The sequence below is a fragment of the Triticum aestivum genome, chromosome 7A (genome assembly GCF_018294505.1).
Source record: "Triticum aestivum cultivar Chinese Spring chromosome 7A, IWGSC CS RefSeq v2.1, whole genome shotgun sequence".
NCBI lineage: Eukaryota > Viridiplantae > Streptophyta > Magnoliopsida > Poales > Poaceae > Triticum > Triticum aestivum.
The window spans coordinates 181980483-182052571 of record NC_057812.1 but is presented as its reverse complement, the minus strand read 5'-3'; the positions used below and the strand labels follow the sequence as shown (position 1 = coordinate 182052571).

Sequence of the window (72089 nt, the reverse complement as noted above, 5' to 3'; positions counted from 1 at the left end):
TTTCATCAATATTATCAGTTTCAATAATTTCATTCTCTCTAACCCTATCAAGTTGTTCATCAAGAAATTCACCAAGTGGCACAGTAGTATCAAACATAGAAGCAGTTTCATCATAAGTATCATGCATAGCAGAAGTGGCATCATCAATAACATGCGACATATCAGAATCAATAGCAGAAGCAGGTTTAGGTGTCACAAGCTTACTCAAAACAGAAGGTAAATCAAGTGCAGAGCTAGATGGCAGTTCCTTACCTCCCCTCGTAGTTGAGAGATAAATCTTGGTTTTTGGATCTCTCAAGTTCTTTATAATGATAAGCAGATATAAATCCCAAGTGACTCAAAGAATAGAGCTATGCTCCCCCACAACGGCGCCAGAAAATAGTCTTGATAACCCACAAGTATAGGGGATCGCAACAGTTTTCGATGGTAGAGTATTCAACCCAAATTTATTGATTCGACACAAGGGGAGCCAAAGAATATTCTCAACTATTAGCAGCCGAGTTGTCAATTCAACCACACCTAGAAACTTAATATCTGCAGCAAAGTATTTAGTAGCAAAGTAATATGATAGTAGTGGTAACGGTAGGAAAAGGTAATGATAGCAAAAGTAATATTTTTGGTATTTTGTAGTGATTGTAACAATAGTAACGGAAAAGTAAATAAGCGAAGAACAATATATGTAAAGCTCGTAGGCAATGGATCTGTAACACCCCCAGTGTCATGCTATAGTAACCCTTTGTGATTAAAGTAATCATTTTTCCAAACAGTGCTTCATCACCTTTGATCAATATCCCATTTGAAATTCCAGTCAATTCAAATTCAAGTGAAGTTTGAAGTTGCTCAAAAGTTTCTGGAAATTTTTTCATCATTTGTTAAAAATTCCATAACAATTATTTGTTAAGGAACACAACATCACTTTTGTGCAAAGATGAGCATTAGCAATTATAACAGCACCAATTCAGCATTTTTAAATGTTATCCTATTTATGAAAAAATACCAAATGAATTCTTCTGGTCTCCAAAATATTTGTGGCACTGTCTATAATCACCAGGGATTTAATGGGACACATCCCAAATTTTTCTTAAGTGAATCAGTTGACCAAATAATTCCCTTTCTCTCTGTGTTAATAAATTAAGGCAGAATATAAAAATATAAAAAAGGCCTACCTAGCCTCTGGCCTAAGACCCAGCACGGCCCAGACCACTAGGTGCCCCTGTCTCCCTCCTCTGTTCACACGGGCGTTGTGGATGCCGTGCGGCCGCACATGGCCGGGATGGCCACATGCCGGCCATCCGCTGCCGTCCCGCGCGGATAAGGTCGCCGGCGACACCCCTGCCAACCCTAGATCGGCTACTTCCCCTTCGCGCCCCCTCCCTGGTCCTCTCCGCCTCGCCCCCCTCACCAGATCCCTCCTCCCGTGCGCGCCCATGGCCGCGGCATCGTGCTGACCGCGGCCATCGCTGTCCCCGCCCCTCTCTGACGAGTCCCCGGGCGAGCCACCACTACCTCCTCGACGCGCCTCGACACGCTCGTCTGTTCGGCCCCAAACACACAGCGAACGGTTGCGCAATCCCCATCTGTGCCCGAACACCGTCGGCGCCTCCACTCGTCGCCGGCGCAGTTTCGGCCAGCCACAAGCCCAACCGACCTCACCACACGACGCGGCGAGCTCTCCTTGTTCGAACGCGCCAAGTCCCGCGCCTAAAGACCGCCCTGTGGCGCGATTCTGGTGAAGTCCGGTGAGCCCCGCCGTTGTTTTGGTCGCCGGCGGTGAAACCCCGACGCTGCCGACGTGGCGCACCTGGGCCCGCCTCTAGGTCACTGCCCGTGGGCCCCATGGCCCCAGTTGACCATGTTGACCGTGGTCAACTATGGTGACTGGGCACACAGTGTCACTGACACGCGGGCCCCACCGCGTAATTACACTAATTAAAACATTTTTATAATTAAAACTAATTAGTTAAGCTAATCAGTCACTAGCATGTGGGGCCCTACTACTAATTAACTCTGTTTAATTAAAATAACCCACTGTTAGCCCTCTGTGTATGACATGTGGGACCCACTGGTCAGTTTGACCTGGTCAGCAGTCCTATTGACTGTTGACATCATCATCTATTGGGTAACGTAGTAATTTCAAAAAAAATCCTACACACACGCAAGATCATGGTGATGCATAGCAACGAGAGGGGAGAGTGTTGTCTACGTACCCTCGTAGACCGGCAACGGAAGCGTTGACACAACGTAGAGGAAGTAGTCGTACGTCTTCTCGATCCGACCGATCCAAGTACCGAACATACGGCACCTCCGAGTTCTGCACACGTTCAACTCGGTGACGTCCCTCGAGCTCCGATCCAGCAAAACGTTGAGGGAGAGTTTTGTCAGCATGACAGCGTGATGACGGTGATGATGTTCTACCAACGCAGGGCTTCGCCTAAGCACCGCTATGATATGACCGAGGTGGAATATGGTGGAAGGGGGCACCGCACACGGCTAAGGAATGATCACGAGGATCAACTTGTGTGTCCTGGGGTGCCCCCTTGCCTCAGTATATAAAGGAGGGAGAGGGGGAGGTGCGGCCGGCCCTAGGGGTGCGCCTGGAGGAGTCCTACTCCAACCGGGAGTAGGACTCCCCCTTCTTGCCTTGTTGGAAAAGGAAGGAGGAAGGGAGAAAGAGGAAAGGCCCCCCTTCCTTGTCCTATTCGGACTAGGGGGGAGGGGGCGCGCGGCCGGCCCTGGCCGGCCCTCCTCTTCTCCATTATGGCCCATGTAGGCCCAATAACCCCTGGGGGGTTCCGGTAACCCCCTCGTACTCCGGTAAAATCCTGATTTCACCCGGAACATTTCTGATATCCAAATATAGGCTTCCAATATATCAATCTTTATGTTTCGACCATTTCTAGACTCCTCGTCATGTCAGTGATCACATCCGGGACTCTGAACAACCTTCGGTACATCAAAACACAAAAACCCTAATTACGACCGTCACCGAACTTTAAGCGTGCGGACCCTACGGGTTCGAGAACTATGTAGACATGACCGAGACATGTCTCCGGTCAATAACCAATAGCGGAACCTGGATGCTCATATTGGCTCCTACATATTCTACGAAGATCTTTATCGGTCAGACCGCATAACAACATACGTTGTTCCCTTTGTCATCGGTATGTTACTTGCCCGAGATTCGATCGTCGGTATCTCAATACCAAGTTCAATCTTGTTACTGGCAAGTCTCTTTACTCGTTCCGTAATACATCATCCCGCAACTAACTTATTAGTTGCAATGCTTGCAAGGCTTGAGTGATGTGCATTACCGAGAGGGCCCAGAGATACCTCTTCGACAATCGGAGTGACAAATCCTAATCTCGAAATACGCCAACCCAACAAGTACCTTCAGAGACACCTGTAGAGCACCTTTATAATCACCCAGTTACGTTGTGACGTTTGTAGCACACAAAGTGTTCCTCTGGTAAACAGGAATTGCATAATCTCATAGTCATAGGAACATGTATAAGTCATGAAGAAAGCAATAGCAACAAACTAAACGATCAAGTGCTATGCTAACAGAATGGGTCAAGTCAATCACATCATTCTCCTAATGATGTGATCCCGTTAATCAAATGACAACTCTTTGTCTATGGCTAGGAAACATAACCATCTTTGATCAACGAGCTAGTCGAGTAGAGGCATACTAGTGACACTCTGTTTGTCTATGTATTCACACATGTATCATGTTTCCGGTTAATACAATTCTAGCATGAATAATAAACATTTATCATGATATAAGGAAATAAATAATAACTTTATTATTGCCTCTAGGGCATATTTCCTTCAGTCTACCACTTGCACTAGAGTCAATAATCTAGTTCACATCTCCATGTGATTTAACACCAATAGTTCGCATCACCATGTGATTAACACCCATAGTTCACATCGTCATGTGACCAACACCCAAAGGGTTTACTAGAGTCAATAATCTAGTTCACATCGCTATGTGATTAACACCCAAAGGGTACTAAGGTGTGATCATGTTTTGCTTGTGAGAGAAGTTTAGTCAACGGGTCTACCACATTCAGATCCGTAAGTATTTTGCAAATTTCTATGTCAACAATGCTCTGCATGGAGCTACTCTACCTAATTGCTCCCACTTTCAATATGTATCCAGATTGAGATTTAGAGTCATCTGGATCAGTGTCAAAATTTGCATCGATGTAACCCTTTACGACAAACCTTTTTATCACCTCCATAATCGAGAAACATATCCTTATTCCACTAAGGATAATTTTGACCGCTGTCCAGTGATCTACTCCTAGATCACTATTGTACTCCCTTGCCAAAAACAGTGTAGGGTATACAATAGATCTGGTACACAGCATGGCATATTTTATAGAACCTATGGCCAAGGCATAGGGAATGAGTTTCACTCTCTTGCTATTTTCTGCCGTGGTCTGGCTTTGAGTCTTACTCAGTTTCACACCTTGTAACACATGCAAGAACTCTTTCTTTGACTGTTCCATTTTGAACTACTTCAAAATCTTGTCAAGGTATGTACTCATTGAAAAACTTATCAAGCGTCTTGATCTATCTCTATAGATCTTGATGCTCAATATGTAAGCAGCTCACCGAGGTCTTTCTTTGAAAAACTCCTTTCAAACACTCCTTTATGCTTTGCAGAATAATTCTACATTATCTCCGATCAACAATATGTCATTCACATATACTTATCAGAAATGATGTAGTGCTCCCACTCACTTTCTTGTAAATACAGGCTTCATCGCAAGTCTGTATAAAACTATATGCTTTGATCAACTTATCAAAGCGTATATTCCAACTCTGAGATGCTTGCACCAGTCCATAGATGGATCGATGGAGCTTGCGTATTTTGTTAGCACCTTTAGGATTGACAAAACTTTCTGGTTGCATCATATACAACTCTTCTTTAATAAATCCATTAAGGAATGCAATTTTGTTTATCCATTTGCCAGATTTCATAAAATGTGGCAATTGCGAACATGATTCGGAGAGACTTAAGCATAGATACGAGTGAGAAACTCTCATCGTAGTCAACACCTTGAACTTGTCGAAAACCTTTTGCGACAATTCTAGCTTTGTAGATAGTAACACTACTATCAACGTCCGTCTTCCTCTTGCAGATCCATTTAATCTCAATGGCTCGCCGATCTTTGGGCAAGTCAATCAAAGTCCATACTTTGTTCTCATACATGGATCTCATCTTAGATTTCATGGCCTCAAGCCATTTCGTGGAATCTGGGCTCATCATAACTTCCTCATAGTTCGTAGGCTCGTCATGGCCAAGTAACATGACCTCCAAAACAGGATTACCGTACCACTCTGGTGCGGATCTCACTCTAGTTTACCTACGAGGTTCGGTAGTAACTTGATCTGAAGTTACATGATCATCATCATTAGCTTCCTCACTAATTGGTGTAGTAGTCACAGGAACAGATTTCTGTGATGAACTACTTTCCAATAAGGGAGCAGGTACAGTTACCTCATCAAGTTCTACTTTCCTCCTACTCACTTCTTTCGATAGAAACTCCTTCTCTAGAAAGGATCCATTCTCAGCAACGAATATCTTGCCTTCGGATCTGTGATAGAAGGTGTACCCAACATTTTCTTTTGGGTATCCTATGAAGACGCACTTCTCCGATTTGGGTTTGAGCTTATCAGGTTGAAACTTTTTCACATAAGCATTGCAACCTCAAACTTTAAGAAACGGCGGCTTAGGTTTCTTGCCAAACCATAGTTCATACGGTGTCGTCTCAATGGATTTAGATGGTGCCCTATTTAACGTGAATGCAGCTGTCTCTAATGCATAACCCCAAAACGATAGTGGTAGATCGGTAAGAGACATCATAGATCGCACCATATCTAATAAAGTACGGTTACGACATTCAGACACACCATCACACTGTGGTGTTCTAGGTGGCGTGAGTAGTGAAACTATTTCACATTGTTTTAACTGAAGGCCAAACTCTTAACTCAAATATTTTACCTTTGCGATCATATCGTAGAAACTTTTATTTTCTTGTTACGACGATTCTCCACTTCACTCTGAAATTCTTTGAACTTTTCAAATGTTTCAGACTTGTGTTTCATTAAGTAGATATACCCATATCTGCTCAAATCATCTGTGAAGTTCAGAAAATAATGATACTTGTCGTGAGCCTTAACAATCATCGGACCGCATACATCAGTATGTATTATTTCCAATAAGTCAGTTGCTCGCTCCATTGTTCCGGAGAACGGAGTCTTAGTCATCTTGCCCATGAGGCATAGTTCGCAAGCATCAAATGATTCATAATCAAGTGATTCCAAAAGTCCATCAGTATGGAGTTTCTTCATGCGCTTTACACCAATATGACCTAAACGGCAGTGCCACAAATAAGTTGCACTATCATTATTAACTTTGCATCTTTTGGTTTCAATATTATGAATATGTGTATCACTACGATCGAGATCCAACGAACCATTTTCATTGGGTGTGTAACCATATAAGGTTTTATTCATGTAAACAGAACAACAATTTATTCTCTTACTTAAATGAATAATCGTATTGCAATAAACATGATCAAATCATATTCATGCTCAACGCAAACACCAAATAACACTTATTTAGGTTCAATACTAATCCCGAAAGTATAGGGAGTGTGCGATGATGATCATATCAATCTTGGAACCACTTCCAACACACATCGTCACTTCACCCTTAACTAGTCTTTGTTCATTCTGCAACTCCCGTTTCGAGTTACTACTCTTAGCAACGGAATCAGTATCAAATACCGAGGGGTTGCTATGAACATTAGTAAAATACACATCAATAATCTGTATATCAAATATACCTTTGTTCACTTTGCCATCCTTCTTATCTGCCAAATACTTGGGGCAGTTCCGCTTCCAGTGATCAGTCCCTTTGCAGTAGAATCACTTAGTATCGGGCTTAGGACCAGACTTGGGCTTCTTCACTTGAGCAGCAACTTGCTTGCCGTTCTTCTTGAAGTTCCCCTTCTTCCCTTTGCCCTTTTCTTGAAACTAGTGGTCTTGTCTACCATCAACACTTGATATTTTCTTGATTTCTACCTTCGTTGATTTCAGCATTACGAAGAGCTTGGGAATCGTTTCTGTTATCCCTTGCATATCATAGTTCATCATGAAGTTCTACTAACTTGGTGATGATGACTAGAGAGTTCTGTCAATCACTATCTTATCTGGAAGATTAAATCCCACTTGATTCAAGCGATTGTAGTACCCAGACAATCTGAGCACTTGCTCACTCCTTGAGCTATTCTACTCGGTCTTTTTAGCTATAGAACTTGTTGGAGACTTCATATCTCTCAACTCGGGTGTCGGTGTCAAAACCGGCGGATCTCGGGTAGGGGGTCCCGAACTGTGCGTCTAGGCCGGATGGTAACAGGAGGCAAGGAACACGATGTTTTACCCAGGTTCGGGCCCTCTTGATGGAGGTAAAACCCTACGTCCTGCTTGATTAATATTGATGATATGGGTAGTACAAGAGTAGATCTACCACGAGATCAAGGAGGCTAAACCCTAAAAGCTAGCCTATGGTATGATTGTTGTATGATGAAGTTGTCCTACGGACTAAAACCCTCCGGTTTATATAGACACCGGAGAGGGTTAGGGTTACACAAAGTCGGTTACAATGGTAGGAGATCTTGAATATCCGCATCGCCAAGCTTGCCTTCCACGCCAAGGAAAGTCCCATCCGGACACGGGACGAAGTCTTCAATCTTGTATCTTCATAGTCCTGGAGTCCGGCTGAAGGTATAGTCCGGCTACCCGAACACCCCCTAATCCAGGACTCCCTCAGTAGCCCCTGAACCAGGCTTCAATGACGACGAGTCCGGCGCGTAGATTGTCTTCGGCATTGCAAGGCGGGTTCCTCCTCCAAATTCTTCATAAAAGTTTGTAAACACCAAGAGTAGTGTCCGGCTCTGCAAAATAAGTTTCCACGTATTGCCACAGAGAGAATAATATTAACACAAATCTAATCCGCTGACGTATTCCGCAGCGTGACATCACACTACGGCCAAGCCTTTATTCGAATCGTTTTCACTTTTCCACCTCAGCGTGTTTTGCGAGGCGGTTTCCTTGGCACGTCTTGTCAAAGCAGAGATCGTGTCCCCTTTATTTACGGGATTCTCATCAATACGGACGTGGGTAACCCAATCGTGCCCGTTAGCATGTCTTCTCGATTAAAGGCGAGTCCCAAACGGTTACGGGGAGGGCTCCTGGTATTCAACCTCTTATAAAGAGACCAAGGCCTTACTCCTTTTCTCCAATCTCAAAACAAGTTCGCCCGTCGCCTCGAGTTCCAACACCCTAGGCTCCAGATTCCAGGCGCTTCGGACCTTCGACAATGTCCGGTTCCGACCTTCAAGGCCGATGGATGCCCTCCTCCGTCACGGAGGAGGACGTGCTAAAGTTGAGAGAGGCTAAGTTCTTGACCGCCGAAATTTTGCATAGGTTGCCTGCTCAAAGGCAGGCTATTCCCAGTCCCCAGCCCGGTGAGAGCGTAGTGTTCATGTCTCACTTCCTTCGGGGGTTAGGCTTCCCGATGGATCCCTTCGTGAGGGGGCTGATGTTCTATTATGGGCTGGAATTTCATGACTTAGCTCCGGAGTCCATCCTCCACATTTCCTCATTCATCGTTGTGTGCGAAGCGTTCCTCCGTGTTACTCCTCACTTCGGATTATGGCTCAAGACTTTTGGAGTGGAGCCGAAGATGATCGAGGGACGGCACGCAGAGTGCGGAGGCGCTGTCATAAGTAAGAATGCTGATGCTCCATGGCCCGAGGGCTCCTTTCAAGAGGAGCTCGGCTTGTGGCAACGAGAGTGGTTCTATATCACCGCTCCCAGGAGCGCCAAGTGGGTGGCGCCTCCTGCCTTTCGCTCGGGTCCCCCACCACGGCTAGCGTCATGGGTCAACAAAGGATTAGATTGGGGGTTATCCAAAGACGTGCCCTTGTTGCAGGGCCGCATTAGGGATCTCTTAGAAAGAGACCTCAACCTGGTCAAGGTGACGCAGGTCATGCTGATTCGCCGAACACTGCCCGGCAAACGTCGCTCCCTTCGTCTGTGGGAGTTTAATCCGGAGGGACCACGAGCTCTCCAGCATTTTATGGGCGCAACGCCCGTGGAGATGTATAAAATGTTCTTCGGATCACAAGCAATGTGTCCGGATTTGACCGAGGACGCAGGTTTAAGCTGCAATCGCCCGGATACTCAAGTAAGTAACCTTGTGCCCGGACTCGCTATCCGTAAAATTGTCATAAATTCGCCCCTAAAAGAGTTGTCCTTTTAAACAGGAGTGGATAGCGAAGGCAAAGCTGATCAGGTGTCCGGCTCCCCTTCCTGAGACCAGGCCGGATCCCGTGCTAGTCAGGATGTTGAAGATCGTGCCTTTGGAGGGAAGTGAGGGGGAGGACAAGGAAACTATGGCCTCCTCGAAGGAGGCTGCTCCGAAGGGAAGAACCGACAATTCCTCTCCTAAGGGGAAGAAGAGGGCCGCCTCTGACGACCCGGAGACCATGGCCTCAAAGCGGGGGAAAAAGTCCTCGTCAGAGGGTCCGACGCCGGGGAGATCCTCGGCCGAACTACGCCCTCAAAGGGATCAGCCCTCCAGCGAGCCGTAAGTAGAGAAAGATTTTCCTTTAGAGGGATGAGAGAAATCCTTGCTTTTTATCTGAGAAGATTAACCGAAATTTTACTTTGTAGCTCGGACCTCAGCCCTTCTCAGCAGAGCTCGTCTTCGGGGGATCTTCTTCCGGAGATGATGGAGAGTGGAACGCCTCCCCCTGCCGTACCGCCTGGCGAGGCGGGCGACCCTGAGGTGTCGTCGCGGAGGGTTTCTCCGAATCCGGCAGGGGTGGAAGGTAGCCATATGTCCCCCCAAGGTTCTCCGCGTCCGGCCTTCGATGGAGGTCATAGGACGAGTCCGGCACCGTCCGATGCGCGGTCGGAGGAGCTGATGATTCTGCTGGGGCGAGCTTCTATCTCAGAGGAGCACCGTGCATTGATGGGTACGGTGATTGGAAGGATTTCGTCCGCGGAAAGCGGATTGCATGAGGCCGTCAGAAGTTTGCTGACGGGTTTTGAGGTACGTTTGATAATGTACTTCTTTGTCAGTTGCGCATAAACAAGATGCGCCCTGTGTAGATAGTAGCCCCTGAGACTCTGTGCGTTGTCAAAATTGACGGCGCGCAGAGGATCATAATCCCAGGTCTAAAATGTCGCCTTTGTATACAGGTGGCGAAGTGTCCGGAATCGAGCCGAACTGATGATTTTGCCGAACTAAAGCGGCAACTTGACGTGGCAGATGCCGACATCGCGCTCGTCAACGAGCGGCTTGATGAGGCTCAAGGTATGCAATTCCTCGGGCGGCATCTGGTAAGAGGAGCTTTATGCCAGTATCTTACAATGTGTGTGCTTGACGCAGATGGTGCGGCCGCCGTGGAGAGTCTTCGGGCGGAACTTGCCCGAGCTAAGGAACAAGCCAGGAAAAGTGATGCGGCTGCCGAGAAGGCCCTTGAAGAGCTGAGAGCCGAACAGGCTGCTCACTGCCGAAGCAAGAAGGAGATGGCCGTGATGGCCGTGAAGTTAAAAAGTGCTGCTGACCGTTGCAAGTTTCTTGAGAAAGAAGACCGGGCGAGACAGACGGACTTAGAGAAGGCCGTTGCTGATGCCAAGGACGCTCGCTCTGCGATGAGAGCTGCGAAGGAGGAGCTGCGTCAGGCCGGACAGATTGCGGCTGGAAAGCCCTTTATGCTGCGGAGGAAGTTTTGCGATCCGAAGTTTGCTCCGTTGGACCGGATGTGGAGTGCGGAGGACACCTATCTGGATTTGGCAGCGAGTGCTGCTGATGCGACCGAATACTTTCGAGATCAAGAAGATCGCGAAGTGGAAAGGCTTTTCTGGTCGCAGTTCCAGAATCCAGAGCGTCCACTGGCAGTGGACGATCGTCTGGCTCAATGGGCCGAACTGAATAGATTGTCCGGACTCGCCATGAAGTACGTCATGGGTCATCTGTGGCCGGGGAGATCGGAGCCGAAGAGTTATTTCAGCTTGGTGCAGCAATTCCTTGACGCGGTGCCACGTATCAATGCGATGAAGAGGTCAGCATGCATAGAGGGCGCACGGATGGCTCTTGCCCGTGTCAAGACATACTGGGCAGAGATGGAGACCACCGTTGTTGCATCCCGAGATTCGGACAAAAGCCGAGTACCCTCCGAGCACTATTTTCAGGAAGTCCTTGAAGGCGCTCGTGTAATAGAGACGCAGTGCTCGAAGGATGCTATGTTCTGATAGCATATGTAATTATAAAGCAATATTTTGATGAATTGTAGTAGCCTTTTATACTTGTGCCTTCAAGTATTTGGAACACCTCCTGTGCGGCCGTTTTAAGATATATATACAAAATCTGAAAGATTGCAGTCGTTGGCTTCAGCCCCCACGCACATAGTGCGGGGGTGCTCGCAGAAGGCGCATTTTCACACTTAATCCAACGTCTTGGTCCTACAAAGGAGGTGATAGCGCAGCGAGCTAGGCAACCGGACTATAATGCTTTAACACTTTCACTTAGCCATAGGAGCTTGACAATGGGACTATTTAGGTAGCCCCTGGTGGCGACTGCGCTCGCCCGAATTCGGGGCGCGTATGTGCCTGGCCGGGAAACGGCCCTTCGTTAATGCGGAGGAATCCTACAGATTCCGGAGAGTCATCGAGTGGTTGACCAGTCTCACGCCATATCATGACAGTCGGTTTTCGGCTTTCTCTACTGAGGTGCTCGCCTGGCCGAACCAGGGCACAATCGCAGTAGTTCTCCTGGTGCCGCCTTAGCCGATAGAGCGGAACGTAAGGCGGCCGAACACAGGAGCCGGGCAACCCAACATTTGACCAAAATCATGACTCGGAGCTGATGCATATAAGGCCAAACTCGCGACGCCGAACACTCCCTAAGGTATTCGGTCTTTATGAGAGCGGGCGAGGTAACGCTCTGAGGTATAAGCCCCTAGTGTCCAGGTACGCGCAAGAATTCTGACGTGGCCACATGCCAAGACGCCAGCCTCCTCCTTGGTCATAGAACCAGGGGATGTGTATCAACAAGAGACAGTAAAAAAGGTTTACGCAGGGTCTTAATCTGAAAAGAATCCTTGGAACGGGTCCCTACTGCACGTCTGCGCCTGTGTCTCCGTTGTGCCGTATCCTGGACGGGCGCAGCACGACGTTCATCTGTAAAAAGAGAGCAACTAAGTTGAAAAAGGGGCGTGCCGAACAAAAGTTATATGAAATAAACAAAGTGTAAAGTAAAATATGAAAAATTGAGCTTTATTGTCTCTTATTTTATACGTGTGAAGCCCCTAGTGCAGGGGTATATGGCCACTAAGCCTTTATCAACGATACTTTTGTGCCGGACTCGTCTATCCGTGTCCGTGGTCTTAATGACCTGTTCTGATGTTCTGGCTGGTGAAGCCATTGTATTGTGGGGCTGTTAAAGCGGCCGCACAATCCTCCGCTTGGGGGAGGTGTTCTCACTGCTTCCCCTTTAAGGAGATGATGCCGCGTGGACCGGGCATCTTAAGCGTAAGAGATGCATAATGCGGTATTGCGTTAAAGCGGGCGAAAGCTTCGCGTCCCAGTAGTGCTTGATAGCGACTTGAGAATGGGACGATGTGGAAAGTCAGCTTTTCGCGACGGAAGTTATCGGCAGAGCCGAAAATAACCTCGAGCCGGAGAAAACCCATGCAATGGGTGTCCGGACCTGGCGTTACTCCTTGAAAGGAGGTTTTGCTGTGGCGAATTCTTTTTGGGTCGATCCCCATGTGGCGGATTGAGTCCTGATATATCAGGTTGAGTCCGCTGCCACCGTCCATAAGGACATTTGAAAACTGGAGTCCGCCAATTATTGGATCGAGTACCAGGGCAGTCCAGCCTGGGTTCCTGACACTTCTAGAATAATCCAGATGATCGAAGATGATTGGTTTTGACAACCAGTGGCGGGATTCCTTTGGGATAGGCCGTGGGGCGCGTACCTTTATGGGCGCCACAGTTTTGTTATGTGGAGTAAGTTTACTGTTTTTACTTCTTGTGGGAAATTCTTTTGTTTCCTGGTACTCTGCTTTTGGGGTTCGTCCTCGTCTTCGCTTGGTGTGTCGAGCCCCTTGTGTTCGGCGTTGAGTCTGCCGGATTGTTTGAAAACCCAACAATCTCTGTGGGTATGGTTAGCAGGCTTTCCGGGAGTGCTGTGTATTTGACATATCCTATCCAAGATTTTGTTTAGGTTGGATAGGTCGTCCCTGTTATCTTGGAGGGGCGGCTTTTTCTGATTCTGTCGTGAGCTTTTGAATCCGGCGTTGACTGCCGTGCTCTTCGGACTTTTTTCCTTAGTCCGGCGATGGTCCTTATTGCGTCGCGGTTTTCCGTTTCCATCCCTAGTTTCGGATGTACTTGGGTCACTGGTGCTGCATCTTGCCAACCAGCTGTCCTCTCCTGCGCAAAAGCGGGTCATGAGGCTTGTTAGTGCGGCCATTGTTCTTGGCTTTTCTTGGCCGAGGTGTCTGGCGAGCCATTCGTCTCGGACATTATGCCTGAAAGCCGCTAAGGCTTCAGCGTCCGGACAGTCGACTATCTGATTCTTTTTAGTAAGAAATCTATTCCAGAATTGCCGAGCTGACTCTCCGGGCTGTTGAGTTATGTGACTAAGATCGTCTGCATCCGGAGGGCGGACATAGGTCCCTTGAAAATTTGCTCGGAAAGCGTCCTCGAGCTCTTCCCAACTTCCGATTGTGTTTTCAGGAAGGCTTTTGAGCCAATGCCGGGCTGGCCCTTTAAGCTTGAGGGGTAAGTATTTTATGGCGTGGAGGTCATCTCCTCTAGCCATATGTATGTGGAGGATATAATCCTCGATCCAGACTCCAGGGTCTGTTGTTCCATCATATGCCTCTATGTTTACGGGTTTGAATCCCGCTGGAAATTCATAATCCAGGACCTCATCGGTGAAACATAGGGGGTGTGCGGCACCCCTGTATTTGGGTGTGCCGGATTCTGATAATGGCTTTATTGCATTGCTTACGAGAGCTTGCTTTCTTGGCCCGTAAATGGACCTGGCTGGGCCATGATGCGAATCCTTAAGTGGGTCGCATGCCGGCTTAAGTGCGGCGCTGCTTGCCGCTTTATGCTGGCCATGGGGTCGTCTATCCGACCGTGTGGCTTTCTCACTTTTGGAATGCGAGGGCTCTAAGGCCTCCTCGTCGAATTCAGGCAGTAGCTTTCTCTTCGGATAGCTTTTAGTGCGGCGATTGTCGCCGTATTTGTCTGCGGTATTGATTACTTTACTCCATCTGATCCTGAGTGCATCTTCCGCAGTTTTTAGCTTCCGCTTCTGCTTTTTCAGGCTGCGTGCGGTTGCAACGAGCCGTTTGTGGAGGTTCTTCTGCTTCGTGGGCTTGTCCGGCGTAGGGTCGTCCGAATGCCATTTTCGCCGGGGGAGGGATGTTCGGTTTCTCTATCCGGGTTGTCCTGTTGGGACGGTTGCTCTAAGGCATGCTCGTCGTCTACCGGCTCATCCTGCTCTATGGTTGGGTCTTTATCAAGGCGGGGCTTGCGTCAGCGTTTACGCCGACGCTTTGATTGTTTTTCGAGAGATCGATCCCTCTTTCCATCCCCGTTTTCCTCGTTGTTGCTTCCTTTAGGGGTATCCACCATGTACACATCGTGAGATGAGGTGGTTGTCCAATGCCCTATAGGCGTTGGTTCTTGGTTGTCTCCTGCATCATCGTCCATACTGTCAATGTCTTCGGAGTCGAAGTCGAGCATGTCGGTTAAGTCGTCGACAGTGGCTACGAAGTGGGTGGTGGGTGGGTTTTGAATTTCTTCATCATCCGAATCCCATCCTTGCTGACCGTAGTTCGGCCAGGGCTCTCCTGATAAAGAGAGAGACTTTAGCGCATTCAGGACGTCGCCGAAGGGCGAGTGCTGAAAGATGTCTGCGGCGGTGAACTCCATTATCGGCGCCCAATCGGATTCGATCGGCAGGGGCGCGGGGGGTCGGAGTTCGGAAAGGAATCCGGCTCCTCGGAGTCACGGGCCATGCGGAGTGCGGGGCTGGAGTTCAGCTTAATCGCCTCTGAGATCGCAGCCCCTGAGGCAGCGTCCAACCGCTTATCCTCGATCGGCGCAGTAGGCTCCGAATCAATGGTCGGAACCGATGCGTGTGCGGCCTCCAAGGTGCTGTTCGGCGGCAGAGCTATATCATGCCCATCGAGACAGTGCGGCGCGCTTGGCTGTGGCTCAAATCCGTCGAAGATCAAGTCCCCGCGGATGTCAATCGTGTAGTTTAGGCTTCCAAACCTGACCTGATGGCCAGGGGCGTAGCTTTCGATCTGCTCAAGGTGGCCAAGCGAATTGGCCCGCAGTGTGAAGCCGCCGAAGACGAAGATCTGTCCAGGGAGAAAAGTCTCACCATGGACTGCATCGTTGTTAATGATCGAAGGAGCCATCGGGCCTAAAAGCGACGACACAGAGGAACTCTCAATGGAAGCACCAATGTCGGTGTCAAAACCGGCAGATCTCGGGTAGGGGGTCCCGAACTATGCGTCTAGGCCGGATGGTAACAGGAGGCAAGGAACATGATGTTTTACCCAGGTTCGGGATCTCTTGATGGAGGTAAAACCCAACGTCATGCTTGATTAATATTGATGATATGGGTAGTACAAGAGTAGATCTACCACGAGATCAAGGAGGCTAAACCCTAAAAGCTAGCCTATGGTATGATTGTTGTATGATGAAGTTGTCCTACAGACTAAAACCCTCCGGTTTATATAGACACCGGAGAGGGTTAGGGTTACACAAAGTCGGTTACAATGGTAGGAGATCTTGAATATCCGCATCGCCAAGCTTGCCTTCCATGCCAAGGAAAGTCCCATCCGGACACGGGACGAAGTCTTGAATCTTGTATCTTCATAGTCCTGGAGTCCGGCTACCCGAACACCCCCTAATCCAGGACTCCCTCATCGGGTATTTGCTTGAAATATTAACTTCAACTCCTGGAACATCTCATATGGTCCATGACATTCAAAATGTCATTGAAGTCCCGATTATAAGCCGTTAAGCATGGTGCACTAAACTATCAAGTAGTCATCATATTGAGATAGCCAAACATTCATAACATCTGCATCTACTCCTGCAATAGGTCTGTCACCTAGCGGTGCATCAAGGACATAATTCTTCTGTGCAGCAATGAGGATAAACCTTAGATCACGGATCCAATCCGCATCATTGCTACTAACATCTTTCAACTTAGTTTTCTCTAGGAACATATCAAAAATAAAACAAGGGAGCTAAACACGAGCTATTGATCTAGAACATAGATATGCTAATACTACCAGGACTAAGTTCATGATAAATTTAAGTTCAATTAATCATATTACTTAAGAACTCCCACTTAGATAGACATCCCTCTAATCCTCTAAGTGATCACGTGATCCATATCAACTAAACCATGTTCGATCATCACGTGAGATGGAGTAGTTTCAATGGTGAACATCACTATGTTGATCATATCTACTATATGATTCACGCTCGACCTTTTGGTCTCCGTGTTCCGAGGACATATCTGTTATATGCTAGGCTAGTCAAGTTTAACCTGAGTATTCCGCGTTGCAACTGTTTTGCACCCATTGTATTTGAACGTAGAGCCTATCACACCTGATCATCACGTGGTGTCTCAGCACGAAAAACTTTCACAACGGTGCATACTCAGGGAGAACACTTATATCTTGATAATTTAGTGAGAGATTATCTTATAAAGCTACCGCCGAACTAAGCAAAATAAGATGTATAAAAGATAAACATCACATGCAATCATAATATGTGACATGATATGGCCATCATCATCTTGTGCCTTTGATCTCCATCTCCAAAGCATCGTCATGATCTCCATCGTCACCGGCATGACACCATGATCTCCATAATCTTGATCTATATCAATGTGTCGTCACATGGTTGTCTCGCCAACAATTGCTCTTGCAACTATTGCTATCGCATAGCGATAAAGTAAAGCAATTATTTGGCACTTGCATCTTATGCAATATAGAGATAACCATAAGGCTTTTGCCTGTTGTCGATAACTTCAAAAAAACATGATCATCTCATACAACAACTTATACCTCATCACGTCTTGACCATATCACATCACAACATCCATGCAAAAATAAGTTAGACGTCATCTACTTTGTTGTTGCAAGTTTTACGTGGCTGCTACGGGCTGAGCAAGAACCGTTCTTACCTACGCATCAAAACCACAACGATAGTTTGTCAAGTTGGTGCTGTTTTAACCTTCGCAAGGACCGGGCGTAGACACACTCGGTTCAACTAAAGTTGGAGAAACTGACACCCGCTAGCCACCTGTGTGCAAAGCACGTCGGTAGAACCAGTCTCGCGTAAGCGTACGCGTAATGTCGGTCCGGGCCGCTTCATCCAACAATACCGCTGAACCAAAGTATGATATGCTGGTAAGCAGTATGACTTGTATCGCCCACAACTCACTTGTGTTCTACTCGTGCATATGACATCTACGCATAAAACCTGGCTCGGATGCGACTGTTGGGTAACGTAGTAATTTCAAAAAAATTCCTACGCACACACAAGATCATGGTGATGCATAGCAACGAGAGGGGAGAGTGTTGTCTACATACCATCGTAGACCGGCAATGGAAGCGTTGACACAACATAGAGGAAGTAGTCGTATGTCTTCCCGATCCGACCGATCCAAGTACCGAACGTACGGCACCTCCGAGTTCTGCACACGTTCAACTCGGTGACGTCCCTCGAGATTCGATCCAGCAAAACATTGAGGGAGAGTTTCGTCAGCACGACGGCGTGATGACGGTGATGATGTTCACCGACGCAGGGCTTCGCCTAAGCACCGCTACAATATGACTGAGGTGGAATATGGTGGAAGGGGGCACCGCACACGGCTAAGGAACGATCACGAGGATCAACTTGTGTGTCCTGGGGTGCCCCCTTGCCTCAGTATATAAAGGAGGGAGAGGGGGAGGTGCGGCCGGCCCTAGGGGTGCGCCTGGAGGAGTCCTACTCCAACCGGGAGTAGGACTCCCCCCTCTTGCCTTGTTGGAAAAGGAAGGAGGAAGGGAGAAAGAGGAAAGGGGGGCGCCCCCCTTCCTTGTCCTATTCGGACTAGGGGGAGGGGGCGCGCGGCCGGCCCTGGCCGGCCCTCCTCTTCTCCCTTATGGCCCATGTAGGCCCAATAACCCCCGGGGGGGTTCCCGTAACCCCCCGGTACTCCTGTAAAATCCCGATTTCACCCGGAACGTTTCCGATATCCAAATATAGGCTTCCAATATATCAATCTTTATGTCTAGACCATTTCGAGACTCCTCGTCATGTCCATGATCACATTCGGGACTCCGAACAACCTTCGGTACATCAAAACACAAAAACCCTAATTACGATCGTCACTGAACTTTAAGCGTGCGGACCCTACGGGTTCGAGAACTATGTAGACATGACCGAGACATGTCTCCGGTTAATAACCAATAGCAGAACCTGGATGCTCATATTGGCTCCTACATATTCTATGAAGATCTTTATCGGTTAGGCCGCATAACAACATACGTTGTTCCCTTTGTCATCGGTATGTTACTTTCCCGAGATTCGATCGTCGGTATCTCAATACCTAGTTCAATCTCATTACCGGCAAGTCTCTTTACTCGTTCTGTAATACATCATCCCGCAACTAACTTATTAGTTGCAATGCTTGCAAGGCTTGAGTGATGTGCATTACCGAGAGGGCCCAAAGATACCTCTCCGACAATCAGAGTGACAAATCCTAATCTCGAAATACGCCAACCCAACAAGTACCTTTGGAGACACCTGTAGAGCACCTTTATAATCACCCAGTTACGTTGTGACGTTTGGTAGCACACAAAGTGTTCCTCCGGTAAAAGGGAGTTGCATAATCTCATAGTCATAGGAACATGTATAAGTCATGATCCAAGCAATAGCAACAAACTAAACGATCAAGTGCTATGCTAACGGAATGGGTCAAGTCAATTACATCATTCTCTTTGTCTATGGCTAGGAAACATAATCATCTTTCTTCAACAAGCTAGTCGAGTAGAGGCATACTAGTGACACTCTGTTTGTCTATGTATTCACACATGTATCATGTTTTCGGTTAATACAATTCTAGCATGAATAATAAACATTTATCATGATATAAGGAAATAAATGATAACTTTATTATTGCCCTAGGGCATATTTCCTTCATCAACATGTCGTGCTGACATCATATTTTCTTTTCTGTCAATTTAAATAATTTCTGGAAATGCTTTAATCTTTGAAAAATCATAGAAAATAATTCGTAGCTCAGATGAAAATGTTTTCTATATGAAAGTTGCTCAGAAAAATACAACGAATCCAAATACATGGTCCTTTCATCAGTCACATGCCCTATCATGCTGAACATGGAACCGTTCCCCCTCTTCCACCTGTCGGGATTTCGTCTAACGCCGGGAATTCATCCTCGAATGTTTATCCCCTCCGTCTGCAACGTGTAGTACTACGTTAGGACAACCCTAGCTCTGCCTATCGTCATGTTATGCTTTATGATGCTTTGTTTACTTTATATTCATTGTTTCTTCCCCCTCTTCTCTTCGGTAGACCCCGAGACCGATGATGCCCCTGTGATCAACTACGTCGACGACGACACTTCCTCCTTTTCAACAGAGCTTCCAGGCAAGCAAACCCCCCTTGAGCATTCCAATATCGCCCATTTCTTCCGTCTCATGCTTGCATTAGAACTGCTACTGCTTTCTGTATGATCCTACTCTGATGCATAGCCTGTTGTTGTTACCTGCTTTCATACCTTACCTGCTTATCCTAAACTGCTTAGTATAGGTTGGTTAGATATCCATCAGTGACCCCACCTTGTCCCAGTTGCCTTGCTTTATGTTCGATGACTCGATCAACGTGATCGACGTCCAGGCCCCGACACCGCACATCACCCCCTAGTTGTATGACACTACAGAGTTACTATCGAGTGCCGAGGGTGAACCTCATACATCACTCCTGATGAGATCTCTGTAGTGTAGCTATTCGGTCATGATCATCGAGGGTGATTTCCTCCTTAACCACTTCCATTACGGCTCTGTCGTGCAACCCCTCAAGTTTGAACCTCGAGGGTGGATCCTCTTACGTTTACCTTGATGACAACATCGAGTGGAATTCACCGGGGGTGATTCCTTGGGTTTTCCCCTTGGTGTTAGACACATAGTTACTATGGTTACTATGACTTTGCACTGAGCCATGTTACAAAAGACGGGTCGGCCCTGAGGGGTACCCTCGCGAGCTTAATAGCGAGTGATGTGGAGTCGGGTTGACCTAGAAGGTGCCCGCGAGATACTTACGAGGTGTGACCGGGCATTCTTAGCCCTTGCCGCAAGTACTCGAGACGGGGCAATGAGGTCACATCGGTCGTGAGTCTCTGCTCGTTACCGCATGCTCCTAATCCACTATGATTTGGATATTTGATCCGAGGGGCCTCTGGCCTGATAGTACTAACCATCACGTGGGCATAGTATGGGCGTTCTGCGTCATATACATCAGCCGAAGCTTAATAGATGTCAGTGACTGAGAGGCGCGCGCCGGGTTGGACTGCGTAAGCACCTGCCTTTTTGAAGGAGGTAGCTAGGTCTGCTCACCGGCCGCCCACGCAACGTGCAGGAGTTCCCGGGGAGATGGCCCATGACCCCTAGGGGCATAGGTTTAGTCCGGCGTGCTGGCCTCTCTATTAAGCTTAGGTCGGGTTGCGGCGTATTGTTTGGCCGAGGCCGGGCATGACCCAGGAAAGTGTGTCCGGCCGGAGTTAATCGAGCATGGTGGGTAAGTTGGTGCACCCCTCCAGGGAAGAAAACATCTATCGATAGCCTGTCCTACGGTAACGGACACTTGGAGTTGTATCCTGATCGATACAACTAGAACTAGATACTTGAGATGAGAAATGGATATGAGACATGGTTATGATGAATGGATAGTATGGCTCTGGGATGCTTTCTCGCAGAGAGTCGAGAAAGGATCTCTGGCCGAGGTTGATAACACTACTACTACTTTACTTTATGCTACTCTTAACTCTTCTAATGTTGCAAGACCGCTGAAGATGCTGAAGATGCTAGTCTTCGATAGGACTAGGCTCTCCCCTCTATTCTGGCATGCTGCAGTTCAGTCCACAGATACAACCCATTTCATTGATACCAATGCATATGTAGTGTAGATCCTTGCTTGCGAGTACTTTGGGTGAGTACTCACGGTTGCTTAGCTACCCCTTTTCCCCCTTTCTTCTTCTTTCCGGTTGATGCAACCAGATGTCGGAGCCCAGGAGCCAGATGCCACCGTCGATGCCTACTACTACGTGGAGACCGCCGACGACCAGGAGTAGTTAGGAGGCTCCCAGGCAGGAGGCCTTGCCTTTTCGATCATTGTTGCTTTTGTGCTAGCCTTCTTAAGGCAGACTTGTTTAACTTATGTTTATACTCAGATATTGTTGCTTCCGCTAACTCTTGTGTTTTCGAGCTTATGTATTCGAGCCCTCGAGGCCCCTGGCTTGTAATATAAAGCTTGTATTATTTTAATTTCTGTCTAGAGTTGTGTTGTGATATCTTCCCGTGAGTCCTTGATCTTGGTCGTACACATTTGCGTGTATGATTAGAGTACGATTGAATCGAGGGCGTCACAGGATCAGTGGTGGAGAATTATGTCGGATGCGGTTCATCATGTAACAGTCATAACCTAGGGTGACACAGAACTAGCTCCAATTCATCAATGTAATGTAGGCATGTATTCCGAATATAGTCATACGTGCTTATGGAAAAGAACTTGCATGACGTCTTTTGTCCTACCCTCCCGTGGCAGCGGGGTCCTAGCGGAAACTAAGAGATATTAAGGCCTCCTTTTCATAGAGTACCGGACCAAAGCATTAACACATAGTGAATACATGAACTCCTCAAACTACGGTCATCACCGGGAGTGGTTCCGATTATTGTCACTTCAGGGTTGCCGGATCATAACACATAGTAGGTGACTATAGACTTGCAAGATAGGATCAAGAACTCTCATATATTGATGAAAACATAATAGGTTCAGATCTAAAATCATGGCACTCGGGCCCTAGTGACAAGCATTAAGCATAGCAAAGTCATAGCAACATCAATCTCAGAACATAGTGGATACTAGGGATCAAACCCTAACAAAACTAACTCGATTATATGATAAATCTCATCCAACCCATCACCGTCCAGCAAGCCTACGATGGAATTACTCACGCACGGCGGTGAGCATCATGAAATTGGTGATGGAGGAAGATTGATGATGACGATGGCGACGAATTCCCCTCTCCGGAGCCCCGAACAGACTCCAGATCAGCCCTCCCGAGAGGTTTTAGGGCTTGGCGGTGGTTCTTTATCGTAAAACGCGATGAATCATTCTTCTTGATTTTTTTTCTTTCCTAAACCAAATATATAGAGTTGGAGTTGAGGTCGGAGGAGCTCCAGGGGGCCCACGAGGTAGGGGGGCGAGCCCCCCACCCTCGTGGCTAGGGTGTGGGCCCCCTGGCCTTCATCTTTTGCAAGGATTTTTTTATTATTTCCAAAAAGACGTTCCATGAAGTTTCAGGTCATTCCGAAATTTTTTGTTTCTGCACGTAAATAACACCATGGCAATTCTGCTGAAAACAGCGTCAGTCCCGGTTAGTTCCATTCAAATCATGCAAGTTAGAGTCTAAAACAAGGGCAAAAGTGTTTGGAAAGTAGATACGACGGAGACGTATCAACCCGCGCAAGCGAGAGCTATGTGCACCGGACTGCCCTTTTTCATGAACTTTTTCAAAACTCAAAAGAAAATTCCAAGTCCGTGGACCTTTTCATTTTCCATGAACTTTTCTGCAAATTCGCAAACTTTTTCCATTTTTTTGTGAATTTTTTCCTCAAATTTGCTTTTTAAAAATCTCAAATATGTGAACTTTTTCAAATTCTTGAACATTTGTGTACAGTTGTGAACTTATTTCCTCAAATTCATTACTCCTTCCGTCCCATAATATAAGAACGTTTTTTACATTAGTGTAGTGTAAAAAATGTTTTAATATTATGAGACGGAGGAAGTAACTTTTTTATCTTAATACATGAAATTTATTCTCCACGAACTTTTTTCCAAATTCGTGTTTTCTTTAGCCGTGATTTTTTTTATAGTTGTGAACCTTTTTCAAATTCATGAAATAATTTTCAAATTAATGATTTTTTCCAAAATAGTGAATTTTTAATCCTGAACATGTTTTTCAAATGCGTGAACTTTTAGCTAGCAATTTTTCCCCAAGTTTCATGAACGTTTTCAGAATTTTATGAATTTTTTAAATTTTGTATGAATACTTTAAAATTCATGAAATTTTCTGAATTCGCAAACTTTCTTATTTCATATGAACATTTTTCAATTCTTTTGAACTTTTCCCAAATTCATGGATTTTTTCAAAAAAAACTCTTTTTATATTTTACATTTTCTTTTTAAAAAATAATTTATACTGGGGTATATAATATATACTAGCAAGATGTTCATGCGTTGCACGGAACATCAAGATGCATTTGTATGAGTAGTTTATCTTGTGGGAGAAAAGGATGAACGAGGGAGTGCCTTATTTGCAAATGTGGAGAGGAGTGTGGATATCTTTTTAAAAAATTATCATAGTTTTCTTCCTATCCGTTAGATATAAATCGGACAGCCTATATTACAGGACGGCGGGCACACCATCATCACCAACTCTGTTTTTTTTTACAAAAATAGAGATTAATTGTGATACTAAAAAAAGGACCAAACAGTACTACTTCCTCAAAGCAGACAACAAAGTGAGCTCGGTCTAGTGGTTATTGCGCCAATGTCTAGCTACGCCCGTTGATATATGAGAGAATTCCTTATTTAACATTGTGTCTAAATTTTATGCCCTATTTGACATCGACAAATAATTTCTTCCTTATTTGACAGCGAGTCTAAATTTTATGCCTTTTATAACACTTGTGTCCATTTTAAGCCTGAATGATACCTGAAAAGACCATTTTACCCTCATGTAGTATGTTTGTGTGCGTGTGTGCGCGCGTGTACATGTGTGCTACTGCCGCGGGTGTGCGTGTGTGCTACTGCATGTGGGTTTGCTATTGCATGTGTGCGTGTGTGCGCGCTGTTGCGTGCCCGTGTGCTGCGCATTAGGATTAATCTTGTTATATGTTATACAATGCAAGTGTGGATCATGGGTGTGTTGCATGTCACTTGAGCACTAGAGATAAGGTGAGTTAGTTAGTCTGTTAGTGCTTGATCGCGTTTGTACACATTGCATGCAGGCCAGATTGTGTGGCCATAAGGGGAAAAAAGGTTATGGGATGCTGCACAAGTTCTAGACTTGGGCATGCATGTAGACAGGGATTAGCTAGTGGCCAGGTTATGGGTTTTTTTTATCTAAGGCCAGGTTATGGGTTAGTGGGCAAGAGTGCAGGATAGTTGGTGCATGCGTGAGTCCAACCCTATATATGTTGCATATTACACATAGTGGGCGAGAGTGACGGTCGTCTCTCGTGTGAACCAAGGAGCTGACCTCTTGGCAAAGCCATTGTTCCTCTTCCTTGGTGCTAGTGTGTGTGGGTGTGTTTCCCTGGTCATACGTGTTCTTTGTGTTGAGAGAGAAAGCAAAAAAGAGACTTGTATGAGGCAACGGAGGAAGAAGAAGAGGTGTTGCGAGAGGCAGCGCCAACACTGTGTGCATCCGTGCTGCTGCTACTATTGCGTGTGTGTTGCTGTCTGTGAGTGTGTTGTGTGCGTGTGTGCTGCTGCTGTGTGTGCGTGTGCGTGTGTATGTGCTGCTACGTGTGTGCTACTGCTCGCACACTGATGCTGCGTGTGTGCGCTACTGCCCTGCACACACACATAACATGAGGGGCAAAAGGGTCTTTTCAAATGCTATTTAGGCTTAAAATGAACAAAAATGTTATAAAAGGCATAAAATTTAAACTCGTTGTTAGATAGGGAAGGAAAAGTTTATCAGTATCAAATAAGAAAACGAAATTTAGAATAGTGTTAAATAAGGAATTGTTTCTTAATATATAGATGTGTGAGTTTGGATCCCACCTCACATAGAATTTGTCAACTCTTTTTCTTTGCATTTGATTTTTTAGCACGTTGCTGGACCAACCCGCTACGTGTCGCGTGCGAGTGCCAGCAACCCTAACTGGCACTGACAGCGCCGAATAGGAGCTCTCTCGGCTTAGCACTTCTCGCCTAAAGGTGGCCTTCGGGTCCTAAATCCGAAGCTTTAACGGCCCAAAAGCCAGGTAGGTGAGATAATGACGTCAGCACTAGACACCAACTGCCTGTAGAGAATGGGAAATCAGTCGGCCCAACCGTTAGATGTGATATGTGTACACCCTCGATCCATCGTGTATCTCTTCCCCGATGCAGCAACACTCACATGAAAGTTGCACCCTTCTCGTTGCACTCGTCGTCTGGCTCACAATGGCCATCGTCGTCTCATCGCTCCACTCGTAACATCACATAGCAGCAGCCTTCGGTCTCCCGTTCTCCACTTGCAGGAAGCCGTCGCCTCATTGCAACAACATTTGTCGTTCCGCGTCCACCGCTAGAGCATCATCATGGCCACCACCTCGACAACGCAATTGTCTTGCAACATTCGACGGCCTCTCGTCGCGACCCACAGCTAGCACGCAATAGCGAGAAATGGTGGTGTCCACCGCTTTCAGCATCGGCGGCGCCATGCAACAACCCCCTACAACATCTTTGACACCCCTTGCAGCAGGTCGCCTGCAGCACCTTCGGTGTCATATGTCGTTTGATGATACGAGGTCGAGGAGAGGCATTAGAAAAGTGAAAAAACAACTGGCCTGGGCCCGGCCCGGCCATCAGGCTCAAAATCTAGGCTCGAGCTTGGCCCGGAAGCAGCGTCGGGCCGGGCCGGGCCGGGCTTCCCATGACCAGGACTAGCAAAAGCCCACCCGGAGGGGGCCAACCATGTGGCAAATTTGACAAAATTGACCTGTGGACGAAATCAAATCACAGAATGAACTGTCCGTGAAACTATTTCACGCGGCTGACCTTTTTGTGTGACGCCCGACACGAAGACGCCACACTACACCGTGCAACGCCTCACAGATAGGCGCTACACGCCTGGCCAGCGTTGCACCCCAGACTGTCTAAAAATTGCTAAGTCATTGTGCAGAGCCTAAGAGCTAGGCGCTGCACTGTATAGTGTGGCGCCTAGCTCTCAGGCGCTGCACTAGCGGTTGCACTACAAAATGAAGCAACCACTAGTGCAACGCCTAGGAGCTAGGCGCTACACTGTATAATGTGGCGCCTAGCTCTCAGGCACTGCACACTGACTTAGTAATTTTCGGATCACACGGGTGTCACGCTGGCCAGACGTGTAGCGCCTATCTGTGAGGCGTTGCACAGTGTAGTGTGGCGACTTCGTGTCGGGCGTCACACAAAAAGGTCAGCCGCGTGAAATAGTTTCACGAACAGTTTATTCTGTGATTTGATTTCGTCCTTAGATTAAATTTGTCAATTCTGCCCAACCATGTCTTTGCATGGAGCCGTTGGAGTACAAAGTCGTGAAAAAAAGGATTAAGTACAATATTTCGGCCGAGATTGGACCTAGACTTTTTTTGAGAGAGGGAGAAGTGCGACCAAACACCGCAGACGTCGCACCCCACCCCAGGTCGCAATTCACCGCGACACCACCACCACTGCCACCATAGCAATGGCCGCCGGCGCCACCACCGATAGCTCCACCGCTCCGGCGCCCCACGTCCTGGTCGTCCCGTACCCGGCGCAGGGCCACACGATCCCGCTGCTCGACCTGGTCGGCCTCCTCGCCGCCCGCGGGCTCCGCCTCACCGTCGTCGCCACGCCCGGCACCGCCCCGCTCCTCGCGCCCCTCCTCGCCGCGCACCCGGGCGGCGCCGTCCGCGCGCTCACCCTCCCCTTCCCCTCCCACCCGGCCTTCCCCGCCGGCGTCGAGAGCGCCAAGGGGTGCCCGCCCGTGCTCTTCGGCGCGCTCATCGTCGCCTTCGCGGGGCTCCGCGCCCCGCTCGGCTCCTGGGTGCGCGCCCGCTCGGGCACCCCCGACCGCGTCGTCGCCGTACTCTCCGACTTCTTCTGCGGGTGGATGCAGCCGCTCGCCGCCGAGCTCGGCCTCCCTCGCGTCGCGTTCTCGTCGTCTGCTGCTTACGCCACCGCCGTGCTCCACTCGCTCCTGCGCCGGCTGCCCAGGCGCGAGAACGAGAGCGACGAGGAGTGCCCGATCGCCTTCCCGGATCTCCCGGGCGCCCCGGCGTACCCGTGGCGGCAGCTCAGCTTGCTCTACCGAACGTACAAGGAGGGCGACGAGGTTACGGAGGGGGTCAGGAGGAACTTCCTCTGGAACCTGGATTGCTCAGCGTTCGTGTCGAACACGTTCCGGCGGCTCGAGGGGCGGTACCTGGAGGCGCCTCTCGCCGACCTGGGCTTCCGGCGCGTGCGCGCGGTGGGTCCGCTGGCGCCGGAGGCCGACGCTGCGGGCAACCGCGGCGGCGAGACGGCGGTGGCCGCGGCCGACCTGTGCGCCTGGCTCGACAAGTTCGAGGACAAGTCCGTCGTGTACATCAGCTTCGGGAGCATGGCGGTGCTGCAGCCGGCTCACGCGGCGGCCCTGGCCACCGCCCTGGAGAAGACCGGCGCGGCGTTCGTGTGGGCGGTCGGGCCGGCGGTGACGCTCCCGGGCGGGTTCGAGGAGCGCGCGGCGGCGGGCGGCAGGGGCACGGTGATCCGCGGGTGGGCGCCGCAGGTGGCCGCGCTGCGGCACCGGGCGGTGGGCTGGTTCGTGACGCACTGCGGGTGGAACTCGGTGCTGGAGTCCGCGGCGGCCGGGGTGACCATCCTGGCGTGGCCGATGACGTCCGACCAGTTCGTGAACGCGCGGCTTCTCGTGGACGAGCTGCGCGCCGCCGTGCCGCTCTGCTGGGGCGGCGTCGCCACGGCGCCGTGCGCCGACGAGCTGGTGCGCGTGCTCGAGTCGACCGTCGTGGAGAAGGGGCAGGAGTGGACCGAGGTGGCCACGCGGGCCAAGGAGCTGGCCGAGGAGGCGGCGGCCGCGGTGCGCGAAGGCGGCAGCTCGTGGCGGGAGGTGGAGGAGCTGGCGCGGGAGCTTCGCGAGCTCGGAGCCTGACTGAAGATCTACAGAGGATCCATGAAGCAGTTCGCGCAAAATTTACGACGGCGACACAATTTCGGTTTCATTTCGACATAGAAATCACCGGTGTCCGCTGTAAAATGTACAGAAAGTTCGGTTGCCATACATCATTTCAACCACTTGTACAATGTCGCTGTAAAATGTAGAGAAAGTTCACTTGTTCTTTGCATTCCGACCAGCTAGACATAGCATATCTGAAATGTCGCTGTAAAATGTAGAGAAAGTTCACTTGTTCTCTCTGCAACTGATTTTTCCTCCAGCATTTGTTGCTCATTTTCTTCTTTTGAATTCATGCAGCGGTGCAAGAACCTTCGCAGGCCCATGGCCATGGGTCGCCCCCGCACTCGTTGCTCCAGCGGTGGTTTTGGGCAGCACGGGTTTCCTTGAGTTTGTTGTAAGCGGCTATGAACAGATTCCGCCTTGTGCCCGTCATTAACATCTCTGGCTTTGCACGCAGTAGGTACATCATGTAGTTGGATATTTCTCTGCATCCCATTGCGCCTGCATGATACACTGATTTTGTACACCAGGTAGGGCATTCCGCATTCCTAGAAATCTCTTCATCATATTGAACGGTGCCTCATGCGGGAAGTCCTATTATGAGCCCGAGCTGAGATGGTCTCGTTATCCTTCCCGTCCAAGCACTTCCAGATTCGCATTGCACCAGATATACGGCAGTGTATTCGAAATAATATATGCATGGCGTGGCCCACCTACCGACCAGCATTAATGTGACGTCTCCGCTACCCGTCTACCGGCTTGGACGCTTCTTAACGATACAGGCCGTTACCCTACCGTTCTGAACCAACGGACGCCGTCTTCATCGGCCCATTTACTCCCACCTGTTCTTGCCTGTACACATTGGCAAACTCTGGAAGTGTCAAGTGCGGTGTACACAAATAATTCCTCTGCACCCAAATCCAAATTCAGTAACTCCCAATTCTGCAGCATGAAAAACAATTTCACTTCACAATTGTTTTCCATGCAGACATCGCAAAAGCAGACCAAAATGCGGCAGCACAAACAATCTTCAGTAATCCACAGAAGGACCTGTGCACCTCATCACCTCTCAGATTGCCCACACACAGAGATCATGAAAACAAACCACATAGCATTCCCTTGGAGAGTACATGCATAGGAGCTCAACGGTGCAACAACAGCAGATCAATACAACACCAAAACAATACATGTGAAATGGATCATCGTCAGTTACGACTCTAAAAACTGTATCTCGAATTACATAATGAACAGTTCAGATCCGCACTCACAACTTTCCCTTCTCTGCAGTCCAAATCACATTCAGCTACCTCTGCATGTACATTCTGATGTGTCAATACGAGAATGGATTCCTATACATTTGATCCTTATGATAATGGGCCAGGTGTGCTGGCAGTAGGCTTCCTTTGTCCACCTCTTCACTATATGTTTGACTGGAATCTGATTCACACAGATAAAATCGATGGCTTACATTTCAGGAATAGGACAGTTTATTGATAAAACTGAACAAAGTTTCAAACCATACGGGGACACATTTTCATGGTACTCACCAAGCATCCGCAGACGATATCCTGCATGCAATATGTCCTCTCTACACTCAATCTGCTCTTCCAATACCTTATGCCAAAATCTTTCTCCCATGAATATATGTTGTAAAAATTGTACGCCTCTCCGAGGGAGTCGAAACTTCTATCTACTGTGGTACAATCACATTCTCTGTAGGGTTCTATGCAAAACTCCTCATGGCTTTTAGGCAGTCACGCGTGACAGGCACAGTGTCCTGCAAGGCTGTGCTGCACCTATGATTGTTCAGAAACAAAAGGCAGTCACGTGCGACGGGCATGGTGTCTTTACCCTGCAAGCCAACTGTGTTTTTTTGGGGGAAGCAATAGCTTATATTACTTGACCAACAACAGCAAGTTCATACTGTATACAATTGTTCAGAGATGCCGGGACCTAGTAGAACCGCGCACACTCCGGCAAGGAGCTAGAAGCATGTTTGGCAGTTAAATGTGCAGCTAAATTTAACTCAGGCCTTACAAAGCTGAACTGGAAAATAAAAAAAGAACCACTGAGCTCTTGGATTTCAAGGAGAATTAGGTAGAACAGAAGCACGATTCTTCTTGTGGCTTTTCCATATCTCAATCAAACCCTCACAATCTGTTTTCAAATGAACATTTGTTTAATAATCTCTAATGGGTTTAAACTTTTTACTGTCAACTATACTAAAAAAATCATCATTTGACAGAATAAAAACATGACTCAGCCGAATAGCATTTTCATAATGTACATGAACAATACTTACTGGAACATTCGAGACTTTCATGGGGATATAAAGCTACTTTTGGTCATCCATCAAGCGGAGCCGAAAGAGAACAGAGATGGCTTCAAAAGTTCAAATCCTTGACAGAAGATGCTCCAAGATTCTTCCTGAACTTGTTGTGGCTATCATTGGGACGCCTCTCCACCTTTAGTAAATAAATAATATGCATATATATACAGAGTAAGAAGATGGATTTTGTTCATCGATCTTACCTATAAAGCAATCATCAACATACAAAACAAAGGCAAATATAGCATGATTTTTTCTAATCACAGGGAGCAATCAGCCTACCAACACAGGCACATATCTATGAATTTTCAAAATGCATACACCAAACATACTGCAAACACCAGTACATAATTTAGTAATTTCCTTACTGCAGAGATCAACCAGCCTGAAAACATAGGCTCTCGTATGGTAAAAAATATCTAAATACAGGGAGCAAACAGTCTGCAACCATCAGTACATAAATCAGAAATCTTTTCACTACAGAGAGTAATTAGCCTGCATCCGTACTTTCAGAGACTACAGGCGCCTGGATTTTGTGAATGCAGAGAACAAATCAGTGTGCAAACACAGGCACATACAGCATGAAATTTATTAATGCAAACAACAACCCGCACTTGCTCTAACTGCATGATATATTCAGTCATTTCTACTTCCATTTTCTAAGTCACAGAATATCGGATGGAAGGCAAAGTTTCTACTTCACCAACCTTTTGTTCCACCCCGGTGCTTGGGGATTCATCTTCCCCGTCGACAGCTCCGACCTTGGTGGCGAGCTCTCCCTTCTGTTCGCCGCCGCCTCCTTTGCCAAGAAGATTTGTGCTTCGCCGCTGTCCACCGCTGTTGCGCTGCCTCCCGCTCCGCCTGCAATGCCACTTGCAGATCCGCCACGGCAAAGACATTGACAACCACAGGAACCGGCTCCCCTACCTCCTCAAGCAGACTAAATCTGAATCTTGCAACAAATCCATCTCTGGATCAGCTAACAAGAGGGCTACAAAATGGAGGCAGCATCCTTGGAAAAAGCGAAGATCCACGCACCTGCTAATTAGTTGCACCAGAAACTCCATGGCGGCTCGCCGGCGACGCCAGTTGCCTCCGTCCCCGGGTCTTCAGCTTCCAAATGACACACGCCGTAGCCGAGAAGAATCTCGGTCCTGCCCTCAATTCGTTTCTGCTGCCATCACTACACGGAAAGCCAATTTCCTGGTCCACGGATCAGACGGGGACGCGGGTTCTGATCCACACGGCTCACCACGCGAGACCGACGGCCGTCCGCACTATCCTCAGATCCGTCAACCCTGCCCCGCGGTAATGGCCCACCACCCAGCGCTGCCGCATACGTATTTCGCTACAGCGCTCGATTTTCTCGCGAACCGCCTGCGCGCGTATAGAACTCTGGCACAGATCCACGAGCGCTAACTGACGACGTAGATAATGAGCTCATTTGAGCTTGAGCGCAATTACTCCGCGTCTGCCTCATGCATGATACCCATTTTATAGAAGCACAAGTCCGCTGCGATGTGCGAGAAGGACACTCTCATCAAACGGTCTCTTCATGCTCCACCCAAGGTCTTCACCGCATCCTGATCCTACTACCTGAAGAGCCCATACCCATTTCTTTAGGAGGTAAAAGGACTCCAGGTACCCTAACTTGCACTGATGTTTTAGTTCTAAACTTGCAAAATGCAACTCCACCATACCTCAACTTGAAGTGGATGTGATGATTTAGTCACCGGTCTATCATAGCTCAACAAGTGGCAGCCAGGTGGTTGGACTGGTCAGCGCCTGCACTTTTGCAAATAACACCCTGAAGTCTTCTCTAATTAACAAACTATTTGTTTGTATCTGTCATTGCTGTCGAGAGGAAACGCTGCTGCAGGGCAATCTCACCTCCCGCCGTCGCCCTAGGCAGCCAAGCTCCACCTCTACTCCAACGCGCCGTCCTCAATATTGCACGCCCAACCGGTCGTCCAACTGCCCTCGGCCGCTCTTGCTGCCGATGTCGTTGCGTTAGTTCGCTTCGTCCATCTAACTCTCGCCATGCTCCTCTTGTAGACCTTCAGGCTCGCGCACCCGTGACCTTGCGGCAGGCCTCGACCGTCTGCTGCCTTGTTATAGAATAGAAGTTCAGTTATCCATGCTTGGCTGTATCTAGTATGATTGCATCTTAGAAACTGAGTGACGTTAAAACTTTCTTCAGATGCTAGGAAATAACCGAGCCATCACTGGAATAGGCAACAGCTTGAACCAATATACAATTTAAAACATGAATTTGCATTGGATATGGCCAACTCTACAAAGGTGAACACTAAACTGTCCATGACCGTGAGCCTTTGTCGTCTACACCCTGCTGCCTGGGAGCCGCGGCGAGAATTACGTATTTCTGTACGACCTTCTTGTCAATGGCGGACAGTTCGCCAGTGGTGTCCGGTGGTTTCGCCACCACCGCCATGAACCAGGCCACCATGAGCAGCATAAGCCATTGCTTCACATATGGCCTAGCAAGGAAGAGGACAATGCCACAACGGTGAGACGTCGGCGAGACCTATGGCATGATGCCGAGCGCCTGGTCTACGAGCCAAGCTGCCCGATGAAGGGACGGGAGATGGGCTTGCGGAAGAAGAGGATGCATGCGGACGGCGAAACCAGATGAAAAGGGTAGCCTTAATCTGTCTGATTGACTGAAAATTAATATCCCCAAATTGCACTCAAATTACATATACCGCTCGTGTTGAACGAGCAGTGCACGCTGTACTGCTAACCAAATTCGAGCAGTATACATCTCTTTGGGTCGTTGGCTCCCTCTTTATGCGTGCTGTCTCTCTTTTAAGGATTCTTTCTGGACGGTCAATGGAGTTTTCGAGTGGAAGAGACCTGTTGAATAATTTGCTCCCGGGCCCAATAGTACCTTTTGTCCGTGGAGGAATTTTTTCCCCAAACTCCAACGTTAACATATGCACAGTGTGTGATACTATAGGCATAGGAGAACTAAACTAAATAAATGCAGAGGGCATTAGGAATGAGAAACATAATCAGTTCTGTAGGTTCCGCATATATACGACTGTAGGAGTACCAAACGGCCAACAGGTTGTACTTGTCTGATTTTTCTCCTTGATCCGTGTTGGAGCTGCCAAGTTTATGTCCTTAATTTCATGCTGCTTGCCGTGATTTTCTGCAGATCCAGAGAAGCGGCAGAGAGTTCCCTCGGCATATAGCCGATTCATCAAGTGAGTGATCAGTGGTTCATTCTAGTTCCCCGTTTTAGCTTGAATCTTCTCTCTGGCAAAATTCGTATGCATGATGCATGATTTCCAATGTACGTATGCAGAGACGAGATTCAGCGTATCAAGGCCAACAATCCGGACATCACCCACAGGGAGGCTTTCAGCGCAGCTGCCAAGAATGTAATTAACTTCATCTTCTCTATTTCTCAACACACATTTTGATCCGACCGGGTTCAATCTTTGATTTGTTCAATACTTTGTGTATTTATCACCGATCGTCTGCATGCATCAGTGGGCTCATTTTCCACACATCCATTTCGGTATTTACCACCTCCATGCTCCCTCCTGAAAAGGTTATACTGCGGGTTAATTAGAGAAGACTGCAAGGTGTTATTTGCAAAAAGTGCGGGGATGACCGGTCCAACCACCTTGCTGCCACTTGTCGAGCTATGATAGGCCGGGGACTAAATCATCACATCCACTGCAAGTTGGGGTATGATGAAGTTGCACTTTGTAAATTTAGGACTAAAACTAAAACATCACATTCTGTGCAAGTTAGGATACCTAGGGTGCTTTTACCTCTTTCTTTAACCGCGGCTGTATTCCTCATGGTCCATTTGTGTCGTAGTGTCAGAAGCGCTGACTAGGCTATTAATGCTAGCACTCCTAAGAGCATATGGCTTCTCTAAGCATCTGATGCCCCCGAGGGTGAAGAGCATGATAGCTGCCTGCAACAACTTCTTGTCGCCGCCCTGCCATGATTTACAGAACACATAGATTGACACTGTGATCTGAGAGACGGCCGTGAGGACGTGCCGCTTCCATAGCTCGTTGTCTTCCATGTTGTAGGCGGTTATGCCGTCCTGTCCGCCCAGGTGCATCAGAAGGACCGGCGCCCACACCACCTCTAGGACGCTTTTGCCATGTGTGAAGCTGGAATTTTCCGGCTTCCTGTGACGATTGAACAGGGCGGCGAGAGCATATATCGCCACCGCGTCGCTGCCTATGTATGCTAACCATATCAAAAGTCGGAAGGAGGCAGAGACGGCAGACTTACGCCGGCGGGCGGAGAAGTAGAGGAGCCATTGAACACATTGGCTGCAGATGACGAGAATTCGCAGCTGCCACTCCTCCCACCAATCCACAGCGGTCGAGAGACCCATCTGCAATTGGCTAGCTCTCAGCCTCTCACTCAATGGTCAATCTGAACAAAACTCACCCCTTAATCTCTCAATGGACAGTATATATGCACATGGTTAGCAGTAATGCAATGTTAACGTATGCTGTCCGGCTGAATTTCTTATGCTGATCACTTTATTAAGTAGCTCGACGAAGTTGCCGTGCATTAATTTAAGTATGATCTGCATCTAGCTAGCTAGTCGCCATCTTGTTATACATGTATATGTTAGGATGATCTCCACCGTGTGGGCCCAACGGTCCACCGGGCCCTTAGATCCACGTCCTGATCGAGGGCGCTCAGCCCACTATGGGTGACGGGCCCCTGTCACATGCACTATATAAAAAGGTGGGGGACAGCGGCTCACGAGGTTCGTCGCAGCGCCGTACATCCCACCTAGTCCCCTACCGATCTAGGGTTAGTGCAGTGCTGACGGGAATCACCGCCACCACTACTCTCTGCCATCACCGGCATCATGGCCGGCTCCGGGGGCTCCTCGAGCCACAAGCAGAAGGTATGACCACCAATTATCTGACCTACTCGATCCGCAAGGTCTATCAATGGTATCAAACAGGTTTGGTTATAGGATCTTCGGTACAAAGAAAAACAGAGATGGAAAGATCCCCCCTCCTCAAGAACCCTAATCCTAACAGAGAAAAGAGGGAAAAGAAATCTGAAAAGTAGCGCCGCCGCACGGCCACGCCGTTCCTCTCGATCTCGGATCGCATCGGCATGCCGAGGATTCGAGAAGAAGAACTCCACCCCGACCAGGGCAAAGAGCACAGCAGCCACGCCGTTCGACGGCGGCGCGCTTCCGCTAAGGGAAACGTGTCACCGGCGAAGGGGAGGCAACAGCGCCACCGTCGTCGAAGGGGAGCAGAGCAGGACTCGATCCGCAAGGTCTATCAGTATATTCCTATAGGAACCAGTCGGGGATGTTATCTTCCTTTTCGAAAGAAACATATGAACCAGCCGGCACAGTCCATGAGGGGCGGAGCTATTTATGACCTGATGTTTAGTTGGGGTTTTTGAAGGGTATAATAAAAAGCTTTTGGAGTCTGTGGGTGTTGCGGGCTCACGGCAGTGCTGGTGGGAATTCGGAACCTGGACAGCAATGAACATCCTCATTAGCAATCTACATGTATCTTCACAACATTCTAAAACTCTACAGAATTACTTGTTGATACACTGCGAAGTATAGTTCAGTCAGTACAGAAAAACTACCTGCGTCATCAAGCCAAGTACCACTGAAGATTGTTTTGCATAGGTTTACTTCTTACACCTCTATCACCAGTCCAACAAGAAAGCATTATCTTGCAGATTTAGTTTGACAAAGATAGAGCATCAAGCTTTCCTGGACGTTATTTCTCGAAGCAAGATTTTTCTGGACGTTCCCAAATGCAAAGTTCTGGGACCAGATGGATCAGCTGAGTGAAGATAACTGTAATGATTCATCACCAGTTTTTTGACTGTAATCTTATTACCCTCTATTTATTCTAGCAGCAAGCATGTCAACTCCGGACAATTCTTTTGCAAAAAAGAACTCTGGACGATTCTGATTGAAGCAGTGCAATTACGAACTATGACTTCACATTTGAATTAAACAACATGCACCATGTTGTAACCACCGTAAATTTAAAACTCTAACTAGAATAGATTGTACAAGCTGCTAACTTAAAATTGAGGTTTTTCCTTAGGATTTCTAGAATCCCCTCTAGTTTTTCAGAACTCGGAAAATGATGTCTTCAGATTAAACAGAAGATTTTCACCGTTTTCAGATGTCTAGAAATGACAACTGAGCTCAAACAGATGCATCAATGCTAGTACCCTTGTTTTTTTACAGTAGTGGGATATCATCACTTCTGAAAATAGAAATAGCAGGATAAATAACCAGATCTGGTGAGTTTAAACTCAAAGAGGTCAAGGAGCAAGCATGGCCACCAGTTCGTCCATAACACCTGGGCAACTGCTCCTCAGGTGCTCGTATCCATCAGACGCCATGACTGCCTTCAGGTTACCTGGAGACATCAGGAACTTGAAGCACGCCTTCTTCAGAGCACCACAACCATGCTGCTCAGCCAGTGCCAGCGTTGTCGCCGCCGTGCTCTTGCAGATGTGATCGCACAGCTTCCCCTCGCAGATCACCTTCAGCCTTTCCATGTCATACCTGTCTGCCGCTACCAGCAAATGCTGAGCAAACGCTGCCTCATCGCCCTCGTTCATCACGGGCAGCGAGTCGGTGTAGATGAAGTGGAGTAAAGCCTTGAACACCTTGGGTTCCATATCGTCGATACGTATGTGAGTTGCGGTCTTCTCCTTCATGGTACCAAGCAGCTCCGCCTTGAAGACCGACGACCGAGCTGCGAGTATGCACCTGTGTGCAGCGAATGTCTCCGCACCGACCTCGAAAGTGACATCGGCCACCTCGCCGGCCAAGAGCAGCTGTCCAAAATGCTGGTGCATGTCGGACGGTGGCACCGGCACCACCATAGACGGCAGGATTGGCTCGGTGAAGATCTCCTTTAACACGGTGACATCGGACCTGATGCTGAAAACATCATCCTTGAGGTAAGGGGATTCATCCAAGTCTTTTCTTTTGATGAAATGACCGAAGCCCCATGCAGCTTCTTTGCTGGAGAAGGTGCGTATCAGGGCGCTGAAACTGTACTGCGGCACTGGCTGCCTATCTTGGTCAAGCAAACTTATCTTGAACTCTGCTTTGACTTCAGTACCATCACTTCGGTCAGAGAACAGGAAAATGGATATCCAATCGGCGTCGTCTGAGACAACGCCGTCAGGGTAGTAGTGCACACACCATCGGTGGCCTCCGATGGTGAAAGTCTCGGAGTTGATGCGTTTGCCGTTGCCAAGCCCCTTGGTGCGGGAGTAGCCGTCTACCTTGACGACGTGCGACCCGGACACGGCTGGAGCGACGATCGCCGACGCGGTCAGCGACGGCCCGTCGTCGTTGCCCACGGGAGACGGAGAAGAGGCGGGCATTGGCGAAGCCGTGAAGGCGGGAGGAACAACCGAACTGGTTAAGATACGCCAAGATTACAATCAAAACGAACTGGCAATAAATCTGAATCTGCGTGCTGGGCGCGTGACCTCCTTCCTCTTATCCGGGTCGCGACATGGGAGGAAGAAGGCGGGGAACCTGGTCGATTGGACGGCGGCTAGGGATTTGGGAATGGTTTTTTTTTTTTTTGCGAAATAATTCTTTATTACTCAAAAATTAGGGAGTACAATCTCGTAAAGCAACATTAAGGACTTCCTCTGGCCGGACCCTAACCAAACTATAGTTCGGCCATTAGCCCTACCAAAGTTTTTTTAGAACGAAGGCTCAAGGGGGAGCCCGACTTTGAATTAACAAAGCCATCAACCGGCCAGGGATTACACAAGGCCATCGTAACAACCACTAAACAACTGCGAAAAGCCGCAAACAAGAACAGAAAAAAGCAGCAGATACATAGTGTTGCCGAAGCAGCTTACAAGCACCAAAGACTAAGCCCTATAGGGATAAGCAAATTAAGCACTAGCTAGAAGTCGATGGCGTCCACCAAGTGAAGTAGATCAAGCTGAGCAAACCGGAGGGGTTCTTCATACTGAGACAAAGTCCAGCGATGGTCACGTCCTCATCTACACCGAAAGGTGACACCTTGTTCGATCCACTCCTCTCCAAATCCAGAGGGGTCCCCTGCCCCTCGCCTTGGCTCGAAAGGCGCCGGACCGCTGGAATATGGAGAAGCTCACCCTAGAGCTAGGATAGGACACGATGCCGGGCACCATGGGAGATTCTCAACCCGACACAGCGCTGCACGAGGAATCAGACGAATTGCCACACCGCAGGTCACCGCTACAACCACCAAGGGGGAAAACTGCACAAAGGCACTGACACTGAACAAACGAACAGCGGGTAAGATGAAGCAACCTTACAGGAAGCAGATCAAGCCCGAATGGATAGGCTCCATGCTCAAGCCACCGCATCAAGTTGCTGCTAGCAGAAGAGAGGAGCCCTATCCCCTCCCTGCCCAAGAATGGCGCCAACCGGCGAGCAAGCAAGTAAGGATCCGGCGAGCAAGCCAAAGCAGAGCATCACTGCTACATAAACAGAGCACCAAGCTTCACCTCCCTCGCTGCTGACGCAGCCAACCCGACACCCACCTCACAGCACTCTGCACACTCCTACCATGCCCAAGACGACACCTTCAAGAAGGTGGCGACGCACGTTGCGCCGTTGCCGTCCAGTCTTTGAGAAGACAAGGGTTTTCACCCGGGTCATGGAGCAGGAGGGAGAGGGAACGAACCTCGACAAAGCCTCCGAGGAGGAAAACGGCACCTGCCTGTGTCGCCGATGCCGTGGCCGGAGAACCAGCCAAGGATTTCTCCCGGTCCAGCTCCGCAGCTCCAAGCAACCCCACCAGCCACGGATCCGGCGTCCAGAGGCCGCCGGCGACCAGATCCGGCGAGGAGGAGCACGCTGAGGGGGAGTGGAAGCTGCCTTCAGGTCCAGGCGCGAACAGGGGGGCCGCGCCCCCGCTGCGACCGGCGTCAGCGCCCGCCGTCACTCGCCGCCCTCGCGACCAAGAAGACGAGGGGCAACACCCGCGACGCCGCTCGCCGCAGAAACGGCGCCGCCGCACCACCCGAGGCCGCTGCCTCGGCGCCCTGAGCCCTCCGCGAGGAGCGAAGCAGCCAGATCCTCACCGCCGCCGTCCTGGGCGACCACGCGGGCTTCGCCGGAGGCCTCCTCGGGCGGCGGCGAGGGGGCAGGAGGAGGGGAACGGGGGGCCGACGGTTAGGGTTTTCGTCGCCACCCGAGTCGCCCCGAGCGAAGCGACGCGGGGGCCAAAGGGGGGATGAATTGTTCTCCTTGAAGAAACGAACAGAGTAGAAGCCGCCCTACCAAAGTTTGCCATGGAATGACTAGCATTATTGCCACTACGACGTATATGAGTAATAGAAGAGTCACGTTCCTCCATAATTTGGGAATAGTTGTTTGTCACTGGAAGGGGAAGATGAGATTGGGTGTTCTTTTCTTCTTCTTCTTCTCTTCCTCTTTCGTTCAGGCACACGCACAGAAGAGAATGCGCGCCAAAGTTTTCACCTTCGCACACGGGCTCGCGCCAACTACTCCCTCAGTTTCCAAATATAGATTTTTTTTAAGATTTCAGCAAGTGACAGGCCTACCGGCGATGTGCCTCGTACCGGTCGCTCGTCAGAAGTTAACCTTTCTTTATGTACTTGAATTTGAAGCATAACATAACAGCACATATTAATCTGCTTTAAAGAGGAAACATATAGTACTATTTTATTAAAAGAAAAAAATAAGTTAAACACACAGGCATTGTGTAAAATTTCCACTTCTTCTCCGAAGTAGTAGCACACAGCAGAATTTCCACTTCTTGTCCGAAGTAGTAGCACGCAGCAGATTATAAGAGCATAATAATGATTATATTGCCATACATCATTCATTCCACCAACTACTTGATGGACCAAAAATAATTAAAATTGAGGACATGCACGAAGACCTTCCTGTCATTTTGATTTAATCTAGATGCTAAATTAGCTGTAACTAATACACTCATAAGCTTTGTTATCGTTGGTCGCGAGATCTTATGGGTTCCACCTCTAGCCTACCCCAACTTGTTGATACTAAAGGCTTTGTTGTTGTTGTTGAAATACACTTATAAGCTCTTCCTGGCATATTTTTTGTTTTCAATTTTTAACTTTCGTTTATACTTTTGAATATTCTAAATAAATGTTGATCATGTATTAAAAATGTAGATATGTTATCTGAAAAATGTTACTCAAGCATTTGAAAAATGTTAAATGTTTATAGTAAAAATGTTGACCATGTACTCCCTCCGTCCATGAATAAATGTACATCTAGGTTTTGTCCTAAGTCAAAGTTTTAAAACTTTGACCAATTTTATAGAAAAATGTAGCAGCATTTATGACACTAAATTAGTATCGCTAGATTCGTTTTGAAATGTACTTTCATAATATATCAATTTGATGTCATATATGCTACTATTCTTTTCTATAAAGTTGGTCAAAATTTTAAATCTTTGACTTGAAACAAAAGCTAGATGTACACTTATTCGTGGACGGAGGGAGTATTCAATAAATATTAATCTTGTATTTGACAACTATTAGAAAAATGTATTAGATATATACCGAGAATTAGGGCTGGGCGTTCGGTTAATATGGTTTATACGGTTCAGTTTATTCGGTTTTTAATAATTTTGATTTTGGAGAAAGACAACCAAAATAACCACACAAACTAGCCACCAAACCTTATTAGCCAAAATATATCGGTTTGGTTTATTTGGTTAACCAAATAAACCGAAGTACATGTACCCATCAGTCTAAGAGACCTGACTCATGAACATCGATTTACATTGTACATAATGTATACAATAATCACACAATCGTTTCATGTAAAACAATAGTAAAATATTTCTCGTAGATCAAACCAGTGGCCAATCTAGCACACAAATGGAGGGTAGTCTCAACTCCAAAGGACGTTGATGTTTTTAGTATGAAGACAACACATAACGCACACACACCGCCAGGCAAGCTAATCCAGGAGCCCCCCCCCCCCCCCCCCCCCCCTTCATCTTTGTATATAATCGAAAGATCGCTAATAAAGAACACTTGATTGATTACTTTTAATCGGCATATGTCTCTCTAGCGTTGGGACGCTCGGTCATGAAAAAACTTTTCTGGTCTCTCTAGTCTATCTTCAAACAGTGCGTAAGACCCGTTTTCTTTAGTAAACGATGTGTATGAGCTGATCCTTCAAAGGTTCACGAAGGAGCGTTCATTAGTTAGGTGCTCCGTCCGGAAGCTGCGGAAATATTGGGCCTTGGAGAGCACGCACGTTCTCTATCGCCCGTACCACCACACACACACACAGGCATTAACCCGCTGGCGGCTGCCCGCGGGCCCAAGACCAAGAGAGGACCAGGACAGCCACGAGGCGCCAGAGCCGAAGAGAAAGAAATGGTGGCGTGGCTCGCGCTGTGGGAGGGCCCGAGGGAGAAGCGCTCCTGATTGAAGAGAAGAGGCTTCCGCGGCCATTGGGACTGGAAGCCGCCGCCGCCTCCCCCCCCCCCCCCCCCCCTCACCCTCCTATCCACTCCCACCTAAAACCCTAGCTAGACCCCCTCAGCCAGCCAGCCGCCCATGCTCCTCCTCGCCTGAGCGCCGCCCCCGCCCCTCTCAATGGCGCTCCAGCTCCGCCGCCTCCTCCCGCACGGCTACGCGCACCGCGCCCTCACCCTCGCCACCAAGCCGCTGCCGCCGGCGCCGGCCATGGTAATTAACTCATTTCCATTCCCCTCCTGCTCGTTACTACCAGCACGCTTCTCCGTCTGACGGGGCGTTGGCGGGTGAGCGATGGGTGTTCGACGTTTTGCCTGTGTGACCAGTTTTGCTGCATGCCTTCGTCTAGAAAAAGTAAATAATTGGAGCAATTTGCATTGTTGGCTCCTTAGCGGCACAATGCCAGTGGTGGTTGTTCATTGTCCGTAGTTCATTTGACCGTGTAATGTCATGTTAGTACGCCGGCATTCATGTTGCGAGAAAAAGACATGCTTTACCCACACACCCTGTGTTGGATCACTGTATCGAAACACACAACGCTTTAGTTTTATACTGCTCTAGTTAGACCACTGCTTCTTCTGTAGCGTCATTCGTTTTTGTTGACACGACTAAGATTAATATGACACTGATAGAACGACAATGCTTTTCCCCTTGCACCATGCTTTTCTTTGACAGTTTTTTTTGGCATGATTCTGTCCAATAAGCATGATCAAACACGGATTTTTATGCATGCTCTCTAAGTATTGTGTATGTGTTACCTTTGCAGCTTCACTTTGGGACTTCCCAGAGATACTCATGCTCCTTCATGCCTTATTCGCCTTTCCGTCATTGTCAAATGTGTGGAGTCACAGTACGGAATAGTGCAACGAGGAAAATGTCTCTAAGAAACAGCTCTCAGCTCGCCCTACAGCTCAGAAGCAGTGCCTTTTTGACTACTGGGCTCTCGGGGTACCACAGTTCTGTAAGTTCCAGGACAGCAGCTATCCGTGGAGTTGCTTTAAAGGCTACCAGTAGTGTTAATTCACGGCTCTTCTCGACTGCATATGGTAAAAAGTTAAGGCTTCTCATTAGAAATAAGAGCTCATTTAGCCATCCAAATATAAATAGGGAAGATGGGAGTGCTGCCCATAGTTACGTCCATAGATCTGAGAGACGTAAAAGCACACTAGCTGCGTGTAGCACCATCGCTGATGAGGCTTCCACATCCACTAGCAAGTGCAGCGAGAGTGGTACAGATACTAAAAAGGACATTGCGAAGAAGAAGAATTCTAGAGGCAGCAAAAAAGAAGTTAGTGCAGATGTGAAAGAAAAGAAAGTTTCTACCAAGAAGAAGAGCACTTCTGCTAAAACTAGTAAAACAGCTGCGAAGACAACTGAGAAAGCTAGTGTGATGCAAGAAGAAAAGAAGGTTGACGCATCTAAACCAAAGAAAGGGGTTGGTAGTTCCAAAGAGAAAAAAACAGTAACCAGATCGAAGAAACCTGTGAAAGCAAAGGAGTCAGCTGCTATTGCAGCCGCTGAAGCCAAGAATTGCATGAAGACCACTGTTGATAGTTCTGGTAGCGAGAGGAGGCCACTTGTACCTCTTTACCCCCCAGTAGCTAAATCAGTAGTTGTTGTTGAATCAGCTACAAAAGCAAAAGTTATTCAGAAATACCTTGGGGACATGTATGAAGTATTACCTAGCTATGGTCATGTGAGAGATCTAGCTGGAAGGTCAAAATCTGTCCGCCCTGATGACGACTTCAGCATGGTATGGGAGGTGCCTACTGCTGCCTGGACGCACCTTAAAAGCATTAAAGTTGCATTGAAAGGGTATGTTCTATAGGCTGGTTGTCGCTAACTTCGTTCAAATTTCGTTCTTGACATATATGTTTGCTATGCATTAGTTGCTCGGAAAGTATGACACATTAACATAATTAATTACTTCTACGTTCTATGGGTCATATGTTTGTCTCTAAAAACTTGTATTCCATGCAATACCATATGTCCATATCCTTGTCACTTTCTGCAAGGCTTAACTGAGTGAACACATGATAGTCGTCTTGGTTTCTGTTTTACAACATGTAGTTCATAACCTTTCTTGGATGTAATGTAATGTTGTGAGTACTAATATCTTTTGGGATGCATGAGCCATTCACCTTTGAGCATAAATTAGATTGTCCGTGAAGTGTGCACAGAGTGATAAACAGTATCATGTCTTAAATCTCCTAGATTTATTATGCTCTGTCTAAACTTGAGCCTTTCGAGGACACATGGATAGAAACTATAACAACAATATGGCGTTGGTGATGGTTGATTCGTCTCATATGCAGATTTTTTACTGTTAAACAGTTCCTGCAGATAGTTTTGTGTTCAAGTATTTATGCGTATATTCTTCATTGCCACATCTAAGTATAAGCTAATTAGTTAAACCTTTTTTTCTCTAGATCTGCCTTCAGCTTATAGTAAGTGTCATACATGTGTCTGAGTTAATTCTTACTTAAAACTAGGGCTAACTGTATATATTACATAAATTTGCTAAACTTGTCTTGTGCAAGTTTCCATGTTGAGTTCCCCTGCTTTATGAAGCTGTTGCTGATTGTCTTCTGTTATTATTGCTTATTTCTTATCTCCAGAGCAGAAAATTTGATTCTCGCTTCTGACCCTGACCGTGAAGGTGAAGCAATTGCTTGGCACATAAAGGAAATGCTTGAACAGCAGCAGGATGTGTTGGGTTCCCATGTTACTGTTGCAAGAGTTGTCTTCCATGAAATTACGGAGGATGCTATTAAAAACGCTTTAATGTCTCCAAGATATATTGATATGGACTTAGTTAATGCTTACCTTGCACGTCGTTCCCTTGATTATTTGATTGGGTTTGGCATATCACCACTTTTATGGAGGAAGTTGCCTGGTTGTCAGTCAGCTGGACGAGTCCAATCTGCAGCTTTGGCTCTTGTATGTGATCGGGAGACTGAAATAGAACGGTTTACCCCGCTGGAATATTGGACTGTTGATACTGAATTCGAAACCCAGTGTTCGGATTGTTCAAAAGGCCTATGTCTTACATCCCGGATAAAGCTTCTCAATTCAAAAAAGTTGGATCAGCTTTCTATAAGCTCTCAAGAAGAAGCACGAGCAATAGAAAAGAGGATTTATTCTTGCCAATTCGAAGTAAGAGGTGTTAAGAGAAGCAAAATCTGCAAGAATCCTCCAATGCCATATATAACATCCAGCCTTCAGCAGGATGCAGCAAACAAACTACACTTTGGTGCAGGGCGTACCATGAAGGTTGTTTCTACTTAATAAGAACTTAGATGCATAGCTTTACTATTATAATACTGTCATTTACATGTAGTGATCTTTTGACTCATGTGGTTCACTGTCTGAATGCAGGTAGCCCAGAAGCTTTATGAAGGGATCAGTCTTTCGTCAGAACAAACAACAGGGTTAATAACGTACCTCAGAACAGATGGGTTTCATGTAAGTACCATCCTACTTTAGTTGATTGCCAAAGTAGTACTCCCTCCTTCCATCTATATAGGGCCTAATGCGTTTTTCGAGGCTAACTTTGACCAAATATTAGAGCAATAATGTATGACATGCAACTTACACAAAGCACACCGTTAAATTCGTATGTGATAGTAGCTTTCAATGGTATAATTTTCACATTGTGCATGTCATGTACTATTAATCTTGTCAATAGTCAAAGGCGGTCTTAAAAAACGCATTAGTCCCTATATAGATGGAAGGAGGGAGTATTTGTTTGTAAATGTCTCAAGTTGGTTGCCAAAGTAGTCTTTCTGTTTATAAATGTATCATGTTGGTAGGGTAAAACAATCTCTCGGTCTCTTTTCTGTGATCTGTGGTTGTTGGTTAAAATTGGCGCATTCACACAAAAAACCATCAGATTGGTCACTCTATATACAAGTGACTGTAGATAAAGATTCCACATGGCTCTGTCTTTAAGGGGAGTGACACTTGGATAAAGGAGGGAGATTATAGAGTGGGGTGATCTTGTTTCTTGCTTGAATCTGATGCTGACACAGTGACAATACTCATCCTTGGATAGGAAGCCGATAAGTTTTTCAAGTAGAAATGCCAGCTTGATGCTACGGCCAAAATACGGATGCTTTTGCTTAGTAGATGAAAAAACTTAGTTATCAGCTCAAACATCTGATCAGGAAAATGGAGTTCTATAGGTCCTTACTGCTATTCCAAATAAACTGTCTGCTCTATTATTTCTTGACTTGCTTTTCTCATTATTTAGTTCCGTTCATGTATATTTCTAGTACCCTGGGTAGCTACAGTAGTAATAATATCACAAACGAACAAGTAGGAGGAACTCATGTGCATTTTAATGAAGAAATATATGCATGAGTTTTTCAAGCAGTGATGATTTGAACTTAGGTGGTGAGATTGTGCATCCACTCCCGCCCAAGTGAGTTAACTTTTACGCCAACTTCAATTACATGAAACACATAATGGTTTATATATGAACATTATTAACTCAAATACTCGATTTGGCTACAAAATCTTAGTTGTGATGTGTGCATGAAAGATACTACTTTCTATCCTTCGATTTGAGAATTTCTTGTCAGTTATCAATGATAGTTGATTGTTATGCTGTACTTGTTTTAATGGCCCGAAACTGTTACCTTATTTGTTTATTCTGTCCTTCCCATTGAAGATTTCTGATGGAGCCGCAGAAGATATTCGTTCGTTAGTGAAAGAAAGGTAATACTCTATTGGAATATTTTGTGAAGCTTGTTTACTTAAGTTTGTTCTGGGTTGCTAATCTATCTTGTTTCATGTTTAGTTGATCAATTACGTTGTGCCCAATAATCTGATTTGTGCTTGAGTGACCAATTTCAACATTTCTTGTTGTCAGGATATATGGGATTGATATTGTGAGACATAATATTTGATACTATATTACTAAATATTTATAACCTTCCAACTGTTTTGCATATTTGATGGAATGGCTGGAGAGCTTTCTGGTATCATTTTTATGAGTTTATTTCTTTTCTTGTCTAATCTTGTTCTTTAGAAGCTATTCCCTCCGTTCACTATGTTTTGGATATTTCAATATGGATCACATACAAACTGAAATGAGTGAGCAAACACACTAAAACATGTCTACATACATCTGATTTAGAAAAAAGTTAAAACATCTTATTATAGTGAACGGAGGCAGTAGTTTGAGAGATCAGTATCTTGGGAGTTCAACATATTACCTTCCTGTTTATCAGTATGTCACCTGGGGTTTCCATTCTTGCTAACAAGTATTTGTTCTAGGTATGGAGAGCAGTATGCACCAGAGGATATTAGGAAGTACTTGAATAAGGTGAAAAATGCTCAGGAGGCCCATGAAGCCATAAGGCCCACCAGCATAAGGAGGTTGCCATGTAATAAACCCTCCTGTAGTTCTGTGTTTACTTAATTATCGATGCTGCACTACCGTAAATCATTTTTAGTGTGTTTTTTGTTGGTGGTTTGCGGGGGGTGGGGTGGGGTGGGGTGGGGTGGTGGTGGTGGTGGTGGTGGTGGTTCCGATAAACATACTTGGTATGCGCTAGTGGTTCGTGAGTTGCAGATTTCATCTATATACTCTATTTGACAGTTCAAGCCCATTGCAGTCTTTGGTTGCTAAAGTTTTTATTGAGTATCAACTAAAGGTGTTTCCTTTACTTATTGTCCTTTCTCTGCCTGTTACATTTCTCATTTGTTCCGATGGAGAGAATTGGGACAAGGGGACTTGAAGTACAATGGCGTTGGGTGACGGAGAGCCGCTGTTGGGTCAGAAATACATCCAAAAGAGACTATCGAAAATAGACAATCAATGGCAAGACAATCGTAGGATTTTAGGGACCATCTGGCTAGACACTTGCACCCTCTCTCCACTCCGTATTGATGACACCGACAGCCCAAACCTTAGCTCCTTCAACCCACCCTTCTCTCTTCCCTATGGTGGGTGTTGTTTACTACTCCCTCCGTTCCAAAATAAGTGTTGTCGTTTTAGTTCTTATTTTGGAACGAAGGGAGTAGTTCATTACGAATCAAGAGGTGATATATGTTGTGTGTTTGAATGGCATGCTTGGTGTTGTTTACTAGTTCATGTAAGTTCTCATGTACTCGCTGTTCCACATCTACCATAACCTTCTCTATATCACCTCTTGATTTGTAATCAGCAGGGTTTTGCCATCTGTTGTGAACATGCTTTATAATTGACCCATTCATAATGAATGATGGTTATGCTTGAAGTCTGCATGCGCTGTAGGGCTGAAAGAGTACCTGAAGCGTGCGTTTTCCATTTTCAGAATTAAAAGTTGCTAATGTTTCTTTGTTTTGCCAAATCTTCTGTAGCATCTCTTGTTCTTACTTGCGTATATATATTTGAGCATTATAGTTTTGGTTTATTGTTTTCGATTTTTAGTTCTATGACTATCATGGTGTCTCTTTCAGCATCTTTGATTGGAATACTTGATGAGGATTCTTTGAAACTGTACACTCTAATATGGAGAAGAACAATGGCTTGCCAAATGGAAGCTTCAAGGACTGAGCTGGTTGGTTACTGTCTTCATTTTTATCTGTTGTTTATTACTCCATTCTTTGGGATGACTGGCCACTATGTGCATTTTTACAAAGCCATATTGTCTCCAGTAATGTTTTTCTGAACCTTGGCTCAGCTAGACCAAAGAATCTCACTGTACACATGTTTTTGAGATTCGAGATTGCAAATAATTTGGCGATCAGCCCCCTACTCTTTCCTCATTAAAAACCACGAATAACATATGCTTCCAATTTGAAAGAAATATGAATTCAACAAGTTTGCAGTGCATTGGTAGCTTGCTGCTCATATTTCTATGTTATATCGTTGGTTCAGTTGACCGTAGGTTTAGAAAACTCCTCTCATCCGTCTATGGAAATCATGACAGGTATAGAATTAAGAGGGATTTGTAAGTTGACGTCTAATCAAGCTAACCTATGTTCAGCTCCTTTCTGTCGATAAATGAGGCGGCTGTGTTTATGACAGAGCATTGTGCCTAAATGTATCGATATTTCTTTGTTGTGTCAGTCTGTTTTTTCATTACCAGCTAAGCCATCTGTTTCACGACTTTCACCAAGTCATCTTATGTACAGAACCAAGTCAGTATAGATAGCTGTCCGATGGCCATATGAAGTGAAATGCTTTACCCGTGAACCTCCCCCCCCCCCCCCCCCCCCCCCCCCCCTCTTTAAATAACGGTAAAAACCGGAGAGAATGCAGCTATTTTAACATTCTGAATTTGTATTTCTCAATAAAATGGACAAGTGTGGTGAAACAGTGAGGAATGAGTTGAGGCAAAACCTCCAGCTCCTTTTGAGAGTCAGGGGCAAGTCCGGCCCAGCGCTTTAAAAAGGGATGTCTGCATTCTAAAGGAATCTATGCAAAGTGCAAGAATAAATGTGTGGTCATCTTTTGAGATTAGTTGTATATGATATGATTGAGTATTTGAGTACAAGAACATCATGATGAGGCATCTACCTATTAAAATTTGTTATAACTTAAGGGGGGGGGGGGATTTCATCCAATTTATTGTGGCTCTTCAAACAGATTTCTGATTGTTGTGCTAAATATATACATTTTGATGCTGTGTCAGTTAATGAAAATGACATCCATTTTCTTTGATATGCAACTTAAAGACATGCTAAATTCTTACATTTTTGTTTTAGATTTTCATTATTTCCATGCTTAGTTTCTTATTCTGTGTGCGCATTAATAATTACATTGTAGATTCAAGTTGACATTAGTAATCCTGAAGGCGACATGATTTTTCATTCATCTGCATCAAGGCTTGACTTCAAGGGGTACCAAGCCGTCTATGAGGTAAGTTATAATTTTAATCCATCTAGGCTTCTTGATCTTCCGTTACTTATGTTTGCCCAGGTAAGAAAATATGTTGATTGTCTTCTAATGTAGCCTTCTCCACTTTCCTTTATGCTACTTTGGCCAGCCTATGAGTAGATTCAGTAGAAAATATGCTGTATTCATCTCACTCACGACAACATTTCATGTTTCAAGGGATGAGGATGATTGCATAATTGGGTTGGTCTTTATCATCTCCGTAACCTTAATTTGGTTTGTATGTGTTACGACGTGAGCTGGTCCACACCAACATCAAAGGAGGTGCTCAGCGCCTGCTGCTAGATGTAGCCGTGATTAAGTTCCTTTCAGTTAATTTCATAGGCCTTGAGCGAATTGTTTAAGATATGAACAGATTCCTTTCTCTCTGTTACTTGGAGTTGTCAGGGCCTCCCACCCTGTTCGAAACAGGGGGCAATCCATTGAGTTGAATTAAGCAAGAATTAGGGAGTTTCTACCTTTAGCCTTGTCCCAAATACGACGAGTGTCCCTCTCTTTCCTCGACAAACCCTACTTCATTACACCACATATATATTTATGTGTGCATTAGGGGTGATGGCTCAAATACAATCTTTCCGATCCACTGCTTTATTCTTTTGGATATTGTTGAGATGAGAGGGGGAGTACCTACAGAGAGGAGGGCAGGTGGTGTCTGGTGACTCACGAGTCGTTCCTCTCGTGTCTGGCGGCTCACTCAGGGGCAGGGGGAAGAGGGGCTCCTCTTCTAGGTCAGCACCTCTCATGGGCTTGGGCCCAAGAGACAGATCTTGATGGGCTAGGGCCCATACCGGTTCAACACTCCCCCTCAAGATGGGTGGTAGATATCTATCATCCCCATCTTGTCACACGCCAAGTTACAGTCCTTTGTTCCCAGTCCCTTTGTCAAGCAATCTGCAAACTGCTGCCCAGAGCTGACATGAGTAAGGCTGATGATCCCAGCATCAAGTTTCTCTTTAATGAAGAAGCGATCAATTTCCACATGCTTCGTCCTATCATGTTGAACTGGGTTATTAGCAATGGCTATAGCTGACTGATTATCACACCACACCCTTAAGGGTCCCTTCCTCAAGAGTTTCAACTCGCATAGTAGGTGCTTCACCCAGAGCATATCACACAACCCTTGAGATAATGCTCTATATTCAGCTTCTGCTGTTGATCTAGACACAACATTCTGTTTCTTGCTTCTCCATGACACCAAATTTCCTCCCACAAACACACAGTAACCTGAAGTTGATCGTCTATCATCTTGACAGCTAGCCCAATCAGAGTCACTATAGCCATCCACCTCAAGATGTCCACTCTTCGCAAACCACAACCCTTTACCCGGAGTCCCTTTCAAGTATCTCAGGATTCTGTGAACAATATCAAGATGCCCTCTCCTTGGTTCATGCATGTATCTGCTCACCACCCCCACGGCATACGTAATGTCAGGCCTGGTATGACACAAGTACAATAACCTCCCAACCAGCTTCTGATAATCTTCCTTATTCACTAGCTCACCTGATTGTGCTGTTACTTGATGATTTTGTTCAATTGGAGTAGGGGCTGCACGACATCCCATCATGCCCATGTCACTCAAAAGATCCAAGGTGTATTTTCGTTGGCACAAAGATATTCCCTTCTCTGTCCGGGCCACTTCTATGCCAAGGAAGTACTTTAGATTTCCTAAGTCTTTTACCTCAAACTCCTTGCTCAGACACCCCTTCACTCTCTTTATTTCCTCCTCATCATCTCCAGTGATGATGATATCATCAACATACTGCAACAATGGTGATCTTCTTATTAGTGTGTCTATAAAACACCGTGTGGTCACCATTACATTGGCCATACCCCATATTCCAAACAGCTCGTCTGAACCTATCAAACCATGCCCTCGGCGATTGCTTCAGACCATACAAGGATTTCTTCAGCCTGCATACCTTCCCCGTAGTCTGTTCTGTGCCAAAACCTGGCGGTATCTCCATGTATACCTCTTCTTTCAAGTCACCATGTAAGAAGGCATTCTTGACATCTAACTGGTGCAATTTCCACCCAAAGTTTGCAGCACACGAGACCAATACCCGTACCGTGTTCATCTTTGCAACTGGAGCAAATGTCATAGTCAATTCCATAAGTTTGACTATATCCTCTGGCAACCAATCTAGCCTTATACCGTTCCACCTTGCCCTCAGGATTCTGCTTCACAGTAAAAATCCACTTACAACTCACTGCTTTCTTTCCTGCCGGCAATGTGGTTAGCACCCATGTCTTGTTTTTTTTCAATGCTTCTAACTCCTCTATCATCGATTCACGCCACTTCGGATCTTGCTTTGCAGCCTTCCAATCCCTAGGGATAGACACAGTTTGCAGAGAGGCAACAAACGCCTTATATGAAGGTGACAAAGCCTTGTAAGACACAAAATTGCCAATATCAAGGTCATCACAAGCATCATCCTTTGGCAGAGCCTTCCTTGCTACCTCACCCTTCCTTGCCGCTTCACGTGTAGGTTTTCGCAACGCAATGGGCAGCTCCACTGTGTCAGATGAGCTTGCCTCACTGCCTTGCTGCTCCCCCTGCACTCTTGCCTCACTGCCTTGCTGCTCCCCCTGCACTCTTGCCTCCCTGCCTTGCTGCTCCCCCTGCACTCTTGCCTCCCTGCCTTGCTGCTCCCCCTGCACTTGTGGTTGCCGCCGAGAGTACACCAGGGTATTCGTCTGCCATCGATCCCGAACAGGAACCTGGAGAGCACCAATCTTAAGTGTATCGACAGTTGGCTCGACATGAGCCCGCACATCATCATCAGTGATGGTACTAACCGGAATTGTACCCACTATTGGTTGAACCTGAGCCTGCACATCATTATCAGTGTTAATGTCCACAGGATCACCGTGAGTATGAGACACATCCTTCTCCCCCTCTTGACCATCATGCACAGGGTGTAGGTGGTCAAGCTCTGCAAACAACAGACTGAGATCAGTCGGCTCACCATAGAATGGCTCAGACTCCCTGAATGTAACGTCCATACTTACAAACCTGCGTTTTTCAGAGGGACACCAACATTTATACCCCTGCTGACTAGACGAGTATCCCAGAAAGACACACTTCACTGCCCGAGGATCAAGCTTGCCAACAGATGGTCGGTGATCACGAACAAAGCAGGTACTGCCAAACAACTTTGAGGGAACAACAAACTTATTATCTCCAATGATCAACTCAGACGGAGATTTCATGCCAAGTATCCTGGAAGGTGTTCGGTTGATCAAGTATGTGGCTGTCATAACTGCATCATCCCACAAGAACTTAGGCACATTCATGGTAAACATCAACGACCGAGCAACCTCAAGAACATGACGATTCTTTCCGTTCGGCCACTCCATTCTGAGGGGGGGTGTCCGGACATGAAGTTTGATGAAGAATCCCATGGTCAGCCATGAAAGCCCCAAAAATGTTGTTCACATACTCCGTTCCATTGTCCGTCCTGAGCACCTTGACCTGTACCTGAAACTGGTTCTTTACAAGAGCATGGAAGTTCTGAAAACAGCTAAACACCTCATCCTTGTGACGCATCAAGTAAATCCAAGTCATGCGAGAATAGCAGTCAATAAAGGTAGCAAAATACTTCTTCCCATTCATTGACACCACTGGGCTAGTCCATACATCCGAATGAATAAGCATAAAAGGAGATATGCTCCTGAGCCCCTTACTCACATATGAGGCCCGTGTGTGTTTTGCATATTCACAAGCATCACATGTCAGCTTGCCTTTGCCTATTCCACACATAACATCCGGAAATATTCTACTCATCTTATCAAAAGATACATGCCCCATCCTACAATGATGGATCATCGCCTGCTTCTCCTTATCCTCCATGGTCGCAGCACACACCAAGTCCGGCTGCACCTCCTGGTCCATGTACCAGAGCCCCCTACGCCTGGTGCCAGTCCCAACCGTCTGGCTCGTCTGTCGCACCTGAATCAAGCAACCGAACTTGTCAAGGATCACACGACAGTCCATTTGATCAATGAGTGCACTGAAAGAGACCAAATTGACAGGAAAGGCTGGCACATGTAAAACTGACGATAGGGAAATGGTCGGAGTACACTTTACTGTACCAACCCCTATGACTGGTTGTTTTGTGCCATCAGCCGTTTGTATAGTGCCCGTGTGAGAGGGAGGATGCTTAGTGTAAGATTCGAACACACATGAGTTACTAGCAACATGCTTAGATGCTCCAGAGTCAAGAACCCACTCTGGAGCACTCTCATTAGTAGCAAGAGATGCTCTTTCCGGATTACCTTCATCAGTGGAGGCCCAGTGAGCAAAGTCTCCATAGACAACATCATCTACATCTTTGCCTTTGGACGTCCCAGTGTCTCCTGCAACGGCCATGTGAGCCCTCTGACCCCCTGAGTGTCCTGAGTAGCCACCTCTACCTCTAGAAGCCTGGCTCCATGAGGTCTCTGAGTATCCACCTCTGCCTCTAGCACTTCTACCTCTGCCTGCTCCCCCTCTGTTATATCCCATGCCTCTGCCACGAGTTGGACATTCTCTCTTCTAGTGACCTACCTCCCCACAGATATGACATTTGGTGGGATCTCCCCACTCCATGCGCTCAGTGACTGCAAATGTCGAAGCTGGCACAACCTTCATGTCTGCATGCTCAAGGGATAGGCGCACCTCCTCTTGAGTCATCGCTGCAATAGCCTCAGGAATGGTAGGCAGACTAGGTTGGTGCAACAGGGAAGCCTTCCTGCCATCAAAGCAACCTTTGAGGCCAGCCAAAAATTTCAGCACATGCCTGCGTGCCATCCACTTATGCCCTGACTCGATTGAAGCCGCACCATAGAGTTCCAAGGGATCACAGTTATCCTGGTCAGCCCATAGAGCCTGCAGTTCTGCCCCATATGTCATCACTGACATGCCATCATCTTGACGCAGCAACCTAATCTTGTCCTCAATCTGAGCAATGAGCATGACATTGCCCTTGCCAGAGTATTGAGTGGACAGAATCTTCCATATCTCAGCAGGTGAGGATAGCCCCTCCACAGAGCGTCCAATGGAGGGCACCACGGAGTTCAACAACCACACCATAAGTACAGAGTGGATGACCTTCCACCTCTTGCCCTCTGCACTACTCTTGTCCCTTGGTTCTACAACGGTGCCCAACAAATATCCATCAAGCTCCTTCTGCTCCATAGCCCACAAAGCCCTTCTGGACCAGCTCAAATAATTTGTTGCCCCCTCTAGCTTCATGTCCAGGGGCGACATTTCAAGCTTTTGAGCCACTTCCTGTCGAGGAACGATGGCCCCAGAGTTGGACTCCGCGAGGATCTTAGCGAGCTTCTCCAAAGCCTCGGCAAGACCAGTTGGTTCAGCCATTGTTTGGCGGGATAAGCAGCAACAGCAAAACTCAGCAACACCTCTTCTTCTCTTTCCAACCAGCAGCAGCTCCTCGCAGGAATAAGCTACAGCACCTCCTCTTCCTTCTCCCCCTCAGTAGCACCAGCAGTAGCAGCAACAGAGTCAGCAGCAGCAAACACGCAGCCTCCAGGACCACAGCGCCCAGCAGCAGCTCCTCTCCTCTCGATCACTCCCCTTTCTACTCTCCGCTCAGCAGCACCACAGCGCACGCAGGACGCACGCACTCCTTCTCTCCACTAGTGCTCCTCCTCTGCTCCTCTGCCTGCTGCCGCTCAGCACACGCACGCCAGTAACCACCCCGAGCAGCTCCTCTTCCTCTGCAGCCGCCCGAGGACGAGGAAGAGCCCGAGCAGGGGCTCTGCCTCCGGTCCAAGAAGCAGCAGCAGCAGCCGCCCGCGCAGCTCTGCCGGGCCGCTCCCCGCGTCTCTCGTGCGTGCAGCTCTCCGCAGCCTCCCGCGCGCGCGCCAGATCCGCCGCCACCTCGCCGGACGTCGCCGCCGTCTCCTTAGGCCCCGCCGTCGCTGGCCTCTGATACCATGTTGAGATGAGAGGGGGAGTACCTACAGAGAGGAGGGCAGGTGGTGTCTGGTGACTCACGAGTCGTTCCTCTCGTGTCTGGCGGCTCACTCAGGGGCAGGGGGAAGAGGGGCTCCTCTTCTAGGTCAGCACCTCTCATGGGCTTGGGCCCAAGAGACAGATCTTGATGGGCTAGGGCCCATACCGGTTCAACAGATATAAACATAGATGACAAATGTATTCTCAGTTAGATGTGGATATAATTTAGGATACAGGGGCCAAAATAAAAATTGATATATGACTAGTCCATCCCATAGTTCTTTCTGATTTTTCCTCTGTATGTTTCCCATTCATAGAAATCTTACTTTTGGCAATACTTGTGGAGTACATGAATTATAGTACCTATGTTCCTCCTTTTCTATAAACTCTTATGTGGCATCAGTGTTTGATTTCCAGAGACTGGCTATAAATCTCCCAGTTGGATGTTTCCGGTTTTCTGGGAAATTTTCGCTGGCGTAAACGGACCATTTTATTTTTTTGTAAAACCTAAGGATCATTGTATGCAACAATGATAATACTAATACACATATTCTTCATAAGATGCATATCAGGAGGGTGTGCTTAATGGTCTCAGCTCCCAACTGTCTTGTTTTTGAAAAAATGGCCTTTGGCCTGTTATGAAAACCGACCATTTTCAGCAGGTTCTTCCTGGTTAGTTTGGCATCATCTACAAATTTAACATGTCCTGACACATTTTTTGTGGGGAAGTTTTGACTCATTTATGGTGTGAATCTGTGAAGTATACACACAACTACTGTACATTGCTAAGTATGATCATTAACTTGCTAGTCTGTTATTGATTTTTTACTGAACTTGCTTGAATGTTTATCTTCCACTGATGCAATTTTTGATCTTTTTTGCATTCCTATTCTTATATTATGTATGTGAATAAAATATGCCCTGTTTTCACCAGTAAATCTACCGAGTAGCTTATTTGAATTTTCTTTATAGTGTTTTGTGTTGTGCCGTTTCCGTAATCATGTAATCCCCCGCAGAGTTTTATCTATTTTTCTCCACAGGATGTCTTATTTCCTACTTTTGCTTAAATGCGCGAATTTCTGCCAATTTATCAGCATCTAGTTTTCCTTTAAGGAGTTGATGGTTAAGCTTTTGCATGGATAGAATGGGAATGTGAATGTGTTCCTTAAAGGTTGTGTTTTATAAAATGTCCGTGTGCCCGGTGTTCAGTTTTATGAGCTTAGTGAACCCATTAATGAGAATGTGTTGCTTATAGGACATTGAAGCAAGTGGGTCCAGTGAAAGCCCTGAAGGAGAAGCTGCACATCAGGATAATTTTGAGGCCTTGTCCAAATTAAAGGTTAGCAGCTACTGATTACACATTTGACCACATATTGCTGGCCATCATTGAACTAAGTCATAGCATATATCCTTTTTCTCAGATGAAAGATTTGGCGTCTCCCGTTAACGTGAATCTTGGGCAGCACTTTACTAAACCTCCATCCCGTTATTCTGAGGGTGCATTGGTCAGTAATAACCTACGGTTTGGATTTTTCACGTGTTGTTCCTCTTATAATTGTACTTGCCTGAAATAAGAAGGTTTCCTTAGTATTGGTTTGTTCTGTAACCTAAGATTTTCACCGTGTGCCTTGTAATCTCCAGATTAAAAAGATGGAGGAACTTGGAATTGGAAGGCCGTCTACGTACGCCTCTATAATGAGGGTGTTGCAGGTAGCGCAACGTGCTGCTTATTGTTATGCCCAAAATACATCCCATTCCCTTTCTTCAATGTCTGTTTAGCTCTTTCTAGTATATCTGATGATTTCCGAGTCAAGGCTCTGAATGACATGTTTGGGTTAGTTGGCTCATGTAGTTGCCCCTCAACTGCTGCATATATCCTCATGCCATAAAACTCACACATGCCATGCGGTAACTTAGCAATGCATGTCACAGTTGACTTTTAGGTTGCTGCGAAAGTGACTTTTTTAGTGGTCTGCAACATGGGTTCGATTTTCTAGAACTGGCCTACTCTTTTGAGTTCTGGCACAGACTAACAGGTCCCCTCGGCGGTTACCAGTATGCACAAATGATTAGTTTTCAGTTTTATCCAGGCTAGATATACAAGTATCATGTTTTGATAACAATAACACATGGCCAAGACCAGCAGTTGCGAAGGCCTATGGATTCACCATATGCCAATTTGTAGTTTCATTCATTACAATCGGCGGTACTTTCTTAATTCATTATCATTATCAACTACTTGTGCGAATGGATAAGAGTTTTTGCCATACTTGTGCCATCCAGGACCGGAAATACGTAACAATAAAAAGTCGAGTTCTGCACCCTGAGTTTCGTGGTCGAATGGTATGTTCTTGTTCCTGATGCCATCTTCATCCTTCTACAAAGATCCTGTTCTGATTGCCATCTGAAACCATTATGTTGATTTGCATAGATATAATGTCTGACAGTTAAGTGCATTGTTTTTGTATCATATTATCTCCACTTCCAGTGCATTATGCATTTTACCAACGCGTCTTCTACTCATCTTGTCATTGTATCTTTATTACTCTTTCTTGTGTCTCTAAGATGACAAAGATGGATTAACTCACTAAAACCTACACATATTGCTCTGCAAACCATTTGTTCCTTACAACGTTATACATTTCATGGTTCTGCAAATGCTCAAGTACACTTCACCTGTTATTTCATTTTTCTGCTGTTTAATTTTGTTGCATATTGTTTTAGACTGTGTTTTAGGTTATTCTTTCAGTTCACCTAGCTGAGGTTGCACTATTTCAGTTTTCTTGTGTCTGATATTTCAGCTTTCTTGTGTCTTTTAATTTTAAATATGCTCAACCATATGTTTTCCAGGTCTCAGCATTTCTTTCACATCTTTTCTCTGAGATTGCTGATTACAGCTTTACTGCTAACATGGAGACGGAGGTACTAAACACTTTTCAACCTATAGCTTATCTGCACGTTTTGTATGTGCTTGTTCTTTACCATGGTTTCAGAAACCAGCTTATCTAGCGGTTTAGGCAAATATGAAATTCTAGGAAATCTGCAGGTTGATTTCAGTAGAAAGTGAGATCCACATACTTTTAAAGAAAGGTTACACCATGCTCATAGTTCTTTTGTTGCTTTAAATAATACTACCAACAATATTATTTAGAAACGTGTAACTGGTTCAAAATATGCAAAATTGAGTGGTTTTGGTCTGCTGTTGCCTCAGGTTCAGCCAGCAATATGGCTGCAGAATAATTTTGGAATTGTGATTCTGAATCCATTATAAGAAAACTTGTTATGGCAAGGCTACAGAGTCATGATGGAATTCTACCCTAGGGCTATGATTTATAAAGCCCCGTCTGGAAGCCCAATTTTGATCCTAATAAATGCTTAAATTACAGGCCTGTGATAAATTAGCTCGGGCCTTTCAAAATTTGTTTGGATCCCCTGTTTTAGTCGAGCCCTGGTCCGTAGACATCAGGAAAGTAATAATTTGGTAGGTAGAGGTACGTCTGGATATAAATATGACAAATATGGGGGGCAGAGTGAGATGCAGCTGCTGATCACCACAGGCGATGAGGTATTGAGGTAGACGCCGTCCGCCACAAGCTCCCCTCTTTCGTTGTTTCTTCGGCTGTTGATGGCCACGTAGTCTCCTCAATGCTCGAGCGCCACCCCTCTCCCCACCCTCACCGGCGGCACTGAGCTGCTCCTCCATCCTTCCACTGTCGCCGTCCGAGTCTCCTTCACTGACAGCACAGAGCCTTCTCTACGTTGCTTGATCTGACCATGTTTTCTCTATCCACGCCTCTCACGGACAACTCCCTCCCCAGCTCCTCAATGCTTGACCTCCCCCAGTAAGATCTGCGGGGTGTTATAATTGTCACATGTGCTACTCAGTCGAGCATCTTGATCGCTTTTGATACTAGGATTTTAGGTTGCCAAATTTGTTGCTCTGTGTCTTGAATATTCTTGGATGCAGATACTAAAGTTCTTGTACGTGTGTACATTCAGAGTTGTTTAGGTTGAATTTTGGTGTGTTCAGAGCACACACCTATTGTTTGTTGAATACTGAAACTTCTATTTGTCTCCCTGTTGCTGTATTCATGTCTGAGCTCACTTAGTTCCGTGTTTTACTCGGGATTCCCATTTACAAGCGAACTAAATACCTTGTATCAAAACAACATTTACAAGGGCAAAGGAATACAAATGTATACACTAGTTTTTGTTGGTGTTCAGTAAAATACTGGGGCATGTGATTTACAGGTTTGCAAGTTTTATGGTTTCCCAAATGGAGCCTAACCGGATAGCCTTTTTCCTTAAAGAGGATTATAATCATAAATTCATAATGGAACCGAGGGTACAGAGTCAACATGGAATTCTACCTTAAGGCTATGATTCTTAACTGGATTGCCCTTTTCCTTAAAGATGAGTACGTGGATGATTTTTGCTGAATAGGAGATGTGGGAATATGAAGTTTTTTCTTTCTGTTGTTAACAGTAAGTAACTAAGCATATGGGAATTCAGTTGTTGTAATAATCCTATTACTTTTTCTTTTTCTGCACATTAACAGCTAGACAATGTCTCTGCTGGGTCAACTGAATGGAAGGGCCTCCTGACAGATTACTGGGAACGATTCAGCAAATACTGCGCAGATGCTAGTCAATGGGATGTTAGAAAGGTAATTTTATTTGTGGTTTCTGGGAAAATCTGTACCCAAGCACCAGAAGTTTTTTCACCTATCATAACTACTTGCATGGTGCTATTGCTCGATGTTTTTCTATCTCGTAGCCAAACCAGCTTTTGTTTGACATAGCAACTGAAATCTGTGTTTCAGACCCATTTCTTAAATTGAAGTGCTGGTACTCTCTCCTCTCGTTACATTTCCTGAATGTAGCAAATTTTGCGTTTCTTCCAGGGATATACTCCCTCCTTTTTGGTTTATAGGGCTTATCTCAAATTTTTAGTTTTCCCATTTTATAAGTCTCAATTTGGTTGTTCCCCATCACATGTTCAGATTTCAAGGTGCAATAAATCATTGCATGCAAGTATTAAGAGAAAATTGACCAATGCATGTACTTTATGCATGCATGCATGCATTGCAATTAATGCATTGGTAAACACAATTTTTTGAAGAAAACAAGCGCATTAATTGAGTGGTTTTGCAAACTACAAAAATTGTTTCACCACTCACCATCTACCTTGGTTGGTGAGATTTTTGAATTGAGCCCTATAAACAGGAAAGGAGGTGGTATAAATGATAAGTTTTGGGCCAAGATCATTCTCTATGCCTATGGGTGCATCTTGTTTCGGATGGATAGTTTTCATTACCGGATGAAATGCTTTCTATCATGGACGTGGCTGTTCTAATCCCGAGCTGTAAAATAAAAAAAAGATTTTTTTTGTACCAAACATTGACAAATGTTTTGATTGCTTACAAAGTTTCATCACCAGATGACATTTGTGGAAAATGTGGCAAAAAAAAACGATGCTCGGGATCAGAACAGCACTTTCGTTTCTATCACCCAAGTAAATCACAGTCAAAGTATTTTTGTCCAAACAAAATTTCATTTGTATTTATGTAATTGCCGAAGGAAGGTGAAAGGGACATCTATAAGATGGCCAAGATCCGAGAGAGGAAGACGAGGGATATTGGCCAAGTCAAATGCATCAAGGACGGAGCAGGCCAACTCTTGGTGAAGGACGAGGAGATTAAGCATAGATGGCGGGAGTACTTCGACAAGCTGTTCAATGGGGAGAATGAGAGTTCTACCATTGAACTGGACGACTCCTTTGATGAGACCAGCATGCGTTTTGTGCGGCGAATCCAGGAGTCTGAGGTCAAGGAGGCTTTAAAAAGGATGAAAGGAGGCAAGGCGATGGGCCCTGATTGTATCCCCATTGAGGTGTGGAAAGGTCTCGGGGACATAGCGATAGTATGGCTAACCAAGCTTTTCAACCTCATTTTTCGGGCAAACAAGATGCCAGAAGAATGGAGACGGAGTATATTAGTACCAATCTTCAAGAACAAGGGGGATGTTCAGAGTTGTACTAATTACCATGGAATTAAGCTGATGAGGCATACAATGAAGCTATGGGAGAGAGTCATTGAACACCGCTTAAGAAGAATGACAAGCGTGACCAAAAATCAGTTTGGTTTCATGCCTGGGAGGTCGACCATGGAAGCCATTTTCTTGGTACGACAACTTATGGAGAGATATAGGGAGCAAAAGAAGGACTTGCATATGGTGTTCATTGACTTGGAGAAGGCCTATGATAAGATACCGCGGAATGTCATGTGGTGGGCCTTGGAGAAACACAAAGTCCCAACAAAGTACATTACCCTCATCATGGACATGTACGATAATGTTGTGACAAGTGTTCGAACAAGTGATGTCGACACTGATGACTTCCCGATTAAGATAGGACTGCATCAGGGGTCAGCTTTGAGCCCTTATCTTTTTGCATTGGTGATAGATGAGGTCACAAGGGATATACAAGGAGATATCCCATGGTGTATGCTCTTTGCAGATGATGTGGTGCTAGTTGACGATAGTCGGAAGGGGGTAAATAGGAAGTTAGAGTTATGGAGACAAACCTTGGAATCGAAAGGGTTTAGGCTTAGTAGAACTAAAACCGAGTACATGATGTGCGGTTTCAGTACTACTAGGTGTGAGGAGGAGGTTAGCCTTGATGGCCAGGTGGTACCTCAGAAGGACACCTTTCGGTATTTGGGGTCAATGCTGCAGGAGGATGGGGGTATTGATGAAGATGTGAACCATCGAATCAAAGCCGGATGGATGAAGTGGCGCCAAGCTTCTGGAATTCTTTGTGACAAGAGAGTGCCACAAAAGCTAAAAGGCAAGTTCTACAGGACGGCGGTTCGACCCGCAATGTTGTATGGCGCTGAGTGTTGGCCGACTAAAAGGCGACATGTTCAACAGTTAGGTGTGGCGGAGATGCGTATGTTGAGATGGATGTGTGGCTACACGAGGAAGGATCGAGTCCGGAATGATGATATACGAGATAGAGTTGGGGTAGCACCAATTGAAGAGAAGCTTGTCCAACATCGTCTGAGATGGTTTGGGCATATTCAGCGCAGGCCTCTAGAAGCTCCGGTGCATAGTGGACGGCTAAAGCGTGCGGAGAATGTCAAGAGAGGGCGGGGTAGACCGAATTTGACATGGGAGGAGTCCGTTAAGAGAGACCTGAAGGGTTGGAGTATCACCAAAGAGCTAGCTATGGACAGGGGTGCGTGGAAGCTTGCTATCCATGTGCCAGAGCCATGAGTTGGTTGCGAGATCTTATGGGTTTCACCTCTAGCCTACCCCAACTTGTTTGGGACTAAAGGCTTTGTTGTTGTTGTTGTTGTTGTTGTTGTTGTTGTTGTTGTTATGTAATTGCCATTTTTCCAGTGCTCGTTATAATATTATGGTAACAGGCTTATAGATGTACAAAGTAAGATGTAGTCAGCTCACTGACCACCCCAGGTAAATGGCATACTGGTCCTAGCTGGGATCACTGAACCCCCAGTAGGTTGCTGAATCCCACCTGACATCATCCTACCCATTTTAGCATGTCTAATCCTTTTGATAGAGGTCATTGCCAGTGTTTAGCAAATAATATGTTACCATATTATCTTACAGTTACTTATAAGTATTGAAATTTGAATCTGGATTTGAATTACCGACCTCGTTGCAGGTAGAGAGAATGCTTGAAGAGAAATTCCTTCCTATCCTCTTTCCTGACCTTGACACCGATAGTAGGATTTGCCCTAGGTAATGCATACCATCATCATACCTTGAATGTATTTTATGCTGTTTAGGAAGTTAAAATTTTAATGCTGGCCATTTCCCAAACATAAATGTTTGCACAATTTGTACAGGTTCATTTGGCACGGGAAATAGGATGTTACCCTATTACGCAATGTATTAACCATGTTTCTTCCTTAATACGAGTACTTAACATGTTTGCTGAATATCTGCAGTTGTTCTGAAGGAACCCTGAGATTCAAAGTTAGTAGGTACGGCGAAGGCTATTTTATAGGCTGTGATCGACATCCGAAATGCAAGTATGATCTTTTTATCCCTACTAATGAATTAAATGCCTTGAAGTTGGAGTTCAGTACCTGCTGCAATTCTTGTTTTCTCCTGTTACAAGTTGTAATTCCCACTGCAGTTTCTTGATTATAATAGAGTTTCGTCATATCTTTTGTATGAGGATAATAGAGTTTCGTCATATCTTTGGTATGAGGATAATAGAGTTTCGTCATATCTTTTGTATGAGGATGATAGAGTTTCGTCATATCTTTTCTATGAGGATAAGGGCATGGCCAATGCATAGCCCTAGGGTGATGCTCCGCAGGCCATGTAGGATCGGATATCAGAAAAAGAAGGTTCGGATGGTGTAGCGGGATCCTCGGCAGGAGTCGGGTGCTTGGGGAGAAAAAGTGTGGTCCGGTGCATAAATCTGAAAAAGTTGAAGTGGAGAGTAGGGATGCATGTATAGTGGTAGTCTACTTTCTATTCTTTGATGAGGCCCATTAGTAGTAGCTTCCGTTGGGTAGAAAAAATCAATATAGATGCCTCAAGCTACTTTTTGTCATGGGGCATCTGTATCCATATGCCACCATTGTACATGCCTAATGACTAAACTAACTATGATAGGTACATCGCCCGCACATTATCAGATGAAGATGACGAAAATGAAACCTCCGAGGAAACTCCGAAGTCTTTTGAACCTCGGTTACTTGGTGTCAAGCCTGATACAGATGAAAAGGTTTTTTCAGTCTGTATGGTATCTGGCTTTATTTATTTCTCGGGAACCAAGTGTATAACATTTTTGCTTGTTCTGCAGGTCTTCTTAAAACAAGGTCCTTATGGTTACTACATCCAGGTTGGAGAGGATAGGAAAGGAGCATCCCAGAAAAGAGCTCCTATTTCCGAGGTAATTATTACGGTACTTTGAAAATTGTCCTTCCATGAACTTACTGCAAATATCTTTTGAACTACTTTTCAGGTCAAAGATATTAACTCTATCACCATCGAAGATGCAATTGAGCTATTGCAGTATCCAAAAGTTCTGGTATGTGTTCTGTAATTTTAGTATTCTGTACGCGTTGCTCAGTTGAATCATGACAATATCGTTGTTAACAGGGGAAACATCCTGATGATGAGCATCCTGTACTTATGACACATTCTAAAGCTGGGTTTAGCGTCCGGCACAGGAGAAGCCTTGCTCCAGTGCCAAAGGTATGTGTTGTTGTATTATTATAGGGTTTTTATCATTTATGCCAGAAACAATATGAAATAGGATTCCCATGTTGGTGGCATTGCTGTCAACTGGTTACAATTTTTCATAATAAAAATCATATGCAGTTACATTTATACAGTTCTCAATTTGTACTTTCTCATTGCAAGTCTAACAATGAAAATGACTGATGGCAGACTCACGACCCAAAGAAGGTTACACTTGAGCGTGCACTGAAGTATCTGACGGGTAAAAATGTCAAAAAGTTTGGTCGACCAAAGGGAAAAACTAACAAAAATGCAGAACCCATTGAATGGCATTAGGTGATCAGCTGTCACAGATGCAATGTGGAAACTTGCACAGGCTCCGAGTAACAAAGGTCAATGTCAAGCTCGTGCACAAATTCAGAGTGGTTCAGTGGTAAGAATGAGCAGCCAGTATTTATTGAAGTGGTTATGTGTGCCTAGCTGCTGCCGATAATTCCCGGCAATGCTTTTTGATGATGATGGGCCTCCATGCGTGAAAGGACAGCTGGTCAACTAATAAGCATATAAAACATGCGAGCAAGTGCTCATGTCTTCTGAGTTGTATTTCTTGCTGGATTTCTCCATAATCCCTCATAAAAAAGGGAGAAGATATACACGCAGATGAGCAACATCTCTCTGCGCTTCATTCTTTTATGGGTCACCGTCAGCAGCTGTATAGAAAACACAGATGACGGGCAACTTACCAGATTATATACTCCCATAGTTTTTTGTGGCACTTTTTGTAGCATTCTTAAGCTGCTAATGTCACCATAAAAACCTGTGGTCGATTCAAGTGGCCACCCTTTTGTTTGTTTGCAAATATATTCCGCCGCAGCAAATAATGTAAAATTTGAAGAGAGTTTTGGTGGCTTAGTTTAGAGGTCACTGATTGTTGGTTCATACTGCCCGACTTGCCATTGTACTAGGATATTCTTGGGCAAAGGGAGAAAGGACTATTGAGTGATCGCCGCATTTGATGCCAATTGGTGACATGGTAGCTAGTAAATCACTACGCCATTTTTTCACATTGGTGCATCATTTGCATGGTTGTTGGATACTTGGATTGGACCAGATTCGCTTAAAGATTGCTTTTATGTAAAGATGACAGAGAGCTGGTGGTTCAACCCGCCGATAGAAATTAACCTTACCTCGACTTTGTCATTGAAGAGGTGCATATTCATGTATACCATACCAATCAATCATCTTTACAAGTTCATGTACATTGTCTTTTTCATGGTTGTGACTTGTGAGGTTGAGCAGCCATGGTGTGGCAGTAGAGAACATTTCATGTCTTATGTTTGGGAGGCATTGAGGAATACGGGAACACTAACCGCTCATCGTACACGAGGCAATGCTTGGCCTGTTCATGTTGCTCGCTGCTTCTGCCCTCTTGTTGGTGTGGTGCGAGGAAATATAGTTCTATGGGGACTAAAATGCAAGCTGAGAGAGGAGGCAGGCAACATACCATAGGGATGCTCCCAAATGTTCTTCATGTCTCTCCTCTCAAATCCTAGCACCAATGTCCTCAAGTCTCACAAAATGGCATTAGAGCAGGTGCAATGTTACTACAACCTGAGTGAGCATGGTGCTGTGTCACTGTGAGCTGCGAGTGGTGGAGTCATCTCAGTTACGTTGTGATAGGGTCAGGGGGAGAGCATCCATCGTCATCGACCCCCAACTGCACATATACAAAAAATAACAAAGTTTCAGATTCTGCTCAAACAGTGCACATACATTTTAAGTAATTATGTTTTCTTTGTACATAGCTCCTTCGATGTCATTTGACCATTACACTTTGCAAACATCTATAACACTAGATGAAACGGCACGCTCTACCGTGCCCCGCTATAGCCGAATTCTTCGCATACGGTTTTAGGTGGACTTAGGCCATTCGTCATTGATTTCCATTGGAAGACTGGCTTATTCGTGTCCTAGTCGTGACTGCAGGCGAAGCACCAGACCGGACCGGCCGACACTTCGAAAATAGAGGAAAGCTAGAGTAATGCAGAAACCAATTTCATTGGTCGAAACAAACAGTTCAAATGGTTCCTAGTCAGACTCAGACAATTGATATCAGGTACAGTTGACAACACGCCAATGTCAGAAAAGGCCCTGAGCAAACGGGTCATTAGTCGGGTGTAAGCTTAGAAGTGATTTGCTACTACCTCCGTTCCAATTTATAAGACTTATCTTAAAATTTTCATGTTTCTGTTTTATAAGTCTTATTTCTATTGCTCCTCATCACGAGCTCATATATCAAGGTGCATTAAATCGCTGCATGTGAGGATTAAGAAAACGAAATATGTATGTGGCAACCATGTGGCAGATTGTAAAACTGCCACACGATCTCGCCAACACCCTTCGATCGTGATCCCGATCCAATCGCGCCTCTTCTCTAATTTTTCTCTGCGAGCGACCTCGCTCTGCAGATGACCCACCCGCCTCCCTCGCCTTCCTTTCCCCTCATCCCATCTCCAAGATCACGCCCTCACCGGATCTAGGTGAGACCTGAGGGTGAGCTCCACCCCCAGCCTGTGGGGCGTCGGGATCTAGTCTGTGGTGCCCTTGGGACTTCACCGTCAAGCCTCCTCGTCCTTATCATCCTCGGCAATGGCTACCCCGGTATCCCATCTCGCCGTGCCTCTCAACTCCACGTCGGCGGCTCCGTCCATCGACGTGTTGGCGCCACAACCTGAGGCAACTCTCCGGGCGTGCAACTCCCCACCATCAACGGCCGCAGTGTACACCGCCGCCAGTCACGCCCCCGACATGCAACTTCATCGCCGCGGCATACGGCTGGCCGAGCACCTGCACATCACCCCTTTCTCCATGGATTCGCAGCGTCGCCTAACCATCTCCGACATACTGTTGCCATATTAGTGCCAAAGTTAGTGCTCTGCACTGCTGCCATATTCCTTTTAGCATTTGGATACCATCTAGCATGCATAAGTGCATAACTGATTTGGAGTTCGCTACTGGTGATGTAATACTTACACTTGGCAATAGGCTAGAGCTGTTCTTTGTTGCTAATCTAGTCATGAACCATGCTATATTCTGTTTTATCAAACCAACTGTTCTGATGATGACATTGGCTCATTATCATCTAGGCATGGAAGTATGGTACGGTTGCTGTGTGCCAATCAACAAGGCCTTGTCATCATCGCCATTTATTAGGTGTTATGAGATTGATATGTTAATCAAGGTTTCTCCATGTTAGGTGTTACGAACCTGCTCCTGGCCATAGACAAAATATTGAGGATGGAGGAAAGTCAAAATACTGATGAAATTGAGAGTGCATTGGAGACCCTAAGTCTAATTGGTACAAGTAAGTTACGTTTCTATGACTTTCTAGTAATTTTCTGTTGTACTAAAACATGCATCTTTCGGGAGTGGTCTCATTAACCATAATACTTCATTTCACTATCTGGCATACCCTTTGTTTATCTTGCTCACTTAATGAAATAGCAACTCAAGGAGCACGGTTGTTGTTCTCTAATCGACCAAATATTGCCAAACATGTGCTAGAAATATCCTTTGATACGAAGGGCAGAGCTAAATAGTTGGTAAGTTCATCTACTACTACTACTACTACTACTACTACTACTCTGTTGGTCATTGGCAAAGTCTCCAGAAACTATTCCTCTTAGAGTAATGCTATGAAACTTTCAGGCGGCTTTACATGCATTTTTGGAAGCATACATGATGTTGATTGACAACAAGACCAGATGAAACTGGATGATTATCAAGCAAAAGAGTGCCTGAAGCACTTAGTCTACACCACAACATCAAAGAGTTCAAAATTAAGTCCTTCAGTTAGTGCAACACAATTCCCCTAGTTTTATCTTTCTCGGAAATGAAAACCTTTCATTGTTTAGTCAACTACATCAATATTTTCTTCCTTTGTTATCTGCAAGGAAAGAAATATTTCAGTTCTAACCTATCTCTTGGCTAGAAAATGGCATCTCCGAAATTTATTGTTTAAGGTATATGCATAATATAACTTATGTTGGTCTTATGGAAAATCAGATAGTTTTTATGATATCCTTATGAGCAAGATATTCTTATGAGAATCATATAATTCTTATGAACATATGATATAAAAGAAAAATGTAGTATTGTTAAGGCGGCTGGTACATAATAGAGCAATGCCGGGGCTTGCCCCCCTTTTCGAAAAAAAACATAATAGAGCAATGGCATTACAGAAAACGAAATACGTATGTGTAAACATTGTTTTAGCTGATGATGGTAACTTTGACCCGATGAATAAATTGTTGAAACATTCCACTGGTAACCGCTGTGTAAATAACATGTTAATTTATGCACCGCAAACCCAATAACATATGAGCACACACGTACACCATGGTAACTTTGACAAGGAAAAAAGTTGTTGAATTTTACCCCGGTAACTTCTATGTCCATAACATGGAAAGTTGAACTCTGCAGATCTGATAACTCACATACAAACACAATGGTAATTTTTTAACATAATGAGAAGAGTTGGTGAAACATACACTTGTAATTTTTGTGTAAAAGGTCTGGTAATATACGCACCGCGGTGTTGGTAACTTACGTGCAAACACCATGATAAACTTTGACCAGAGATTTTTTTGTTAAAAACACACCCTGGTAATTTTCTACGTAAACAGAATGGTAATGTATTGGTTGCAAACCTAACAACTTAGGTACAAACACCACAATATCTTTTACCTAGAGAAAAAAGTTGATGAAAGCACCACCTAACATCATGGTAACTTTTTTGACCCAAGAGAAAAATTGTTTGAAAACATACCTCGTAAGTTTTGCCAAAATAGCATGGTAATATACTCAACGCAAGCATGATAACTTACGATAACACCATGGTAACTTTTGAAGAGAGGAGGCGGAGTTGTTAAAAACATGCTCATGGTAAATTCTGCGTAAATAGGATGGTAATATACACACCGCAGACATGATAACTTACACATAGACACCATGGTAACTTTTGACCGGTGAAAAAGTTTAAAAACATGCTCATGATAAATTCAGCGTAAATAGCATGGTAATATTTCAACCGCATACCTGAAAAGTTATGCACAAAAAACACGGTAACTTTGATCAAGGAGGAAAAAAGTTATTGAAAAACTTAGCCTCCCGATAACTTATGTGAAAATAGCACGATAATATATGAATTGCATATCCGATAATTTACATACAAACACCGTGGTAACTTTGATCAAGAAGGGGAAACCGTGGTTGAAAAATATACCTCCGGTAACTTATGCAAAAATAACACGGTAATATATGAACTGCATATTCGATAATTTACATACAAACACCATGCTAACTTTAACTATGGGGAAATAGTGATTGAAAAACTTACCCTTCTGATAACTTATGTGAAAATAGCATGGTAATATACGAACAACATACTCGATAATTTATATACAAACACCAAGGTAACTTTGATCAAGTGGAAAAAGCTTTTGAAAAACATACCCCACAATAACTTATGTAAAAACAACACAGTAGTAACGAACCGCATACCCGATAACTTATATACAAACATCATGGTAAATTTGACCAAGGAAAAAAAGTATTTGTTAAAAAACATACCCCGGTATTTATGTGAAAATAGCTCGGTAATATACAAAACGCATACCCGATAACTTACCTGCAAATTCCGTGGTTACTTTGATCAAGGAGAAAAAAGGTGGTTGTTCAAAAACATAACCCCCAGTAACTTATGTTAAAGTATCATGATAATTTTACGTTCCACATATGTGGTAACTTATGTAATTCATGCGTGGGAACTTTTGAGACGATAGCTTATAGATAAACACCTTGGTAACTTTTACCAAAGACAAAAAAGCTATTGAAAAACATAACCTCGATAACTTATGTGAAAATAACACATTAATATACGAACAACATACCCGATAACTTATGCACAAACATTGTGGTAACTTTTGACCAAGTAAAGAAAAAGATATTGAAAAACATAACCATGGTAAATTATGTGAAAATAACACGATAACTTGCATACAATAGGCGTGGTAACTTATGTAGCATAGGCGTGGTAACTTTTGATTCGAAAAAAAGTCATCAAAACATACGAACATGGGATCTAGTTTCAAAGATCTCGTCGTGACGAATCTTTTATGTGAAGAAAATTTATGCATCGGACCGGCGGCTTGAGCTATAATTTTTTTTTGAATTTTTGAAAGAAAGAGAATCTAGGATGACATTATATTTTTTGTCCTCTAATGCATGCATATAATTGGAAGGAAGAATGTCGTGGAAGGAGAAAAAATCATGCTAATGCGTGCATGTATGTAATTAAAGTGAACCGAGGAGGTGTGTGGCAGTTTTATTTATATGGCACACATGCGCCAAATATTTTGGTCCTTAAGAAAAAACTCACTAATGCATGTAAAAATTCTTGATTATTTATTGATCACACATGCATGCATTGCAATTAATGCATTGGTAGACATAGTTTTTTTTGAGAAAAACAAGTGCATTAATTGAGTAGTAAAGGAGGGAGTAGTAAACTACCATTGTAAAATATTTTCTTAAAAACCAATTGTAAAATATTTAGAGGGATGTATTTTCTAAAGCTCTTAGGGGCCTAAACCGTCAGTACTTCCTAAAAGCAAATGCTAAGGGCATCTCCAACGTCGATCCTCAAACCGCCTGCAATCGTCATCCGGACGTGTTTTGCAATCCAACGCGAGCCTGTATCGGTTCGCAGGTCGGTCCGAACGTGCTTTTTCCTGCTTCGCAGGTGTCCAGACCACTACCATGTTCGCTCCTGACTATCCTGGCCCACCAAAAACTCC

The 72089-nt window shown here is 45.7% G+C and overlaps 3 protein-coding genes across 3 annotated transcripts; 2 read left to right on the top strand and 1 right to left on the bottom strand.

Moving 5' to 3' along the window:
- The first annotated feature begins 26777 nt into the window (after positions 1-26777).
- Positions 26778-28562, top strand: LOC123150923 (flavonol 3-O-glucosyltransferase UGT89B1-like). Its single transcript, XM_044570727.1, has one exon. The coding sequence runs from the start codon at positions 26858-26860 to the stop codon at positions 28301-28303; it is 1446 nt and encodes a 481-aa protein (XP_044426662.1). The 5' UTR covers positions 26778-26857; the 3' UTR covers positions 28304-28562.
- Positions 28563-36761: 8199 nt separating this feature from the next.
- On the bottom strand, positions 36762-38192 carry LOC123146835 (BTB/POZ and MATH domain-containing protein 2-like). Its single transcript, XM_044566111.1, has one exon. It carries the CDS (start codon positions 38055-38057, stop codon positions 36978-36980), a length of 1080 nt encoding a protein of 359 aa, XP_044422046.1. The 5' UTR covers positions 38058-38192; the 3' UTR covers positions 36762-36977.
- A 3948-nt stretch (positions 38193-42140) lies between these two features.
- LOC123150139 (DNA topoisomerase 1) lies at positions 42141-66171 on the top strand. Its single transcript, XM_044569939.1, has 21 exons — positions 42141-42380; positions 42934-43982; positions 44786-45440; positions 45546-45632; positions 46840-46886; positions 47448-47557; positions 48615-48715; positions 49927-50019; positions 57267-57350; positions 57433-57516; positions 57653-57721; positions 58295-58354; positions 58862-58933; positions 60570-60677; positions 63698-63774; positions 63984-64067; positions 64663-64774; positions 64853-64942; positions 65015-65080; positions 65152-65247; positions 65443-66171. The coding sequence occupies exons 1-21, from the start codon at positions 42288-42290 to the stop codon at positions 65566-65568; spliced, it is 3363 nt and encodes a 1120-aa protein (XP_044425874.1). The 5' UTR covers positions 42141-42287; the 3' UTR covers positions 65569-66171.
- The last annotated feature ends 5918 nt before the right edge of the window (positions 66172-72089 follow it).

Bases quoted from the DNA above. Each gene is read 5' to 3' on its own strand.
- LOC123146835 (XM_044566111.1), bottom strand. From the start codon at position 38,057: ATGCCCGCCTCTTCTCCGTCTCCCGTGGGCAACGACGACGGGCCGTCG.
- LOC123150923 (XM_044570727.1), top strand. From the start codon at position 26,858: ATGGCCGCCGGCGCCACCACCGATAGCTCCACCGCTCCGGCGCCCCAC.
- LOC123150139 (XM_044569939.1), top strand. From the start codon at position 42,288: ATGGCGCTCCAGCTCCGCCGCCTCCTCCCGCACGGCTACGCGCACCGC. The intron at 45,441-45,545 runs GTTGTTTCTACT...GTCTGAATGCAG, and splicing joins GTGCAGGGCGTACCATGAAG to GTAGCCCAGAAGCTTTATGA. The intron at 46,887-47,447 runs GTAATACTCTAT...TATTTGTTCTAG, and splicing joins CGTTCGTTAGTGAAAGAAAG to GTATGGAGAGCAGTATGCAC.